We start from the raw sequence: 57,193 nt of genomic DNA, 5'->3' as shown, positions 1-57,193 counted from the left end.
GCAGCATTTGATTTATTATGAATACACAGGGCATTCTGACTATTGAAATGTAATTTGTGGTTTTCCCTCAAGCTGTTCTGAATCATATGGTAACAAACTAAAAACTTTTGGGTTTATTTAGGCACATTTGCTCATACAAACAAAACAAAACAAATGCACTTAAAAAAATGCAATGAATGAAATAATCAGAAGCTCTACTGATTGGGATGTGGGCTCCCCCACTATTCATTTAACCATTAAGTGGCCCTCACTGATCTCTGAATAAAGCGAATCAGCGCGGCTGGCTGAGCAGTCAAAGCAGAGAGCCAGCAAAGCACCTGGCCTTACATGGCTATCTGATTAGAGGAGGTTGCAGGCCATGATCAACCAGGCCAGGCCAGGCAGTGGCCGATCTGGAGCAAAATGAACTAAACCAGGCTAATTCTATTGCACCATGGCCTCCCTTCGAGGCTTGGAGCAGCAGGTTCAAATCAAAGCCATACGATAGCAGAGACCAACCTTATCAACTAGAAGAGAGGACTGGATAAACTATAGCTTCACTGATTCAGAACAGCTGATTGGTGTTTTCTGGAGCATGCATTTATTGATTAAACTTTATTATCTGCCAAATAATACATAGCTCCCAAATTGGCTTCCTTCTCTGACATATTTTGTTGCAGCCAAAAATGGCATGCATGTTGAGATTGACACGGGGAAGGCATTAGTAAGAGATTTTTAAACACAAAGGGTTTGGAATTTTTACTAGTTTTATCTTTTTTTTCATTTTTATGAAAAAGATATTTGCAGATGGCAAAACCCAAACTGGATGGATCATATATACATACATATATATTGAATAATGTAGAAAAGCATAAAAAAGAAGCTTGGTCAGTCATGCAACACACTGCACGTAGACATTAGTAGCTACATTACAGATTACACATGGTTTACATGTTCAGATGAGGCAACGCATGACACATTTTGACGCACGGGTAGTATTTACCAGGTTGATATATTTGGATACCGACGTGCTTGGAACCTACAACTGAACAGCGGTTTTTAGGCAGTGTAACCCAATGTCCAAGTTCAACTATGAATGGAGAAAACCAAATCAGAGGATAAATCTTTGCAGGTTCAAGGCATTTAAGACACACTGCAGGGAGTCACTAGAAAACACCAAAAGTCATGAACTGGCTTTGGGCCCATTATACTCATTAGTTATTGAAAGTAAGGGATACTATTAAGCAATTAAATAGACACAGAGGCACCTGAAAACAGCAGTGACGAGAGAAAGTGTTTTTTATTTCAATGTTATTCCTGAACGACTGCTGCTTCATGACAGGGTCGGTTCCATTAGCCTGTTTTTGTTCAGTTCGGGAAAATGTGTCCGCCATTTGTGGCAAAGTGTACACACAGTGCAGTGTGCAATACAGGAGAGTGTAGGTCTTAGTAAGGCAGTAGTCTGAGCATTCATGTTACAACATTTATATTTTTTTGTAAACATTTTTTGGCTTTACAAGTTTATAAGGACTGTCTGTACAATGTGGATGTCTGGCCAGCAGGTTCTGTAAAGTCTATGAAGGCCGTTACGCTGGTCTGTCTTTGCAAGACTTACCACCTGGCCAAAGTAGGTCATAGGTCATTGTCCCAGGGCCCCCAAATGCTCCTGATTTAACAATTGAATTGACAATTAGTTTGGAAATATGCACCACTAAAGCAGCATCGACTGATGTGATTAAGGCCTCAAAGTTGGTCTTACCTGGTTTTGAGGTGCTGTGTAAGGATCAGATTTTAAGACCTTCTTTATTTCAATTTTGTACTTGGCTATTCCTAAATTAATGTGTTTAATTGAATAACCACACAGTAAATCAAGGATCAGCTAGTGTTCTTGCATATAAACACTGTGTCTGTTGCACAGAGAATAAAGGTTAATCGGATTATGACCATCAAATCTAAACCCTGAACTGCATGCGCATTTAATAAGAACGAAATGATGAAATCTTGTTGTTGGATGCCATCATCCAACTGATTTGCATACATATAGGCATGCAGGATTTTGAAATAACGGCTAGACTTATAGAACAAATATTTACAAAAACAATCAAATCGATGCTTCCTCTAAAATACTGCTCCACACAGCAGATACTTGACTTCCACCAAATACTGAAAATAATGAAATATTTTGCCAAGGCCTGGGCAAAGTTCAATTGTTTACAAGCGACACAGTATGTGTTTTTCTTTGTAAGTGCTGAAGTAAAAAGCTGACGCGGGTGTGTGTGTTTACAGAGGGGTGGACCTTAAACACCTGTCTCTAATAAGTGGAACATGCATTCGAACACGGGACTCTCCCACTCTGTCCCACACTCATTCGCTCATTCCCTGCTGACACGTTTGTCTTGTCTCCTTTGCCGCCTATACAGCTTACCCTGCTGCTCCCGCTCTTATGTGGCGACACCCTATATTCCTCAACACCTGAGTGGCTGTGCAGGAATAGTGTGTTAGTATAGGGTGAGCTCGGTGGGTGAGCTATTTGCTGTGGTGTAAACAGTTCAGTGGCTTTTTTCTCCTCCTCCTTCACCACATGCAGGAATAATGAAATATAATAACTGCACAGTGACTACAGAGATAAGAACATGAGAAATTCATCCATCCATCATTTAACTATACTCATTTGGCTCAGTAACCTACACAATGTCGTCTCTTCTGGTTGCACTGATACTGTAGACTTCTCATATGAAAGCATTTTCTGACATGACACGCGTGTGGAGATTATTTATAACGTGTAGCTTTTAAACACTGTCAGCTGATGAATCAACACTCTGAGCTCCTGGAGTTACCGCTGCAATCATCTTTGGGGGAAAAAGCAGGGATTTTTATTAATGACGGCCTAGATACAGCTGCATTTTGATGATTAATAGTTTGTTATTGAGGGAACAACCAACTCCCAGGACGATATGAAAGTGATACGACTGCTGACAATGGCTTTGAGTGGCTGCTGCTCTGCCATGAAGTTCACTCTCAACAGATTGCGGAATAATTAGAAATAGACAGTAAAAGATGCATTGAAATACAATCCTGTATAAAGAACATTTAAATCATACAGTTCCCTGTGTTTCTCTCTCAGCTAAACATGCAGAGACAGGTGTTAAAAGGTGTTGATGGATGTCTTCGGAGGTTGCAGTCGTTCGTCTTCATAGATCCTTTTCTTTTGAAGGATTGGTGTCAAAACACTGGCTTCTAATGGATGACTTGTTCAGACAGGACCACAGATGTGTCTGTGACTGGGGTTTCTGTCTATAAGTGTTTGAACTCGCTCTTGTAAAGCTGGCCAACTCAACCTTTATATAAAATATAGCAGGTCTTTTAACACATGTGCATTTCCGACAATATATGAATTATTCCATAGCAGACAAGGTAGACTTATTAAGGGGTAAATACATAAAATAATGCAGCTCAGTGAATTTAAATGTATCTGTGTGCTTTCAGTGATACCCGGCTCGAGGACACCATTTGTTAAACTTGTGATCATAACTTCACAAAGTTTCCCCACATCCAATCTGCATGAAGGCCTGCTTTCAACACTCCTCTCTCCTGTTTGAATGTGGCCAGATTTGTGAAGTCAGCTGCTGCCTTTAAGTCTTGTAGGAAATATCTTATCCCTGAACTGAGTGATAAGTCTGTCTTGAGGGAAAACTACATAGTACATAGAAACCATGAACAAATTTATAAAAATCGCATTGTTGGTATATATTGTGAATTTACATTGTATCTATGGCTCAAGTAATCTTACGTCCCTTTATGTATCCAAGTGTCAGTTTAGCAAACAAACATGAGTGCCCCTAGAAAGCATTTGTACATACAATTGTACCTGTATCATTAATTGTAACAGTGCAGTGATGTTGTGAAAATGTGTACAGTCCTGTTTAGACATCTATAGACATATGAAATTGGCTCAATATATACACATATACTCACACACACACACACACACACACACACACACACACACACACACACACACACACACACACACACACACACACACACACACACACACACACACATACATAGCCTTCTCCATTGCTGCCCTCAGACATTCTCTGTCACTCGCCACTTTCAAAACAGCACTAAAAACTCATTTAAATCTTCTTTTAACTTCTGATGCTAGTTAACTATGTTTTTGGTTTTGTTTCTTACTGATATATCATCTGTCTTGTATTCTATATTTATTATCATTATTATTATTATTTATTCTATATATTATTATTGCTTCTGTTACCATGTAAAGCGCTATACAAATAAGATGTATTATTATTATATATATATATATATATATATATATATATATATATATATATATATATATATATATATATATATATTTGTACTGTATTGATAACTGTAGCTGGATCGACGCTGTTACAAGTGGGCTTCAGGGCTGTGGAGCTGTAAAATCTGAGCTTCGTGGTGTCCCTGAAGGCGTCATCTCTCGGGCTGTGTTGCACCCTCCCTGTCCCTGCTGCCGCTGCCCGCTGCCCAGGCTGGCTGCTGGGCTCGGGATGACGCCACCTCTCGCTCCGCCCCGGCGAAAACTCGCTCTTTGCGTTCATTTCATTCCTCTTCCCATTCCGAGCATTCTTCGCATCTCTGTCAGTGCGCGAAGCGATTCACCTACACCTTCCTGGCTGGCCCAGAAACACCAGAATAACTTGACATAGTATTAAAAAAAATACCCCGTAACATCCCATTACTCAAAAAGGGACATTTTATATGAGATATCAATAACGAGGTAAGTTTCAATGGTAGTTGCAGGTAAACAAACTGGTTGTAGACTTTCTGCTTGTGAGGTTTTAGTGGACGTCTTTGGAAATATTAGACCATTTATTAATAATGTCGGCTTATTTAGGTGTTTACTATTTACCCCACGGCGTGAAGTAACGTTAGGTCGTCTGTTTCCACCGCTGAGATAGATGGCCGATGGTCCTGGTCGCTGTTTGCAACGGGGTGCTCACTTTGAACACTCACTGTTGCAGCCGATGGCTTTGACATAGCAGCGAAAATCTTTGACATTTTTCACATTTTTTTGAGAAGAATCCCGACCAGACGCCCCTATAAAGAGCACCGGGGCCGGTCTGTCCTGTGGCAGATGAGCAGAAAGTCCCGGCAGGATTCATGGATGAACTAAAAAAATATTTATATACCGCACGAATAACGATTTTTTTTTTTTGGACAAGATGACGGTTGAACAACGTTGCTGTCTTCCTCTCCGTAGTTGGCTGGGGGACTTGTTGGAGATCACGCCGGAGCGTTTTCGGACCACCTCGAAGAAGAAAACACGGTGGAGAGACTTGTTGCTTCAACGCGTTTGGACGGTGATTTCTAATCGCCATCGAAGTTTAGTGTAAGTACATTTTATAATGTGTGTTTGCTTCTTCTCCCGGCAGTGTGTGTGTGCTCCATGTTGTTACTGTAACTCTAAACGGAACCGAGTGAACCGGGGGAAAGGGTAGCTTAAACCCCGTTATTGTTTGGTGAGTTAAAGCTCCTCTGTGTCCCTCCCTGAGGAACTTATGCACCCAAAATCACCACTTTTAGAAAAACAATGCATTTGCATTTAAAAAAATGAAAGGTTTTTGCGTTACTTTGGTGGTTTAAAATGATCTTGAAATGTCCTGTTTAAGCCAAACTCCTTGGTTATCTTTGGGGAGGACAAGTAGGTTAAATTTACACTTTTATTTTGGGGTTTTCCCCTTTCCTTCCTCTACTTTGGGAAATGCCTGCTCAGCTAAAACTGAACTCTCCTCCAACTGTATGCCAGCTGTGGGTGGATGTGTGTCACAATGTCTGGCTTCTTACAAGGATTTTTACCGTAACCTTTTGTGGACTCTGGGACAATTAGACAGGCTCTTCTGCAAAGGGAGTGACGAGAACAAGGCCTAAAGCTTTCATGTGCACCAGTAAAGTTGGCTTACAAAGTGGGTGCACATCCAGTTGTAGCAGAAGGATCTCCTCTTTGTACCAGACTTGGTTAGTCTCAACTTGTTTTAATCTCTGACACTTAACTGGATATCTTTGGCTTTAAATGGTCAGATTTGGTTTGCTTTGAATCAGGTCACTGTTTAAACGTCTCAGATATGCTGCTGTGATTCAATCAGAGTGTGTTTATACTTTATTAATTATACAGTTATGAAATAACCTCATTCGTTCACTTGTGAGCTTTCCAGTCATGCTTTTACAGTATCTCAGTCAGCTGTCTAGTCACACTAATCTGGATATCTCATGGCTTTAGTTGTGTTTCATCATAAGCTCAGGGAAAATAACTTATCACCTCTTTAAAAAAAGAGATTGTGAATGTTACTATTTTGTATTACAGTAAGTTTAGCAGTGACACATCTGAGAAATGGGGTGAAAAAAGACCTGCGCAAGCTTGAACAAAATCCACTTTCAGTTCGTAGCAATACTACTAAGTTTTGGCTTACAGTTAACTTCTTTTAATTATTGTATGTAACTTATTATAAGAAGAAAAGACATGGAAAAAGACAATGATTTGTATTTAATTAGTGTGACATTTCATTATGAATTCCAGGAAACAGTCTCAATGATTTTGGGGGCGTGATTCCAGACATGTCACAATATAAATCTGCTCGCTTGGAAGAAAAGAATTAGGGGTAGAAACAGATGCTTTGTTTTCAGCTTATGCAACCAGAGGACCTGTTGGACGCAAGCCTGCATAACGTTTGTGCAATAATAAGATGTTGTCTTTGTTTGACTGAATGAGACTCTACCTCTGAAACTAGGAGTTACTAAACTCCCTCTGCTTTTGGATGGAGCATTACCAGAGGTGCCACCAAGGGGGGCCACAGTCACTGTGATACAGTGGCTGCCCCCCCTGTGCTTGCATAATATGGACGGCCTTTGTGTGAGTGGGCTTGATCCCAGTAAATGTTTTGTTCCTTACAATCAACTTCTGCAAATGAAATTTGTTCGTTTGAATTTTGGAGGAAAAGAACAGCTAGCCTATTTAAAGAACAACAAATTGCCTCAAACACACACATATTTATTTATTTATATATATATATATATATATATATATATATATATATATATATATATATATATATATATATATATCCCCTTCATGTCAAATGTACGGCTGTATCCTCCCTGCCAAATTCCTAGATGACGAAGGTCGGAACAACCAACTTTGAACTAACAAAGGCTCTTCAGAAACCTATGGTTTACCTCCTTTTTTATCGTCGACAGATACATAACATTAAAACAAGATCGCTGTAATACTCAAAACTGTAACTGTGCCGATATCAGTCTATTCACGTCAAACAATTTGTAATATCAACTGTAAAATATGAAACTATTCCGTAAAGGTGCTAAAGTCGAAACTCGGAGCGTTATTAAAGCAGCAACCACAGCCACCACTCTGCACTGCGCTTGTATGTCTGTTGGCTCTGGTAAAGTCTAGCTAACACGCTTAGTGCTGTTAGCACCGTTAGCTCCTCGTCGCCATGTTGAGCGTAATGCAGAGCTTTGAGCATTAGGCTGTTTTCGTATATTAGAGACTACAACATAGATATGTTCACAGCTATGACAACACTGAGCCTGTGTCTTTCTGTATATTATAAGTCTAAACATTTAAATAATTTGGAGTTAGACATTAGCAAAAAATGACATGTTATTTTACTTTTTGATGTCATTGTATTACATTGTATACTTCTTAATTGGATAGACAGGCGATGTGTAACTTGGTTTTGCTGCCTTGTTGAGGGCTGAGGACAGAGAGAAGTCTCTTCGTCTGTTGTGAAGTGTGGACAGTGATGTGCTTTTGTGAAGTACAGAGTGGACTGTATTACTTCTCGGGGCAAAGCGAGACTCTTCTTTTCTTCGTTTGTCAATACTGTTCGAGGTGGTTAACTTTTCAGAAAAATATATTTTGGCCAAACATTTGTGAAATGTCTTTGTTTAATTTCTTCTTCACAAAACATTGCAAATATTAATGTTTTTGTCTGTCCCGTGAGCCCCGCATCATGCTCTCACCAGTCTCCTCACCATATTTATTATCATGTTTATATATCATTGTACAAACATGGTAAGATCTTTAAAGTAATGACAGAATATGATAATGTTTACTTATAATTGGTATATTGTGAGGATGAAGCCAGAAACTCATTTGAAACATAAAATACAAATGCCAAAGTCGCTGAATGACACCTAAGAAAGAAATCAAACTCCTTTTAGCTACAAGGATTATTGTCATTATTTCTGCATTTTAGAATAACATCAACTGGTTCCTGACTGTTTTTAATTATAGCACATTAAGAGATACAGTCTGTGGTTGAAAGTCCTAGTTGCCAGCTGGAGAGAAGCACCTGCGTAGTCCGTGCTCCATGCAACAGGTGCTTGAGACTCGTTATGTATTTAGTTTCTTAGGATGGCATCTCTCGGGAAAATAAAATGCAATTGGATTCACACTGAGCAGACAGTGTTTGTGTGCTCAGTTGAGGAGACGTCTTGGTTTTTGGTTCGTTAATTTTAAGTTAGTTGTATTGAATAACTTATTCGTTACTGTCAACTCTTAAAGTCTAGCTAGTTCTCAGTTTTTTGGGGTTTCTGGATACTCCATAACATACATGCACAACCAGGATATTGATGAAATAAAACCTTCACCTGACTGAAAATACAAATGTACGTCTATTTCTAGTAAGAGGCCTGTGAAATTCCTCATGGGAATGTGGACATGTTGCCTCTCACGTTTTAATTGAAATGATATCAACACAGTCATTAATTGTCTAATTAGATGTGATGTATGTCAGGGGTAGAATCACATCAGAACATCAGTTTTCTTTGCGGTCAAAGCATGCTTTAAAAAAAAGAAGAAAAAAGGACACTCTTGCAGGCTTCCAGACTGTGTGCCCTGAGGTAAACCCTGGTCTAGAAAGGGAATTTTAGAGTATGTGCTGCTGCTCAGCAGTTTGAGCAGGGCCCACTGAGGCCAGCGGAGAGTGCCACCAAAAAGGAAAAGCTGGCTCAAAGCCACTGACGTCATCTAAGTAAATCTGCTTCAGTACTGCAGCCATAAAATGACTGCCAGCTACCGAATGCACTTTGGCCCTGTCAACCACCTTCGTAAGTGCAACACAGTTTTTTTTTTCTCTGCTTGCATACTTATGAAAGGCAGGCTGTGTTTAAGTCTACTCTCGTTTTAGCTTGAGTTGTATCAGACTTTGCCCATTTGGAACAAGTCATGTTTGAGCCTTTCTAGTTTTACATTAAGCACCAAATGATTGAGCTTCTGTGTCCCTTTGAAGGCTTACCACTTTGATATTACAGACTTAAAATCTGTACCATATGGCAGTCTCCTTCATTTTTGGAAGGAGTTTGGACAGCGCAATGTCTCAACCACTTATAATTGATGTGCAGTTCCTCAGAAGTTATTAAGTTGGTGGCTCAAGCATTTTTCTTTTTCACTATTTGGAATAAAAAGACAAATAAACGAGCTGTCTCGAGATCACACACAAATGAAAAGCAATATGTACTCCATGAATCATCAGATGAGTCAGTTTCTGAAACCACTATAAACATTTTGAGTTCTTAACCACAATGAAAGCAGGAAATCTCAGCTTCAACAACTTCCTTTCTCAGTGCTGGCCATAGTACCGGTAGTGGTGTTCAGCTTTCTACTAGTGAAAGGAAACCTGTGGAACAAAGGCACATAGTCACTTCATTTAGCGAAACTGTGTATAATTTGTGGCTTGTATTCAAATGTGGGTTATTCAGTCTTTCTGGCACCGTATTCCCCTGTCGTTGCTTGTAATAAATTTCCACACGACCTTCCATCAATGGCCGCTGCATTGTTATCATGGCTGACACAGATCAGGCAGGCTCTCTCCCTGCCCCGAAGGTGTCCTGGATTCAGCGGAGGCACAGATAGACTTCGGGGGCCCAACATTAAAATGCAGGCCCAGTAAATTAGTTTGGAATCCGAGCCAGGACACAGCAATGGAGAGCTGTGTTGGCCCAACTTTTTTAGTCTGGTTAATAGACCCAAATAGTAGACATGTACGAGAAGTAACATTGTGCCGTCAACAAACAACACATCATTTATTATCTTGTTTTCTCAAAGCGTATTAAACTAATTAAAAGATAAGTTGCCGATATTCTATAATTTCACCAGTGAAGAACAAAACCAAAGGTTCGTCAGTCCGTCTCATATTTTTGAGGAAAACCATTTGTCTGTCTTTTGAAAAATAACCAAATAATTCCCAGTGATTATATACAGTATTTTTCTTAATGTACATCCCTACTTTTGTGTAAATATACGTCTCTGTTGTATTTGTTGAGACGCGCAGAGCAGTAATTACGACGCCACTTCCTGAGAGCCTTGGAGACGTGGAACCCGACCCAACCTTAACTGACCAAACGATGATTTTTGAGATCTGAACTAAAAAAATATATATATTACGCCAAGCAAAATGTAATCTCATACTTGATATATATACCTGATGCGACGGAGCTGTCCGTCATTGTCTGTTATGAACGTTGTCGTCATTACGGAAAAGGGAGGCCCCCCGATACCCGGTTCTAAATGGGTACCGTTAAGACCGTAGTAAATACCCAGAGTATTGATAGATTCCGAGGTTAACGGTTCTGCTATCGGTACATTAGAAGTTACAGAGTGAGTAAAAAAGCAGCGTTGCAAACCTGTGCACAATTGCACAGTTTTCCACTGTTTGGCGAGCAGCCGTCCATCCTCGTCCACTACAGGTTACATTAGCATTGCCATGTAAACATAATAAGAACAGACTAATAAATGAAAGCTAATCGCTCAACGGTATTTTAGGGATTTGAGAACTAGATTGTCGGGCTGAGGCTGCCACCATGACCCAGCACGTCCTCCCTCCCTCTACTGGGAGCAGCAACAGGGAAGATGACACAGCAGAGGGTGGACGAGTGTCAGGGCTGTTACCCAGCTTACTGTTAAAGGCCTGCCCCCCTTCTCAACAGTGGAGTCAGAGTGATTTAGGTAACCACTAATTAGTCTGTCAGTGTATATTGAGTTGTTTGATACATAGTTATTAATAAGGGGAGCAGCTGTGTGTTTATAAGTTAGTGTTATAAGTTATTTTGAAGCTGCCAGTCCCTCTACCACTCCAGCCAACACACCTTAACAATAATTGTTTCTTTACATGACCAGCGCTCTCAACTCCAAATGTCCCCTCTCTGTAGGAATGTTCTCACATGTACAGTTGTTGGCATTGAAATAGTGTAGTCAACAATAGTGAAATATTTAATGATTTCTGCATTTGCTGTTCAAGAAAGAATATTTGTCATATGAATAATAAAACAATGTTGATTATTATCATCTTTTTTTTTTCACACAAAATAATCCAAAATAACCAATAAGAGTATCAATAAGTAACTGAACCAATAAGCGGTATCAATAAGTACTAGTATTGATAAAATCCTAACGATACCCATCCCCAATTACGCCATTGCTTTGTGGGATATTTATGTCAGCCCGATGTAGTGTCCAGTGTTTATGTAGTGTAATATTTCACTGGAGATAGAACTAAGGTTTCATACGAGAAACCCTCACATATTGTTTTAGAGTACGAAATATCATGTTATTATGGAATTTGGGACGCAGCCTTGTTCTTCAAACACTGCTCATGGTGTCTTCATGTTACAGTTTTAAGCTTCCAAATGTTCTGATGTGTCCATTTTTGTTTTGACGGTTTTGGTTCCTGATGGACACATTTTCAAGTAAACATGGATAAAATTCATTGTTCAGCATTGGCTACACGTAAGACTGCACATAGAGTCTTAGTATCGTGTCTAACTTGATAACTACCTGCTTAGTGTCTCAGCTTTGGATCTTTATTCTCATTATCCACAGAGAGCCCGACAATGAATGTAGCTTTAGTTTGGCCAATGCTTTTTGTGATCATGTCAATACTTAGGGAAGTGTGATTTATTCCTGAATAGTGAATAGGGAGGCTTCAATACTAGTAAGTCACAGGTTTTTGATTATTTCTTCCATAGCTGACTTGATCTTCTTTCAATGTCGAACAATTGACATAGAAAACGTCCAAGTATTTTCTCACTGTACATGGCCAAAAATGTAAAAAGGCCAACAACCTCTAATTAAATAAAAAAATGTCAACAGCTTGTAACTTTTTTTAAGGTAAAACATGTCAGATCTTTGTCTAGTCTTCCAAAAATACTGTTCAACTTCCTCGAACTAGGCAATATGTTATAAAATGCTGTTGGGGGTCATATATTACTGAGGATGATATCTAAAAAATATTTGTGTGTGGATATTTTTTTAATGCACTCTGTCACCCCCAAAAAACATCAGACGTAAAGGTTTTTTTCAGTTTCATCTGGTTGAATATCCCCTCTGAGAAGGCTGTTTCATGGCAGATGAGTCCAGTGTGATGTGCAGGCTTTGCCTAGAGAAAGAAGGAAGTAGAGAAGAAGAAGATGTATGTGGAGGGACAGGAAAGAAAGAAGTATATAAGGGGATAAATGATCGTGCGAGAAGCAGAAGAAAAGAGATGAGTCGGTGTGAATTGGCAGAGCCTAATGCAAATGGTGGCCTTCATGCTCATCACTGTGATTTGTTTTTTCATGCCCCTCCGCACGCGTCCTGAATGAGCCAGCGGCCAGCTCTCTGCCTGTTCTGCTCTCATAACTGTCAGGAGATCCTTTATCTGACGAACCTTTATTTACAGCTTTAATTTCCTGAGCTTTATGTGTTCCGCTTGCACTGCGCGGTGACATGGGCATATGCCGTGTGGAATGCACTGCACATTTTTGATGGGCAATGTCTTCTGAGCATTCATTACATTTCATGTTTGAATGGTCAATTGTATTTTTTCATATATATTTTGGTATTACCGGCAGGTCAGGGATGTATCTGCAGAAGGAGACAATTTTGTGTCTTAGATTTACGGTCACATTTCCCGACATATCTGATGTTGTCCAGGCTATGTCGTTGCTACCTGTTTCTCAGTCTGAGGCAGGTAGAGAGGGCTGCTTTCACAGAACCTGTAAATCAATCCTATTCTCTGGCAAACAACGATTGATCCCATCGTGGCCTGATGGTTGCTGGGCGGTGGGATCCAGGCCTCAGATTTGAGTGGGATGATATCAGACAGATTCACGGCTGCTCCGCCTGCAGGTTCAAAGAGGCATGAAATAAACACTAAGCCATTGCCAATATCAGAGGCGGAAAGTAAGCTTTCTAGCCTCTCCAGTGGACCTGAGGAAATTGGTATTGAAAATCTTGTTTATTCATTCATTTGTACTCAAAACCTGTGGATGTATTCATGAAACCTAAAGGAAAATCCAATACAGAATCAGGAGTTTTTCCCTGACATTCTTGCATAGTTTGGATGCAAGAATGTCCGTTTGGAAATGTTTAGTCTGTTTGGAAATGTTTTCAACATGACCGCGGTAATTAAAAATGTCCCTGCCATCTGCCTGATTTTTTATAAATAAAATTGCATTAGGTTAAGTGTGAGCTGCAAAGGTTGGTTTATGTTTTTAATTAAAGGTTAGAACTCATATTGACTCTTTTGATTTTGCTTTATTTTAAACAGTAGCTACATGCTCGAATTTTGCCTTGTGGAGTAAAGCTTTATAAATAAATTCAATTCAATGAGTATTTCCATAGATTTTTGATTAATTAGATTTTGCCCTGTAACTGCATTCAAGGTCCTCAAAAACCTGCTGAAACATACTTTTTCCAGGTAATGAACCAAAACTAAATGGAATTTCAGTCATTGTAAATGCTCAAAGTAAGTTACGTGTTCCTCAAAATTGAATATTTTTGACATTGCTGTTACAATTATGCAAAGGCCAGGATATTTCTTGACAACAAGCTGAAAATGTTGAGTTTGGAAATCACATAGTAATTACAGTTTTACACACTGTGGCCTTAACTACTGTGGGCCATTATGGGGTGCACAAAAGTCATTCACAGAATCATTATTGCACCCTCTGAGATAACGGCACAAAAGAACTCCACATGGAAAATTACATTTGAAACCTCTCATCTGCTATTTCATTACCTTGCTCTGTCTGATGGGTGAAATGGGTTCTCTTAATTTAAGGAGCTGGATTCCACCTTTCTGAGTGGTTTATGTAATCTCACGGTAAGAGTAATTTCCCATTATGCCATGTCACAGCTACTACTGCTTAGTTACCACATTCACTTATTGCATTGCAGGCGATCTTTACCCCACATCTCACAAATAAGACCATTTCTATGGTGAACACCCTTAAAGACAAAAGTATGCAGTATTATCTGGAAGCCACAAGTGTTTCTATGGGTGACATTCATACTTTCTTGTTGCGGACATAATTAGTCCACAGATTCTAAGGCACTAAGAGACCGCCTTCGTTGACAACTCTGCCGTTGTTCACATGTTGCACATGGCAAAGGCATCCAATTGATGCCACGGATGCTAAGAAACTGATCTATTAAGGATGAGAATGCCTTTTATGTTGTATTATTTCAGTGTGTGTATGAGGACAAGTCAACACACGCTATCTTCATATGGGATGATAAGATGTAGACAACAGGGTAACCAGTTTAGTAGATCTTCTGATGTAATACAAAATGTATGCACTCACCATTTTTTGTGCACACCTTAATCCTTATACCACATCCTTTTCCTCATTCATTGCAAACATTACTGCCCTCCTTGATTATTCCACCACATTCCACAATATATTGGTAATAATTGGTCATTTTATAAACAACATTGTAGTTTTGGCAGTGCCGCATTGAAGACCAAGAGTTACATGAATGAAAAAGGATAGAACAATAATTCCACAGATCATCCATACAATAAAACATTTTGGACCCACATGCATCAAGAACAATCAATTAATGATCACAACATAATTTCTGGATGCAAAATTGTTTTACATTAATCTGCACCCATATTTTATTTGTGTTTTTTTTTTTTTATGAAAATTTTGCATATTCTCCAAACATCTGTTATTAGCAGCCACCAAGCTAAAGGTGCATTAAGTTAGTTTAATTTCAAAATGTTAGCATTTCTAATACTTCATGAATGTTTTGAAAATTAATTCTCAAAGTAAGGATCAGGATGAAGACAGAAGAAGTTTGTATAATTTAGCGAATTATTTCTCATTGGGATGTTATATGACAATACAGAAATCTATTCATGGTTGCTTTGAAGAGATGTTGAAGGTCAGTCCGTACAGTGTTGCCAGGTTTGTTGTGTTATTTGTGCCGGTTGACTTTGTCTCTTTGCTGTTTCATTTTCCCTCTGATAATGATCAGCATCCTGACGACACATTTGATCTCATATTAGAGAAAAGTCCTCTGGAGAAACATTGCTTATTGGGTAATTTCTGTCGATCAGAAGTATTGATTGCAGTGTGATTTGAGACAATTCAACATTCTTGACTTTCTCTTGATGCTCTCTGAGACGGATTTAAACTAATATTATATTTGAGTTGTTGTATATCCTTTATAGCTATAGCCTTTATTGATAGGATAGTAGGTGGAGTTAGTTGCATTAATCATGAAAATAAAACAAAGCCAGTGCTCATCAAAAAATGTTTCAATAAGACGTCTAGAAGGATTTACAGAAATGTCCGTCAACTTGTACTTATAGATCAGCCATAATATTATTTTTTTCTCTGGATGTTTCGGTAAATGTGAGATGAGTTTGTGCGAAAGAATGTTTTAGTAGACTCGACATTCTCCAGCTCTATTGAAACACACTGGTTGCAACTCTAGAGAAGACATATCAATGTAAAGTCTTAAAGTTTAGCTTTTACAAAAGCCACTATAATTCAATGTTTGGGCTTAATGAGGATAGAAACAAGTATTTTCTTCAGAACTTGTAAACTGGAAGGGATTACGAGCGCATTATTATATCATTTGGTGGGGATGAGAGGAGCACATCTAGGAAGAGTCCCAGGCTGTTAGTGGTTGAAATGTTTTTTCCCCCTCCCTCATCAGTTTGTGAGTTAGTTCTGCTGTGTCAGCACTCAGCACACAAAAACAGAATTCAGTAAAAGCTCTCTCTGCTCGCTGGGAGTTTTTTCTTTTTTTCCCCAACAGCTTGCTCCCATCCCCCCTTTTCCCCTCATGAACTGACATGCTGGAAGAAACATATGCTACTATTCCCACTTCCTGACAGCTTGTACTGCTTGAATGGGATCTTGCTCAGAGAGGAAGCAGTTGTCTGGAAAGAGGGGGAGAGATTAAGAAAAGAGAGAGAAACCTCAGTGAATTTGTTAGTAAAGGAAGTACAACATGAAAGCAGTTTGGATCGTGAATTAAGGCAGAAACAGTTTGACAGTCGAGACAAACTCTGAGATTTCTTTGTTTAAATTGCAGTCTGTGTTTGTCTTGAGCGGGACTGTTGATACAATGTTGCTTTTACATGCACTCGACATGTTACTGAATGCGAGAGTGAATTTGATTTGAGTGAGCAAAATGGAGGACACTTAATTTTGAGTTCTTCTCCACACATCACGCAGTGTGCACACTGGACTAGTTCTGCCACAGTGCTGCCGTGCACTCAAACAATTGACAGCTCACATCCGTATACACAATCATGTACTTATTGTTTTTATTGTGACAAAATGGACATGAAGCCACAAATAAAACGTCAGGTTGCACAGTGTGAGTGAAGCAGGAGCAGTTACAAGTAGGACAGCTGCATTGGACAATGAGAAACAGCTTAAACGAGCCTTGTGCATACAGCCTGTCGGACAATTTCCTCTTTAGTTTACTCAGGATGTCTCCTCCACGAGTTGCTCTGCCCATTCCCTCTGGGAGAAGAGACAACTTGCCTTTCAGCCGACGTGCCTTCATTGTGTTCTTCCGTGTTTTTGTGTTCAGTTGCTGTTCCTCAGAGCAAGCTCTTTCAAACATTCATTTCCCTGGGTGCATTATTTATTTACCCATAATTAAGACAGTTTTGTCTTACATGCTTTGAGTTTACCAGTTTGTTTATTGTATCCCTTTTCCATGCATGGACACATTTACAATGCCAATCTGCTCATCTGCATTTGCAACATAATCTGACAAAAACTAAAACGTCTGTCTGAAGTATCTGTTTTTGGGCTTTGTCCACTCTTTAAGCCAGCACACCTCTGTCCTACAAGTCACACACGTAGAAAGTCAACCTCTGCATGATAAACGAGCTAGTTTCTCACTCTATTTTACCACAGAACATTTGAAATCAATTCTGATGTTTAATCATTTAATTCAACCACCTTAATAAACTCTGTCAAAGTCTCTTGAAGTCCTGGGTCGGACTCTGTGGCTGCTAAAGCCACTTTGTGCAGAATGTTCTCCATGAAGGCCACACAGTTGGCTCTGACCACAACACTGCTGAATCTCATTTTTACTACACATGCGCTTCGCTGAAGCCCATTATTTATGAAGCTGTACTGTGCGAGAGTCATTTCTCATAAAATGTGGGATAGTCTTCTGTTTTATGTTTCTGGACATGCAACGCATTCTGCTCCAGATGATGTCACCGCATAATGAGCAGTCCTCAGTTTATTAGCTGCAGATTCACCCCGGAGCTTGTTGGTCTTGTCAATAGCCGCTGGTGAGATGAGACTTTGTCCAGCTGTGTGAGCAGCTTGGTAAGATGCACAAAGGGGGCTGCTTCTTGGACTGAGCCACAGTCTGTAAACAGTAGTTTTCTTGCAGCTCTCCAGCTTTCTTTCTTTTCTTTTTTTTAAACTTCTTTGGCTTCTCTGTGGGGCTTGAGTGTCATATGTCTATCTGCCGTCAGGGTGTGACGGCTGTGGATGATGTGTGACGTAAACCACAATGCTTTTGTGCAGCATAATCTTGCTCAGGATGAGTGTTTTAAAAAAAGAAAGACAAATATTTCTTCCTAACCACAAGAGTTGCACACATTTATACCTGGAAGCTTCCACAACCACAGTCTCACCTGATTGAGTGTCAAATGCTGCTCCCTCATTTCTCCACCCAGATGTATCGCCTCTGGAATCCATTTTGGGTGACAATTCTGATGGGGTTCTTGTTATAGCTTGTTCAAATATAAAAATCTAAATTTAACAACACAGGTACTGAAAGGGGGTGGACAGTATATGTTTTATGGACGTTTTCATGCAGGGGTTGCATATTTCATCAGTCTGCATAATTTATCTTATCTCTAAACAAGATTTGAAAGTAACACTTTATTCTTTGTCCATTCATTTATATAAGTGGCACCAATCTATGAGAGAAAATGTTCAATTGTTTATAAAACCCATAACATCCATTGTAAATCATCAACAACATTCTTGGTGATGTCAAAGCTTGTTTGTCTGCGTCTGCTCCATATTGTGCTCTCTAACAGTGTGTACTGTGTGTTTTGTTTTTTTGGGAAGCAGATGTCCACTGTTCTGTTGCTTAGAGTGACCGCTTGGTTGTGTTTGTTTATTTGGGAATTCAAGGTCTCTCACTAGTGTGGTCCAGGCATCAGCTTGGAGAGCCCAACCACCACGATTGATCCCAGCAGCTGGAGCGGCAGCGAGAGCCCTGCCGAGGACATGGAGAGGATGAGCGACTCGGCAGACAAGCCCATAGACAATGATGCTGAGGGGGTGTGGAGCCCTGATATTGAACAGAGCTTCCAGGAGGCCCTGGCTATCTATCCTCCTTGTGGACGCAGGAAGATCATTCTCTCTGATGAGGGAAAGATGTATGGTGAGTACAGATGAGTGTATGTGTGAGTTTTTAGTGTTATCTGTGCAGTTGCACAATATTCTCATAGGTGTAAACTGAGTGAGTTCAAAGAAATAATTTGACATTTTGGGGAATATATTTATTTGGTTTCTTGAGGAGAGCTAGATGAGAATATCAATAGCACTCATGTCACAGCCTGCAGCTGGTTAGCTTAGCTTAGCATAAAGACTGGAAACAGAGGGGGGGGGGGGGGGGGGGGGGGGGGGGGCAGCTAGTCTGGCTTTGTCCAAAGGTAACCAAATATGTCTATCAGCACCCATCCAACTCTCTGATTAATATGTTATATATTGTTTGTTTAACCTATTCACAAAACGACAAGTCGTGGTTTTACTGGTGGTTTTTGTTTTTGATGGCTGTAGTTTCATATTTAGAGACTTGAAAGTGGTATCAATGTTTTCATGTACAAAAAAAGTGACTGCATATTTTCCAAACTATTACTTTTGAAAAAACTAAAACAAAACATCAATACATGGCTGTGCCCAGTAATGCAATATTATAAGACTGTCAGATTTGTCTGTGATGGTGACCATACAGCCACTATTCTGGTTCACAGAAGTGCAAGTTTACAAGTAAAGCAGCATGAACTATTAGTCAGTAGCAGATGGTACTGTGGCTTCCACCAGCTGTGCCCCCTCTCCTCCCGCCATTTCCCCCATTCCTGGCTGGGTGATGTCATGGAAAGAGGGAATATTTCCTCTCCGTGGTGTTGGACCGTCTCACAGCCAGTCAGTCAGTGTCAAGTAAAGGCATAAAGCCCCTCAGAGCATTCGCTTGCAGCTGTCATGTGACCCGCTCCGGCCAAACAAAATGTAAATTCTAGGAGTTGCAGTAAAACCCCTCAGCTGCCACTACAAAGATGTGGGCTCAGACAACAGGACCCTCCCCACTGTTTCTTCCTCCAATTCCCTCGTCCCCACACAGAGTGAGGCTGCCAGAGAAGCTGTCTCTCTGCTGTGGATTAAAGCCTGACCGTTTCCTAGTTATAAATGAGCAGCCCTCGCTGTTACTCAACGTACATCCTTAATATGATCTGCTTTCTGGAGGACTGGGACATGTTCAATATTCTCCTAAATATATATTTTTTGACAAGTTATGGAGTAAGTAGAAACCTGGCGTGACTCATACTTGACGTTGATTTACGTTTTTTGCTTCAAATACCAAAATGCAAGACCTTAAATGTAGGTTGTGGATGCTTCACTTTAAAATCCTACAATCAAATTATATATATAACCCTATAAGAAATATTGTTACTGGTCATGATTAACTGTAAACTGGGGCACAAAACCACCTCATGAAATGAATCTCATGAAATCACTTATAGACAAAATGATACAATTCACAAACTAAAACATTCAAGTTTCCTTTCTCTAGATTGTTGCTGATTCAAAACTCGAAAGAAATGTTTATTTTTTGTGGTCTTGTGGTCCTTAAAATCTGCTGAAGAGACAAATGCAATGTTGAATAGAGTTTGGTCCTGCCAGATGTGCTCAGTATCTGGTTACATATTGTCTCACTAGTAGCAGAATCACAGGGCCGTCATTCCTTTTGATTCCAACCTGTGAGACACAGGAGTCAAATTATTTTCTCCACGTTTGCAAACTGAAAAGACAGTGAAGGGAACCTAATGCATGGTTTTATGTTTTAAAATGATGACGATCAAAGGCAGAACTATAGATGAAGTCCTCCTTTTTAGCATATTAGAGTTTGTTGTGCCTTTTTGTTTTAGAAGATGCATTGATATCAGTTGGATATATCTGGGCTTTTTCTGAGGACAGGGGCTTGTGGTTCAGCCCTGCAACAGTTGCTGCATCCCAGTGTCAATCGCATCATGCCTGAACTGTGACAATCCACCAGAGCTAGGAAGGCATTAAGGCATCATAAGTCTCTTTTTCTTGAATATACATTAAATAAATAACAGTCTGTTTATTATTCAAGCACAATATATAATATGTAACATTAGAACAGCACAATGCAAGATGTTTTAGAGCTAAATGGTGACATTTAGAGGCGGCAGGACAATCCATGCTGGAGGCTGATTGCTACAGTCGTTTTGTAAACAATAAGGCTTTAGCTGTAGGGAGTGGCCAGCTGCATGGAATATGTCTGTGTTAAAAATTAACCCATTGTTGGGAATCTTTTGAGGAATGCTTGGAATGTGACTCAATTCATCTTATCCCTTTGACATATTTATGTTTGTTTTTGTGAGCAATTCTTACAAAATGCCCAATGGTGCGTTCGATTTGCTTGTGTGTTACGTATCCCCGAGACCGAGAGGGGGACGTAACACTTGTCAATTTCCTTATTCATTTTATTCTCAATTTATTTTCTTCCCTATTTAACTCTAAAATACATTGTCATTGCAGTGTGTTGTTTAAAATGAATGTTGCTGCATTTATGAAATAAGACGGGTAAGCCAATACAAATCTCACACCTATCCTATGGGGTGCAGGAGTATAAGATGAATTGTTGTAAGAAATAAGACATGTATGCAGTTGAATGTATAAAGGCAGCTTTACTAATGAGAGAACTCAACTGGAAAAGTACTAATTACAATCCATGCTGCATGCCGATTATAAAAACTAACATGATTCGTTGGCCACATGAATGTGTGTTCTTTGTAGTTCTTAATAACAGTGCACTTCTTTGGATTGCCATCAGAGATGAAAAGTAACCAATGAAGTGGTCCTGCATGCTGCTACAAGGGATTTATTTGTCAAAAACATCCAGTGATTTGTCTTTTAAGAAAGGAAGGGTTCAGCTAATCATGGTGAGGCTGATATGGGGCTGTAATCCAGGTCCATAGGGTTTAAAACAGCCGCAGACCGACGCCACAGAAAACCTCTCATGGCATCTGAGATGAAAGTTGGCTGCAAGGAGACTGGTATTTTGTGTTTGAGAGACCCTGGGGATGGCATAGTGTTCTATACACATAGCTCATCACAAGAGGATCTGCCCTGAGTGCCCTTAAGCCCTTTGTTATCCTGGGGTAGAGTGCAGTTAATTAGCAACAGTCTCTATAGCAACTGTGTTGCGGTACAAAACAATTTCTAATTTCAGCTTCTTAGCTTATTGTGGTGTTTACCTGAAGTGTTTCAGATGTGCTGAGACCAGCATTGGCTGGCGCTGTGCCGATTCTCTGAGGCTAATTGTGACTGCAATGGAAGACACCACATCTGCATAGACTGCATCAGCCGCTACTTGCCCTGGCCCCAGAGTTTACTGAGGAGAATATCTTTTTAAAAGTAAAGGGAAATAGAGGGCCTTGGCCCCTAGCCAACGGCCTAAGACTCTGCACTTGCATAATTCACCTGCTGTGCTAGGCTGCATTCATTTATCCCAGAAATAGAGTTGATAAATGAAACAACACGCTTCACTCAAATTGTATGTTTATTCATTGAGTTATATATTTGCACTTGCCCCGCAAGCTAAATGACACTGGTGAATTTTTCTCAGTTACTGTTGGGGGAAAAAAAGGAAAAGTACAGATTTCTTTCCCCACCTCCTGACAAATAAATATGTGAATACATTCTCTACATTCTCTACTCTTCTACATGGTGGATTTTTACCATGTGGGGTTTTTGCTGCTAAAGAAGCAAATCCACAAATTGTAGTTGATGCCACCAGTTTTTAAATACTTCTGGTACAGATATATTTGTTTTCATGGGAATTTGAGGGTACTTTATATGCTTGTATCGTTATACCAGGTATACATCTGGGATTGATTAACAGTAGCAGCAGTAATACTAATAAGTGCACATTTAGCTTTAAAATAAGGAATGCTGTCACCAAATATGTGAGATATTCCTCCATTTTGTAATATTCACCTCCGAGGTGGACTGCTAGACACTAGGCGTCTCTCTGCACGTGTCTTTTGATGTAAAGCTTTTCCTATTACCACTCTACTGTTTGCTCTGCCATCTCGTCAGTGATCCAGCCCAGACCCCTCCTGTGGGAACTAAGTGGCACTTGGTTTGCAGAGATGCCAAGGATGAGTTAGATATAATGAGCAGACCTGGCTTGCCCCCGATGGCCCAGCACGGTGCTCCTCCGGGGCTCGTCTCACCGGGCCGAGCATGCTCTGAGACAGAGCGAGCGGACCTGATCCTCCCTGCTGGGCGGATAATGAGGAATTCTGGGATCAGCTCAGGCTCTCCGAGTCACCTACATTCACGCAGAATGGAGTGTGAGGAACTTCATTGCAGGAGAGGCATCACACACCTCCAGAATAATCCCTCATTTGTTCCCCTGCCATTGTCAGTATAAGACTACCGTGTTTTCACAGACATGGTAGTGAAAAAAGTCCAATTATTTGATGTCCTTCCTCAAAAGGAGTAACTGCCGAAAGTGTAAATAATATTGATGCAGGTATGATGAGGGAGGGAATAGCTCGTTTTAAATTAGGATTTTAGGGTTGGGTTGTGACAAACTGGTTGTATATTCATCGGGGGTCGCTATGGAGATGTCTTTCAACCTGACACAGTGGCAGGGATAGAACATGCAAATGTGTCAACAAGCACAAATCAACCCTGGTTTCGTCACTATTTTGCCGAACAGGGTGAAACATTCCTTCTTTATTCAACAGGTGTTTCTATTAAAGAGCGAGAGACAATATACTGTGAGCGTTGTAACCACTTGGCTCACAAGGCGCTACCAGAAATAAAATTGAGTTTGGTCTGATTTTTATGTAATTCTGCCAATCAGCAGTAATGTGTATGGAAACTACAGTTGCAGACCTTGAGAGATTACCAGTGACAGAGGTTTCATATGAATGGTCCACATCATTTGGAAGCAGGTTCACTAGAGTGTATACACAAAGTGTGCATGTGGCTGAAAGCTACACCCGTGTAGTGTAGTATAGTAGTGTGGTGTAATAATGTGGTGTGGTGTAGCAATGTGGTATTTGTAGTGTAGTAATGTGGTGTATTGTGGTATGTGTAGTAATGTGGTGTATTGTGGTGTTTGTATTGTAGTGTAGTAATGTAGTGTAGTGTTTATAATCCTGCCTCCCACCTCGTTCCTGGGCCTTGAGGAAATGCACATGTTTCGGGTTGGTTCTAGGATGCTGGTGAAACAACCTGGTGGTGAAAGAACCTTGTATATCAGCTGCTATATGCATCGGCCAACATGGCTCATTGGCGGTTACTATAGTCATCGGTATTGCCACAGCTGACCTGTGAAATTAAAATATGCTTGTTTGTGCTCTTTTCTCTTGACTCAAATAATTTGCTCATAGTCCTTCCACACCAATGTAAATGGATCTAAAATGCCCAGTGGACGATACTCAGGATATTTGGACAACAGCTGACGGAAACATCTGGGAAATGTATGATTTGAGTTCTAGCTGATTTCATCATGCATGTTTTGTTTGATTGCTACATATCTTTAGCTTATGACCCATGTATGTTTCTATGGCTCGGAGAACTTGCAATTAATGAGATTCAAAATGGATCTCCATTTAGAAGCTCTCCTGTTGCTCAGAAACAGGATTGATTTTGAAGTGCACACTATTTGATGGCAGTAGGTACAGGAGAGCAGATTTCCTCTCTAACTCATGTCTGTGTTGTAGTGACCAAGCATAACATGTTGTGGCTTGTGATAGATCCTTCACACAGCCTGGGCTGCTTACTGTGAACAGTGGTGGAGGGGTTCATGGTGTAAGCAGTGCTGATTCTGACCAGACTGAGAAGATGGCAAAGGATTTAATTGTAGAAAACACACTACCTTCTGAGGCAGAGATGCTGTGCAAAGTGTACTTGTGTATGTGTGTGTGTGTGTATATATATATATATGTATATATATACACACACACAAGTACACGTATCTGAATCAAAATGTTTTGCCTAAATTAACATGGTTAAATACGTTTTAATATAATGGAAATGTAGTCCCAGTGTGTTATATTTTTTTTACTGCATATCATTTTCAGAACTGCCTTGCTGGAAAGAAGCCAGACAAAATGATCAGTGTGTCTTTGTTTGTGATTTTCTGACCGTCAGTGGAAGTGTTTGCACTGAATGGTTGGAGAGCAGGCCGTGGCTCTCTGCCTGCCTGAATCGGGAGCACACGGGTGTGTCCCTGCTCTGAGGTCTGTGTGAGGCCCTCTGGTTTCAGGTTGCACATTCCCAATTGGCTGCTTTTGTTTGACTAAAACACAGTGAGACTCCAGGCTTCTTAAAGATGCAGTGTCACTTTCGTGCTCTCTTAGAGAAATCATCTGTTTCGTGCTGATTACATCATATTCCATTGATGAAACACTTTTATTCTGATGAGATCATCTCATACTGATGGGACCATTTTGTGTAATCAACATATGAATGGAATCTGAATGCCAGTGTTATTCTCTCATCCAGAGCACAGGGACTACACTCCACCGCTAACAGAGACCGTCCTCTCTTTCTCTGCTATTTGTGGAACAGAGAAAGGTCTCTCAACACGGAACAGCATCCCTTTGAACAAAAGAAGACTGTAACCATAGCCATAACATTTTCATACTCAATGCTGTGTTATGGTCTGACCCCAATATAATATATGACCAATCATACTATTATCCTTGTAATGTAGTAGTAAGTGCATGTTTATTACTTTGTGACTATCGGGGGTATTGCCATTACCTATCTGGGGCCTTGCCTCTCTCCAAACTGGAATTCAATTACAACATTCAGTCCAGATTCCCTCGGCTTGTGCTCATGATTACAAAAGAATGTGAGACAGAGGAGCCCAAAGTTTGACTTTTCATTTATGTCTTCCTTTGTGCTCAGATGCTGAATTGATCCTGAGAGATTGAAAATATTGATTTGACTCAGTGTCTTACTTGTGGAGAAGGGGGGCTGTGCACCTTCCTGACTGTTAGCGCCATGTTCACACATTGGGACTCGCCACAGTTCCTCGGGAGACTCATAATTACAGCCGTCCTTTCAGATTAGTCCAGCAGCCTGTCCAACTGTGGCTTCGCTCCCTGGTCGTTTATTTCATCCCTTTCCCTCTCCTGAGAGGCACACCTCAACACAATGGCCAGGCCTGCCTCTACAATAATGTATGTGATGATAAACACAGCGGCTCCTAATTGATAGAGTGATTCAGACAAGGGCTGCCTGTGCAAATTGGTCCCCTGTGAGTATATTGCAAAGAGTTGAAACTAGTGGGTTTCAGCTCTGGCCTCAGCTGAGAGGCGTAGAGCTGGGAGAGAGGAAATAGAAAGGGCTGGACCTGCTGAGTGATAAAGAGGCTGTCGTTGCCTCTTCAGCCCCGTATGAATACAGGCTCAGTTCAGCAGAGGTTGGCTGCTGTAATCCTCTCAGTGTCTCCAGGAAGGCTCAGGTTAGTGACCTGCTGCTTTGTGATGTCTTGTAAGATTTTGAGAGAACACCTCACCTTTAATCCCCCACTGTTCAACTAACACATTAGCTCAACCGCTCCTGACCCAGCCTATACTATAAAGCCTTTTATCCAGCTCAATAAGGTCATTTGAAGTTGAGTATTGATTTCTTTTGGTGTCCAGAGAAAAAATGGATTTTTAAAGAGCTGTTAATTACAGTTGCACACTGCATTATGTAGAGAACTTAAATGTACTGTTGCTGAACCTTGAGTGATACTTATTAACGTTGAGTCTTAGACTGTAACGTCCCACATATTAATGAATGAAACAAACATTAATATTTCGATCACATTTTTTTGTTTGACTGGTACTCCTTTTAATTATGTCATCTTGTTGCGCCATCTTCTTCTTTACTGGTTTAATTGCACCCAATGAGATAATTAGCACAGCCAACTGTTTATCTTAATTCACCTAACTCCTAATGTTCACATAAGATGGAAATGAAATAGTGGATGGAAATGACTCATTAATTAGCTTTTTTTTTTGCTGGTTTATTGAAAAGTTGTTTAACATTTTTAAATGTATTTTTTTCTTGGTCAGTGAAACAAAATTACTTGGTGATTAAATTTTCAGAAATGTTCTCTGTAGCACTGTTTTATATTTGAATACCGATATAAGCTGATGACTTCACCAGAAAGATGTTTTACTAGACCAAAAGACCCGTCTGTGCAAATAAAAGCACATATGACAAAGAATCATAAAATGATCATAAAATAGTGACAGGTTTTAAATTCACAGTGTATGGAAAATGTATTGTCAAAGGTAAAAAATAGATAGACACAAAACAGAAAACCCCACTCGCTGTCTTGCCTCAATTGGTCTTCAGTTCTCAGGCTTGGAAATAAACTGCTCTTAATTGTAGGCTTCCTTGTTTTTATGTCCTTGCTTTTCTTGTCTAAATGAGGACTGAATAGACTTGTTTCCTGTGGATATGGGTGGAACACCCGTGTACATGTGAGGCTAAAACTGAAAGAGCCCTTGAGCATTTTATGAGAAAGTAAAAACATTGCTACATGTAAATTAGAGAATGTTACAAAATTACCACAATGATCTTTTCTACTGAATCAAAAACGTGTCAAATAAAGTTAAAAGCCCAAAATATATTATAACAATGAAAAGGTGTGTGTGTGTGTGTGTGTGTGTGTGTGTGTGTGTGTGTGTGTGTGTGTGTGTGTTTGTGTGCGTGTGCGTGTGCGTGTGCGCGTGCGCGTGCGTGCGTGGGATTTCTAATGCGTCTCAGAGAATAGGCTTAGTGTTTGTGATCATCGTGGCGTCACGCATGCGACATCTGGCCTTGAAGTCTTTCTTATGGACCCACGCTTCCTGTGCGAGGGTTCAACAATACGAGATGTTAAAGCTCCCGTAACAAGCAGCTGGTGGACTGGAGTCAAATGATATGATCAGTTGACATGATCGTCTGACTTCCACAAGAGAGTTCACTGCTAAAGGGCCTGAGTGGAGCGAAAAGACTTATACTCAAGCGAAAAACACTCATATTTTGTCTCTAGCTGCAGCCATTTTTTGATTTAGTTGTAATTGTTTAGACCTACATAACTGATATGTTGTGTTCTTACCACAACGGGTATGTTTGATTAATTCCTGTGAAATTATTCCTCAGACAGGAACCTAGTCGCCAGCATAGCCTTTGGCCTCTCGTCCAGGGCTAATGTGATGCTAAACTGATAGCATAGAGTTCTCACTCCAAAAAAGGTTATTGTCAATTTTCTTTCAAGCCACAGGTTCTCCTCTACTTGGCAAGCAGTGGTTTCCCATTGCTATTGCCAGTAAAAGGCTTCCTGCCCCTGTCTGCTATTCCTAAAACCAGGGAGTATGCCTTCATATTGTTGGTTTAGTCTATTGTGATGCTAATGTCTGCCCGAGACCCTTGAGTCATCTATCACGGATGACAGGAAAGCTGGGACCATTGTGTTGGCCCACCACCACACACAAACACACACACACGCACACGCACACGCACACGCACACGCACACACACACGCACACACACATACTGGGCTTTTGTCTACATAACTTTAAAGAAAATAAAAAAGGTGTGATTAACAATTAAGAAATGATCTTGCAGAGAGATTTATTGGGAGTGATTTAATAGGGCTGCAACTAACTATTGATTTATTTGTTGATAATTTATTTAATAAACAGATTTTTTGTTTCTGAATAATGGTGAAAACTAGAATTTGAAGTTGCATCTTTATACTGATATAAACGTGAATATGTCCAAATCATATTCGACAGACTTGAACCAGAAAATATTTGTAATTTTATCATTTCAAAAATGGTTGACACTTCAATTTTTGTCAGTTGATTAATCTGATTGTTTCAGTAGTGTATTGGATCTTTGATGCTCTCTTTAGAAAACAGTATTGTTCAGGATGTAGAGATGTATAAGGGCTGCAACTAATGATTATTTGTCCTGCCAATTCCAATCTTTTACTTTTATTAATCACTACATCTAAAAAAAGTCGATATAATCACTAAGGCCCAAGTTAATGTCATCAACTGTATTGAAACTAGTTTTGATTAGAAAATGAAGAATTGCATGGCGGGTTAATGATAGCTCTGTCTTCACAGTCCGGGCAGCATCATGTGTACTCTGTTCTGTGAGGCTGCCCTCTCAGGCCCTGCAGAGAGAGAGGGAGAGAGGGAGAAAGGGAGAGAGGGAGAAAGGGAGAGAGGGAGAGAGGGGGAGAGAGAGCGGTGGAAGCCACACACATGTAGGCAATCTGCCGACTGATTCTCGGCCAGGCCCAGCGCCGTCTCATGGCAGAGTGCTGCGCCAGATGTGACTGTGGTTGTGCCTGCATTAGAAAGAAGTGCTGTTACAGGAAATGAATGCTTTTAAAAAGAGGAAAAGAAAAAAATACTGGATCAGAGCAGTAAAGTATTGTTCTTGCCGCTCAAAGGACGAAACCAAGCCAGTTAAATTGTTTAATATGCCATTACTTAAATTAGCCCCAGGGTTTATGTTGCACAGGTGCATAAAGGCATTGCTAGTGAATTGAATGAATGAGATGCCATTGTTTCATTCAATGCTGCTTTACTAATTTGGACATTAAAAAACAAGCCATGTAAAATTCATCTGTGGTATGGATTTACCTGGTGATTCACTTTTATTTTATTCTATATTGATTTTGTAAAACCTGTTTTAATGCAGATACAAAGCTGGATTCATTTTTTTATTCTGTATTTGATTTCTGTAAGATGAACTTTATAATCTTTATTTTTAATTTCAGCTAATTTAAGATGTCTAAAAGCCAAAAGACATTTCAGAAATGTCAACTACAAGAATATAAATCACAAAACCTTTCAACATGAAGCAAAGATTTTTCAAATATCCTGAGCTGAATTTATTAATTGATCAGTCAGAAAATGATTCTGCAACTGTTGTTTTGTATTTTTTTTCCAAAACAACTATTCACTGGATCCAGCTCTAAATAATTGTTGTATGTACTGAACATCTTTGGACCTTTGGTCAAATAAAACAAGATATTCAAGTATAATCTAATTTTACATTAAAAAAATTATTAACAGAGAAAGTTTGACAATAACAGTTGTTGGAACCCAAATGCTTTGTGTTAGTATTGTTTTATTGTCTGGTGTTGTAATTGTACACAATATATGTGTTATTAAAGCCTCTTAAAAAAAGTATTTCTCTATAACAAGAAATATTAATGATCAAATACAGGAATCAAAATTACTTTTTTTGAGGTGCGACTTTGTTGCTGAATCCTGATCAGTGCACAGAAACATGTGACATCAGACAGAAACACAAATACAGAATTATTTAATCTGAAACCAACACAAAGGTGTGTGTTTATGTAGCAACACACTGCCAAGAGCCAGAAGCTGATTGAAAACGGACTGAAAATAGAGTTTGATAACGGAGCGTTTATCAGTTCACCGTAAAGTTCCCGTTTTGGTGTCAGTCTCTCGGAACTGAAGACAAAAGGCTTCATCCAGGTTGTAACTCAAAGTGGGAATGTCAGTACATACAAGTTTATACACCGGGAGAAGCCTCAATAAAACTGAATGCAATGTATACCCAAAGTATGTTGTGTTTAGAGTAAATGGCATGACTCTCACTCTTCTATTATTGTACATTTCTGTTCAACTGCGAGGCTCCTCACATCCACAGAGTGATGGAGGGAGATGATTAAATAATGTTACAAGAAGCCCTGTACTGGCTCTAATAGCTATGATAAATGACTAATGCTTGAAAATAGTTGCTCCTGAATTTGAGTGCATACATGGATTTTACATCACAACAGACTGAAGGACAGATTTTCCCCAAAGCCTTAGCCTCATCCCCCCCACACCCAACCCAACCATAGCTGCAAATACTATTACTCACTCCCCAGTTCCCAACGGCTGCTAAAGCCAAGTTCACACTACACGATATTCAAAGTCGTCAGATCTCTGTTCTGTTCACGCTTCACAACGTGCCGTCTTAGTAGTTTTCACACTAAATGACTGACTGGCTTCAAGGAGTTGCACGCTACCAGACCTTCTACAAGAAGTGACCCGGACGTAGCGTCGTCATGCTTGCTGATGTTGTGGTCGCTTCACATGTTCACACGTCTTTAATATTTACCCTGCATAGATCAGTCACTGTGTGTCACTATGTGTGTTGCTTATTAATGCAAACATCCAACAACAACAACAATGGCAAATGCAACAGCACACACAGGTATGCTAACGGCAGCGTGACCCCTCCGTCACATTTCCTCTCAACCCTTTCTGTAGGTTTGAGGTTTTTCCTCTCAAATTGTCTGTAGGTCCCCGACAGTCTCCCTGACAGATCCAGACATTTGGCATGCTAAATATCTACCAAGAGTCTGCAATGCACCAGCGAGCTTTTTCTGCTTGCATTTTTGAAAAGTTTACACATAGCGCTCAAGCGCAGATGTGCACACTAGACATAATGTACCCCAGCAATTAATTATACATATGAGTCTCTCTGCAGTACCTTTTTAGTAGTCATTATCTTCATCAATTGTATCCAGATTTGTTCTCTTGCTGTGTTCACATGAAGTTACAAGCTGACTTTTTTTCGTTGTATGGTTTCAATGACTTGAATCTTAAATCAATATCAGTACGGTAGGTGATTGCACTCTTTTTCTATCTAGAGTTGTTGGAAAGAAGAAAGAAGTCCAGGTCGATAACCTCATTTTGTTGAGTTTCAGAAGGATATGGCTATTCAATAAATGTCCCAAACATGCTACCACTACCTGCATTTTTCCAGGTTATTGGTCAATGAGAACGGACACAACATGCAGCCAGTTTGTAGAAAGACGGCCTGAATTGGATTGCTGTATATGAAGTGATGTTATTTAGAAATGGTAAATATTCATCATGTGAGGCAACTTGTTTATTGGATTATGTAGCAGTCTAGTTAATATCAGACAGATAGAGGTCAGATATTGATCTCAGTGTCATCAAACTACTTGTTTGCAGTGAGACTACTGCAAAAAAAGTTTAGATATATTTAAATGGATGAGATGTGACTGTGGGATGCAGAACAGTAGAACACTTCTTGCTACATGTGTTGCTACATAAGTTAATAAAGTTGATTTAGACACTGGAGGTCTTAAGGGAGAGTATAGGAAGTTATTCGGGTGTGGTATCTCTGAGGTTGGTCCACAGTGGACTGTGACAATACCCTCCATTGTTATTCACAACAGAGGGAGCTTGTCCATGGAGGAAGGATGCTGAGGGCCAAATTGGATTTCTGGCTGAATGAGGAATCGGCTACTTGGGGTCGGTCGAGAGAAAGTTGAGCCACCGTCTCTTTGTGGGGCTGTTGCTGGAGTGCCTTTCATATGTCACAGATCCTCCAGAGTTATTGAGATTCAGAGGAGAGTCCAGGCTGGCCAAGTGGAGGGTTCCTCCAGCTGCTTAGCAGCACAAATCTGCTCAGGGGTCACACTATACATATTTAATCCCTTTCCTGCTGAGTGACAGGAACACCCCATGAAGAGTTAGTTTTCCCAGCCCTCTCCAGTCAAAACAAATGCAAGAATAAGCCATCAGGGCAAATAGTAGACAGGACTGGCCATTGGATAACTCTTCAAATTCAAAGTTTCGATCAGCTCTGCCTTGTTTGAAGATGTCTACAAGGGGGCGTAGGCTGAAAGGACACAGTAGACGCCTCTGCAGGCTGCATTACACATATGTAAAATAAAATGTAAAATAAAAACATAGATATAAATGTACTAATTTCTCAAAATAATGGTATCCGATACCAGATCGGCCAATTGTCACCGTAACCCAATCCAGCTATTTGAATCAGTATCTCCCCAGTGAGAGCAAAGCAAACCGGGTCTGTAGCACAGCTGAGGCCCACCGTCTCGTGTCTGATGAAAACCCAACATTTCCTGATTGTGCTAAAAATAAAAGCCATTAAATACAAATTCAATAAAATACCATGTGGACTTTTATTGTGAATAATTCATAGGAAAATGTGTTAATCACAGAATTAGCAGGAGTTCGAGGGTGGCTTTTCTTCAATTAAACAAGTCTACTTATACTGCAGGGAAGGATAAACAATACGAATTAATAGGAAATAAAAGGTATTCATCCCACATTTACAGGCATTCATCTGACCATGAAATATATCCGACCACGGTCTGATCGGCCAGCCAGGTCATTTAAGTGTGAACACATATGCGGCTGAGTTCCAATCTGCTGCATCGTACTCTGCAACGTTACAGAAAATAACTTTTTATATCAGATTAGTGTACAATGCTCTCTATCAAGCTCAGTATTCACTGGATCCCCTCTAGGCAAATTAGCTTGATTTCCGTGAGTTGACACTGAAATATTCTGAGATGAAACAGCCACCAAACATACTAAAATATGTTGTAATTAATTTTCAAACGTCTGCAGTGTTGGTGACACTTATCAACAGCATTTTCATGAAGAGATGTTCACAGCTACGTGTTACTGGTGCTGCAGAATTGAGGATTGTCACTGGACACTTCCTGGAATTAACATAAGATAACACTTTTTTTAAAATCTGAAATATCTTTACATCCTATAACTTTAAACCAATGTTTTTTTATTTAGCTCCTACTACTTAGTTTCATCAAATCAGTGCTATAAAGAAAAACGGCCTTGTGTTATTTGTGGGGGACAATTGTGTTATTGAAATGTTACACCTTATGAATGTCGGGTGGAAAAAGCAGTGTTGTGTCGAATGAATGTGGACACGACAGTTACACTTTTTTTGGAGCAATTGTTGTTTTGCAGTGCAAAGGCAGGCAAGAAAAACAAAATGCAGGCCAGCCAGGACCCACTGAGCATTTTTTCCAGCCTGGTAAAAAGAATGAATTATTCATCAGTAAGCAAGCTTTCAGCTGGCCATTTGTGTGCTTTGATCTAGGAATCAGGAGTTTGCATGAATGCCTGTATTGTCATCTTATGCTTCCACAGTGTGTGAATGAGTAAAAATAGTGCAGGCTCCCGCGTCATCTGGTAAAGTTTACACTGCGTGTGCTGTCGACGGCCGGGCTGGCATTGTAAATCCCCAGATGTTATTTATTTGTCCTGTGAGATCACATGGCTGGGTTCAGTTCGGTTGGCCTCGCCTAAATGCTCAGCGTGAAAACAGCTACGGGGTCAACCTGTTACACACTGCGCCTCGACGTCAAAGCCCACCCCTCCCGCCCACCCCTCCCCCTCTTCGCTCAGTGGAACAATACATTCTGTAGGTGTGGCACGCCGCCAGGTGCAGCAGGTATCAAAGATCTCATGTTGTTGACAAGTTTATACCCTGTGGTTTTATTTAAACTCACAGATGAAAGTTACGATTGACCTTTTACTGGTCAAGAGTCTATAACATTTTAGCTAGCCTGAAATACATTTTAGTTTTTTTTAATCGGCACCTTTTTGAAAGGATCAGCCTAAAAAAAATGTAGTATGAAGGAAATGTTTTAGATCTGAAACAATTAGTTGATAGATATAGATTCTTTCATGATGTTTTGGATGTTGTGGCCTCTGGGACGTTGTCATTTTTCAATATTTGCTGACATTTTATCGACCAGTAGGTAGATTATTCCTTACTTACAGCTTTACTATATCTAACCTGACGACTTGTCTTTAATTTAGCGCTCCTGAGCAGCGCACAAGAGCCCTAAACATCACAAGAGGATGCTTCACACTGGCTACCCTATATTTCCATTATACAATCAACAAGCAGATATTAGCATATATCAGTGTTTTCTTGTCTTATCTTGTCTATTTATGCAACATGTCTCCTATATTCTGCTCTTTTCTATCTTTGGTATGTACTCTTGCAATCTCTCACACTGTGATCCGTGATGTGCTGCCATTCATTGAAAATGCCTTTTCTTCTGATTACCGAAGACACGGCTTATTAGCACATGTGCAGTACGTTGTGGTCCCATTGTGTCATAACAAGAATGAGGCCTTTAATTGATAATGATGTGAATGTAGAAAAATGTTTCATTATATTGAGGGTTTGGTGCATTTTATAGAGGAGAAGAGCAGATCCATGGCATTGATTGGCTACAGCTGGACACATAATTAGAGTGCCTCCTTACCTATAATTTGTGTAATAGTTTTTGTTGGCGGCATGTTATTACCATATGAAAGGGCTAAGCAGGGGTCATGTGCATTGCTACAGCAATTAGAGCAGAGCTCAGGGCAGAAGAATGTTTGGAGCCGTTGTTAATTGGAAATCTCTACAAAGCTATGCTTTAATTATAATTTAGTCAGAGCTGCAATGTTTTAAAACCAATATATTCAGTTGCCATTATTTTCTGTAATAGTATGAACAGCTATGTCTGTTTCCTTTCAAAGCGCCGGGCTTTGAAGAGAATGAGACTGAATTAGATTAATTTGAAAGGCTGTGCTGCTGCGAGTTTCTTTTTCTTTTTTTCATGCTTATGGCTCTTTGTGTTCTCACTGGGACACTGGATTGTTTAGGAGATACACATATCTTATGATTTGCATGCACCTAAAAGTATGGTTCTAGTTTGCTTAATATCTTTGTGTTAGATTTTTTGACTACTTTCTAGAAAAGTTGTAGCTTTGTGAATAAATATATGACTCATATTGTGGCTAAAGCCACTCAGTCAGCCATCTTTTAATATCCATTCATTACAATTTATATGTTTGAAACGGTATTTATTCACTTGGTTGAAAATGTTTCTGATGTGAACTGTAACACAAAGCTTGTGTTGAAACTAAACCATGAGCCATACAGCCAACATGAGTAAATGTAAAGAGACTGCATGAGTCTGTTCATGGCAGTCTTTTCTTTCTTTCTTGCTTAAGTATTTCCCCTCCTCACTTGATTTTATATTTAGTTTATCTCTAAATGTTCCATTTTTGTTGTTGTAGATGTTTTTTATTTTTGTAGTTCTTTTTTTAAACAAACCCATTTTTCATTTTTCTCAACACGCAGGTCGAAATGAGCTGATAGCCAGATACATCAAGCTTCGGACCGGGAAGACGAGGACTCGGAAGCAGGTAAGACAAGAGAAGTGACGCCTCTCTTGCATGAGTGTCAGAGGGCCGTCAGATCTGAATGCAGGCCGACTGTTGCTTTTGTTTCCAGACAGAGAATAACACAATGCTTTGCTTGGTAGACTTCTGAGGCTGACAAGTCCCCTGTCACTGCTGTGTTGCATGAACAGATGCCCCGAGATTATGACATGACATTTTCTGAAATTGTCACGTATTAATACACCTATTGTGTAAGAAGTAGCAGTTGTTCTAAAAGCAGATTTCTCCTTAAAGTGCAGCTTTTCATTTGCTATAGTATAGCAGCTGCAACACATAAACATAACGGCATTAAAAGAGAGCCACAGTAGCTTAACAGTGCAAGTATTCTGCTTCATGACTAAAGCATCGAGGTCGTGCACTTGGTCGCAGTAGAAGCCTGTATTAATAGGAAGGTGGAAGGCTTAATAGATCGGGACAATCTCTGATCAAAGAGAGTATTCGCTGAGTGCATCCTGTCTTCTGCAACACACTGTGTGCATTGCAGACTTAACTCTTACCCCAGCGTTCAGCTCAGATTTCTGAATCAAGTTTGGATGAATTTATTAGTATGTGCTGTAATATGTCATGTAAATTATACAGAATTCATGGCTCTTAATCTTTCCTATATATGTATTTCTCATGGGAATAATAGTACTAAAACAAATAAAAGTATACAATAGATTTGTGTATTCAAAATAGACGATAATGAGCCGCTGTGATGGCAGAAAGGCTGTGTGGTTTCTCTGTGACTCTTCTCCTCGAGAAAGAGAGAGAGATATTTACATCTACTCCAAGAACCACTGTTGGTTTCAATGCATGTTGTATTTGTGTGTAATTGATGCGTTAAGTGTGCAACTAACAACTATTTTCATTAGAGATGAAATGGCAAGTCAATCGAGATAAAATGTATCAGCAAAAGATGCGGTATCGAATAATTGTTTGTCTTTTTCTTTAAGCGAATTTGTTAAAGATGAACCGTTTACTGGTTTTGTAAATCTTCTATGATAGTAAATTCAAAATCTTTGGATTTTGGGCTGAAGTTTGGACAAAACAAGCTGTGTGAATATGTCCACTTGGGATTTAGGAAGCACTTTTTGGGTATTTTCTGTTATTTCAAAGCACAAAAAAATAATTGAAAACACAATCGGCAGTTTAATTAAATATAAAAAGAATTGTTACCGGCACTACTAATATTCTATAACAGTTAATCGGCTGATTATTTTCTTGATTGTTTTCAAAAAATAGTGAAAAATAACCAGTACATGTTCCCAGAACCCAACAGGACATCTTTAAATGTTTTGTTTTGTCCGACCAAATGTCCCAAACCCCAAGATGTTGAATTTATAATAACTAGTGCAGCGCTCGTTCAAAACACGTACAAACCCGTTTAGAGTGGGCTGAATTCTTGTCCTGTGGTGTTGCTGCGCGCAGCGTTCTCGAGAACTGCTCAATCAAACAACTTCAAACTAGATACTGTAGTCTCTTGAGTCCACAGCAGTACACCTGCCGGGACAGAGTTGTGTCACATACACACAGGCCACAGATACTCACGGTGAGACACACTAGTGAAACAGACTCGGGGGGAAAAACACCAGGGGCAGACTGAAAAAACCCAAACAGCTAAAGGTTTATTATGTTTATATGAGAAATATTGGCTCATGTTACTATTGTAACTGATTGTACCTCAAAATAACTTTAGAAAAGGCTCCGAACTTAAAATCTATACTACTGTGTACTTCTACTTCAGAGGGAACAGTATACATTTAGCTAACAGAGACACTGGTTATGTTGCAGAGTCAGATTTGACTAAATAAATTCAACAATTAAAATATGTTGCATTATTATTCATCAAATTATCCAGCATCATAGAATTAAAAGTCCACCTTGAACAGACATTTAGTCATTTTAAGTAAGTTGTGCTGATAATGCCTCTTCACAGTACACATTTGAAAGCAGGACTTTTACTGTGCAGTATTATCAGTTCTACTTCTACCTAATAGTTTTACTTCAGAAAGAATGTTTTGATTGCTGTTAATAAACACTGATAATATGCCATTTTATTAAGTTTGAATATGTTTTCATGCGGGAAACTAACCATTTTGATTACCAGTTTATTCAAATAACTCCTATTTTGAAATTTGTTGGATCATTTTCGGAGATGTGAGATTTGCTATGTGGGGTGCCTTGAAACCGGCCTGGCCATTGCTTCACATTCTTCACTGAACCCATGATGTGAACAGTCTGCTGTTAAAATCATACTTAATCCGTTATTTAAAAGGCAGTAAGCGCAGGCGGCCCTCCCCGGCTTAGTGGAGTTATTTTGCCAGTCGCAACATTATTTGTGTTATAAGTAAGAATAGCAAAAATGTACACAATTTGAGTTTAAATGGCAGAGTTGCGCTGTTTGTGTGTAGGCTAGCCGCTCGTGCTCATTGACTCCAGGAAAGTGAAGTTGGGTTATAATGTTGTCCAGCATCCATGTAGCGTTGGACGACGTGCTCGACTGCAGAGCCCTCAAGCTCCTCCCTTTGCAGCTACACATGAGTGTGTAAGGTGTCCAAATTGCACTGTATTCGACAAAGCACTCCCTTGGGTCCTACAGTGATACACCTGCCAAGTGTGAAGTAGATCAGATGAGCGATTCTCGAGATACTGTATGCAAAGAACACAGAGAGACGGACAGAAAAAAAGACATAAGGATTCCTTGTTTTATAATTAGATACGAAACACAGAAAACCATCACAATGGAAAAAGCTAGAACCAGAGAATGTTTCACATTTTTGCTTGAGAAATATTAAATGATTAAAATAGTTGTTAATTTATTTTCAATTGAGTAATAGTTTCAATAGTTTATGTATCAGCCTTAATAGCAAGAACATTTAATATTTTGAATAACATACATTTTTACCTGCAGAGGAAGCACTTTTTAAATCCCTTCGTGTCCACTAGGAAACTCACCTTGGGTGTGATTTGCGTGGATAGTGTCAGTTGACACGCCCCTCAAACCTGTCATCAACACACATGACTCCTCATTCTAACTGTTGAACTGCTGAATGTTTCATGTGAGAATATTAAATAATTTAGCACTCTGAACATTGGAATGCCTCGCCAAGCTCCCGTAAGAATACTAGACTAGCCAATTCTCATTCAACACACAGCAGATCGCATCTGGTTGCTCTTAATGTGCGCTAAAGGGGCCTGCATCCTCCTTAATCAGTTCACTTAAGTGACGACAACACACAGCATAACGCTTTATTGGCTGTTAGCTTAGTGTAAGGTTTGGAGATGCTTCTGTTATGCACCATTTCTCCCTCAAGTGTCTGTTAAACAAAGAAATGTATAATCCACTTTGTACTTTTTTTGTTTTTTCTTGTTTTTTTATTTTACGTTTTCTCTTTTTGTTTTTTTAATGGAGGTGTCTAGTCACATACAGGTCTTAGCAAGAAAGAAAGTTCGAGAAATCCAAGCAGCCATTAAGGTACGTCTGGCTTTGCCCAGTTGCAGGGGGCTTTTCATTGCCATGGTTACAGGCTCTTCCTTTGTTTTCCTCCCCTCCCCTACCCCGCAGGTGTCTAGTCACATTCAGGTTCTTGCCAGAAGGAAATCTCGTGAGTTTCATTCCAAGCTTAAGGTATGCGCTTTTCTGCTTTTGGGCTTGTTGGTTGCTGTGAGACTTAACTTCCTGTTTCCCGTGGTGACAGAGTGAATGCCTGGTGCTCTGATTCCTGCTCACCCAAATGTTCTGCTGACTCTACTCTGTCCACATTTTCTAACCCCCTCCCACTTCTCAGAGCAGTTTTCTTACCTTGACATGCTGTCACAGTCCTTTCTGCTTGTTTTCATCTACATTGATTCACTTTTCTTTACGGGCTTTTGCTCATCTTATCCATGAATTAATAGAAGAATAGAAAAGACAATTGATTCAATCGCTCTTGTTGGTCTTTGAGCTAAATGCTACATCATCATGCTGGCATGCACCCAAAAACAATGCTTACATGCTGATGATGGCAGGTATACTGTTCACTATTTAATTATTTATTTGATGGGATACTACATGAACATTCAGAGGATCCTCAAAAGTAATATCAATTCATCCTCAATGAGACATGAATGTTTGTGCCAAATTTCATGACAATCCCTCCAAAAGTTGTTTGAGACATGTTCCTCAAAACCCCAGATGTCAAACTCGTGGTGGCACTCGAAGAAAAGTCTCATTTTGAGGATTCATCCTCTGGAGATCATAAATATATTCTACCACATTTCATGTCAATCCCTTTAAAATGTTCTGACTGGACCAAAAGTGACAGAGCAAAAGAGATTATGATTTCAAAACATTCCTACAAATAATAATAATGTATATATATATTGTATCTGGCTGGTTTATGTACTGGTCGGGCTCAAATTTGTACTCTATGCATATTCATAATCATTTTGTAAAATCACTATCAATGTGTGCAAATGTCGGGAAGCATGCCGGCATTGGCTGTTGGTGAGCGGCCGAGAGCAGAAGGTCCAAGGAAGTCGGTCTGATGGCTGACTCTTGCTGAGATGCTCTCTGCTTTCTTGTTCCTCCTCCTTCCTCCTCCCAGTGCCATGGCTGTCAGCCGCTTTCCTTTCTCCCAGTTCAGATGTCGTCATTTCAGAGCGTTCTTGTCGATTGTTTAACAATAATGAATTCTGTCAAAATCCCTGTAGAAAGCTCAATGGCAGATTAAAATGGGACAAATACATTGTGCAATAATCTTGAATAATATTGAACTGTAATTTGATGTTTCTTGTGAAGTCATGCTTCACCCCACCCATGTGCCTTTTTCTTCTTCTCGTGGGGAGCCGACTTCATGTGTTGACTTTCACACTTTGCTCCAACACGAATAATGACCCCTCCTGTGTGTGTGTGTGTGTGTGTGTGTGTGTGTGTGTGTGTGTGTGTGTGTGTGTGTGCGCGTGTGTGTGACAGCTTTGCCTGGTCTTTCAAGGGCACAGGCGGCTGTCTGAGGAAAAAAAGACAGCTTTTGTATGAATCCCAAAATCATTTAAAGCAAATTAGAGTGTTGGGGCAAAGAGAAAGTGTGCCCTTCAGTTCAGGGGGCATCAATGAAAACCTGCTGTTTCTGGTCTCGTCTATGCCATTTTTGTGAAATTACAGTGATTACGTTATTGTTCTGTTGTTTTGTCTCGAGTGATGACAACTGATCAGATTGTGAAAATTACAGACAGCAAGACATTTGCCACAGAGACCAAAGATGATCTGTAGATACAAAATTCAGAAAGTGTTCATTGTACATTTGCATTGGGTTGTGCTGTGTTATGGCTTGACATTTACAAATTGAAGTGTTGTTCTTGCTGATGTTTTGTAGGTCACGGACTTTGTCATGCAGACTTAATTAACAGTTTTATTAATAAATGTTGAATTACTCACAATAATTTAATATACAACAAAACCTTGTTTTTTTGCATTTAGGTTACAAGCATGGTAAGTATTCACTTTATGTTTGTGATGCTGTCTTTGCTATTATTAGGGCCTGCTTTAACCTTCAACTGCTAGTTTTGCATGTGTTCTCCTGCCATAGCAACACAGCAGCTGCTGTCCAGTGTTTTCCAGTTTCGTGGTTTCTCATTGTGTCATCATTCTATCATCATACTGTAGCTTGACTCTGCTCCACCTGCATCTGTTGCCAGCATGCTTACTTTTAGCTTCTGCCACCAGTGATTCTGCATGGGTTTGCTAGTGCGTTGTCCAGATGTGCACTCTGCTGCAGTACCTGAATTTAGCAGGTTCAGTATGACTATATATATATATATATATATATATATATATATATATATATATATATATATATATATATATGACTGTGCAATGTGCTGTGCACTTTTTCAGGTTTTTCGGGCTCTTTGTTACTATTTATCATGGCCATTTAAGATTTACAATTTGATATATCCTGATAATTTAAAGACCACTTGTCCAAAGATATAAGGAACTAACCAGTAAAGGGACAGTTTATTAACTAAGTAGGACTGGTGTCTTAACAGTTTTACTTGAGACATTCCTCACACTGTTTAGATGTGTTTTGACTTGCAGACAAACGCAGCCTTGATAGAAATGCTGCTCAATTAGTTTTTGAAAGTATTTTATTGTTAGTCAACCAGCAAACTATTGTGTAAGTGCATACCACAGCTATTGCTTTGTATATTGGAATTTAATTGTCCTTGTTCAGCACATTCCTGTAGGAAACACTCAAATAGTGATGTACATGAATCTTCTTTTAACCTGCTTGCAGTTTACGGTTGTGAGAGAGGTCGTGAAGCTTTTAGTGTGTTGTTTGGAGTCTGTTTGTTTCTACCTCTGCAACATGCCCTGCCTTCCCCTTCTGTGCGAGTGCTAAGCCTTTTGTGACTGCTGTTAAAGGACCAAGCCGTGAAGGACAAAGCCCTCCAGAGCATGGCCTCCATGTCCTCGGCTCAGATTGTTTCTGCCACGGCTATTCACAACAAGCTGGGCCTGCCAGGCATCCCGCGCCCAGCCTTCCCTGGAGCAGGGGTAAGAGCCTTGTCGGCACCCCACTATTGATCCATCCTGTCCAGCTTCACCCAGGGCGGCCATGGGGCCAACCACACCGACACACGCTCCAAATCACATTACACACCACAGCTTTGCATAACTGCTACTATCAGATAAGCACAATATCAAATGGAGTGTTAGTCAAGATAACTACACCCTATGAACATAGAGCTATTGTCCATTTTGATCACAATTGTACGTTCTCTGTTTGTTTTTTCTATTGATTTATGTAAATCTCCAGTTATGGCAGGGTATGTTATCGGCTGGTCAGCCTGGATCCTCACAAGAGTAAGTATTAAACTTCATCAATGAAAACTTGAATTCACAAAAATATCTTAAAGCAACAGATTTAATATAGTATGCTTATGGGTCTGTCATTCTCTATTCCAGTATTAAGCCTTTCACCCAGCAAGCCTATTCCATCCAGCCAGTCACAACAGCCATTTCAAGTAAGAATTTACATGATTAGAAAAAAAATGACACAAAACGGACATCATGTTGTATAATTGCTGAATCTGAAATCTTCTAAATGCAACCTCACACTTTGGTTATTAGACAAAGATCCAATAACGTGCACAACATAGTAAAATGTGCTAACTATTCAAATTTGCTCCATCTCCCCATGAACATTCCCCTACTCGGTAAAAAGCATTAAAAAATATTATTAGCTGTTGAATCTGTTCCTTTAGTTTTATTGTGAAAATTGGCAGATTGTCTCGCTGTTAAACAAATATGTTGATAGAGAGAGATTAAAATACTTTGGACCCCAGTTATAGCTATGGTGCTCGCCAGCAGGTGAAAGCCAACCGCAGAGTCACACTCGTGAGCTATTTCTGCATGGTGTTCCACCTCGCTATATATGGGTTTTTGGCCATTTTCGTAGCTTGCTGTTGGATGCGTGCTTACGATGTGGCAACGTTTTTATAGAGGTTGATGCCCAGAAATGTCCCGAACACAGCACAATAAGATAATACAGGCAGGGGACTTTCATAGTGAATTATTTGTTCTAGTGATTATTAGTTCTAGTTCATAGTTTTTTTATGAAGATTGCACTCATTCTGCCTTTAAGTTCTCTTAGCAGCTAAGGTTTAATTGTAATTGTAAATGACATTTTAATTGTGTTTAAAGTCTTCATTCTGGAATTTTTTTTTTCTTCTTTTAAAACTCGCTCATATAAACTAAAAGAAAAAAAGAAATGAAAAACCAACTTCTAATTCACAAGATGAGCACAAACCACAGATTTATTATTGTTAAGTGTTTTTGTGATTTAGGATTGGTTGTAATTTATTAATCTTGTGTAAAAGTTGAAAATAAAGCATTCATAGATAGTGGAGATTTCTTTAATTAATTTTTTACCTTTTAGTTGTGTTAATTATTTCTTAACTTGCAACACACAATACATATGTTTATTTATATATATATATATATATATATATTGGAGTGAGGTCTTTCAGTTGCATGTTTAAGTCTTACAAAGGTTTGGAAACAAACAAAATATTGATGAATCCTACAAATTAAGAGCAAATCTGTGCAAACAAATGTTTCCTGAATATTATGCCCCAATGCGTTGCACTGCTGTGACCTCAAACCTGGTTTCAAGGGCAGATACAGCCTTAATATATACATAAATATTATTTTTTCTTTTTGGTTGTACAGTTTGTGACTTGCTGGGCATTTTTCATGTAATAAAGAGGAACGTAGCTCGTAACCACATCAGGACAAACCTGACCGATGTCACTGACACCTATCAAACAATATCTCTAATATAATTTGTTTTGTTGTCATGTCTTAACATCAACTTAATCTAGCTGTTCTGTAAAACAACCAACAGACAAGACAAATGTAGTGTTATTGTGGCGTTGCCGTAGGTTACGAGACCACAGCAGCTCCAGCTCCGACAGCACCTGCGTGGCAGGGCCGTTCCATCGGTACGTCTAAACTCCGACTGGTGGAGTTCTCCGCCTTCCTCGAGCAACAGAGAGACCCAGACACAGTGAGTGGAGCCTTAAAGTAAAGCATGACATATCACTATCTCTTGGTGTTCATTCCCACCTCTTATCATCCAGTCCTTTCCTCCATGAATACACTGGGACCTTTTCCCAGGCAGAGAGTCAGCTGAGAGGAGGCCAAAACAAGCTAAGAGGGGAGAAGCCCGGCCTGTAGGGACACACAGCATGAAAACCTGCAGAAATAATGAAGGACTGTATATTAATCAGTACCTTAAAAGGCATGCCAAAACTGTATTTACGTGGTAGACTTCAGCTCAGCCAGACGATCCACAGACTCAGAGTGTGAGTTGACAAATTCAAGTCTCACATTTCTTGTTTGCCTTAGCAATTTTTAAATGTGTGTCCACATTTTCCTCAGCACATTCTTCTGGTATTACTACGGCATGACAACAGCCATTAATGTTCCATTCAGCTTGATACTTGAATTTGTTGCATTTGCCCTAAAGGCTACTTGCTGCATAGGCTGCTCTGTGAGCTTTTAAACTGAAGTGCAAAGCCACCGGGTTTCATGCGGTCACGACGAGGCCAACGAACCTCTGAAGGTCAAATGTTATTCTCGGATTTGCTTCTCTTTCTGCTTTTTGCTATGCATCGTGGGTTTGAGGTTAACCAGATCACAACATGTATCACACTTTGTTAAACCAAATCCAAATATTCTTAGTTAAAGAATTGATGGAATAGAGAACATGTATACAGTATGCACTGTATTTCACTCCATATTGTCAATTTAGGTTGATTGTAGTTGCCTTTGATGCAGAAATGTTGCTTTTCATGTGAGTGAAGACTGAATAATGCTGAGTAAATTAATTATTTTACTGTATGGGTTTGCCTAATTTAACACACAGATATCTCTATCTTCAGATGTATTGAGATGTGTGGTTTCCTGGCTTTCTTGCTAATGAAAAAGGTCTCAACTTATAAGCTTATAGAATTTGGGTGAAGCAGTCTGGCATTCCCATCTAGGGTTATAATATAAATTAGGGGATCAGTTTTGGCTTTAGTGGTTTCCTAATTCGTACATCATAAAACCATGCAGACAGCAAAATAAACAGCGATGTTGCCTAGTTACAGCCTCATAGTGATAACCATGAGGCTGTATTGTTATCAATCTGATTCCAGACACTTGTTTATTATGGCGGTTAATATGTCAGAATTAGCTCATTTTGTTTCGTAAACCTTTCTGTTTTGATGACTCTCTTGATATTAATGCATTGATCTATTTTTGATATAATGTGAAATAGATATTTTACATTAAGTACATTTCTAATACTATCTATCTATTCTTTCAGTACAACAAGCACCTATTTGTACATATCGGACAGACAAATCATTCCTACAGTGACGCCCTGCTGGAGTCTGTGGACATTCGTCAGATTTATGACAAATTCCCAGAAAAGAAAGGAGGACTGAAGGAGCTGTATGGAAAAGGTCCCCATAATTCCTTCTTTCTTATAAAATTCTGGGTGAGTGTTACAGCCACAGGATTGAGAAGTATCGTATAAAATGGCAGTGTTAAACCTGGATTGTATTTTTATGCACGTCAGTTTGAATATCATTGTGAAATGTTTAATGGCAGAATCAGGAACATTCTGCTCAGGTTCATCTTCAGTGATTGGGTGTAATCAGTCTACACAGAGGAGATTGCTCTCTTAATGTTTGCAGAATGCACTCGGCTATATTTGGACTTGCATAGCAGGAGAGCTTTTGATCAAAGCAGTCACTAATTCAATGTAATATTTCCAAACAATGGAGTGACCTGGTTGCACTCCTAATGGCTGTTCAAACATTGCATGTATTTCCTCCCTGATGCAAAATGCTAACTAGCGGCAGCCAACAAAGTAGGACCGTATGCACTTGGACCAAGTCCCCTCAAATTCCTTTTGAAGTGACCGACCAATCTAAATTTCAAATGAAAGACAGAATCTGCACAATAATGAACGTATAACTGCTTTGCTTAATGAAGGAGCAGAATGTTGTAGGGGGATGTCTCCTCTTTTTGAATCCATAATGAACAGGATGTTCAGGGCATAGAAAGGCTGCACACCGAGAGTAGACCAGTTCGACCTTGTTAATCAGTCTTTTAACATTACTTCATTTAGTCCCCTTTACAATCTTGTTTCCAATATGGACACATTAAATGCTTCTTCAGATGTGGCCGAGATCTTCTAATTTGATATGCAATGTACATGTTTAATTTCGACAGCTCTTGATTAGACAATGACAAAGAAAATAAAAAATGTTAGATTCCACATTTAAACCAAATTCTGACTTCCTCTTCCAATTTCATCCTGGATACAGTATATATGTACTTTATGCTAGTCTTTATGTGTGTTGTCTTTGTAGTAGTCAAGAAACCAGGAGTTGATAGAGACCAAAAACTGAGTAAAAAATGAATTATACCGTTTCTCCGTAAAACATCGATGTGTAAATAATCCATATCAACTTCAAAGGTGATGATATATGATCTTGTTTTCACAACTTGTTTCTGCTGCTCCCAAGTGGTAAAATATAGAAATATTATATTGTAGGTTGAACAAAGAGCATTTCTCTTATATGTTTTTAACCATCATCAGCTGTGAGCAGAGCCTCCATTTCCTTTGTGTTTTGCATTGTTCTGTGCATCAATGGCACATTTAAAAAGTGGGGTTTATAGAGGACTCTTAATTTATTTTTGTCACTTTTCTATTGGGAATACACAACATGATCAAAACCTGCTCACAATTAGTATGAAGGAAAACATCTATCAGACTGGTATATCAGCCGATTGGCTTTTTGCGGATATTTTGGTATTGGTGTATGGCAGCTTATAATAAGAAGTTGCAGAACAAAAATGCCAAACTAGGTTTGAGGTCATTTAGAAACAGTCTCCATTACATAGTTTGTCCACCAGAGAGCGCTGAATTCATTTGTCAACTGTAAAATGTCCCGCTGATGGATTTTGGTCATAGATCTTTAAAAACATCAGCCAAGCGTTTCCATATCTAGAGTGTTTATATATGTTTAAAAATTGGCTACATATTATCCTTTTAAAAGTTTCATTAGGTATGTTACAGATGATCCACATGAAGGCATTACAAATATGTACTCGGGTACTGGATTCTTGATAATTAAATGTTTAACATTGTTTTTTACCCTCCAAATAATTAATATACACACAGGCTTGTTGTTACTTGTTATATGAAAAACCTCACAAAGGTTGCTGTACCAAGACATAATTACTCAATTAATTTAATTCACTTTTCTCCTGTACACCTCGTCACCATTGTCACTACTAGTATTTTATTTCACCATTTTAATACACTCTATTTACCTCTTTGTACCGTGGTTGTGTGTATTGTTTATTCCTGTAAATTGAACACCTAAATACATATATTAATTGCCACTGCCTGCTCATTTTTATGTTCCTATTTCTCCCAGGCGGACTTAAACTGCAACATTCAAGATGATAGTGGATCTTTCTACGGAGTCACGAGTCAGTACGAGAGCTCGGAGAACATGACCATCACATGCTCAACCAAGGTCTGCTCCTTTGGAAAGCAGGTGGTTGAGAAAGTTGAGGTATGAACTCAAGTCTTTTCATTCTGGGAATCAGAACAATGACTAAAGGATGTGAATAACAAAGAGTATCTACACAACACAAATATATCTTTAGGTCACATACTATTATACTTAATACATTTTTGTTGTTCTTTTTCATCAGACGGAATATGCGCGGTTTGAGAATGGACGCTTTGTCTACCGGATAAGCCGGTCTCCCATGTGTGAATACATGATCAACTTCATCCATAAACTAAAACATCTGCCAGAGAAATATATGATGAACAGCGTGCTGGAGAACTTCACTATCTTATTGGTAATCACGACACTGACCTGAGTGGGCGAGAGCCCTCTCCAGGACTTCTTCTTCTTCTTTTCTCGCTGTCAGGGTGTGTATGTCTGGAGGGGTTGAGTGAGCCTTGAGATGAGTTCCTCTCGTTCTTGCATTGCTCTCATTCCACAGGGGATGAAACGCAGTGTGAGGAGCCTTATTATCTGCAGGGGCAAAGGGAGGATAAGAGTGGGAGAGAAACTCCTGTTATTAGCCATCACATGGGGTCTTAAAGTATCATTCAGCACTCCAGAGAGAGCAAAAAACAAATAAAAAGACAGGCATAGAGCTGTACATGGGGGGCAAACAGGGCCCAGAAGCATCTGATAGCTTTATATTCATTCTCGTCTTAAGAGGTGCTTCCCAAGGCATCAAGTTGGAAATTATCACAATAGATTAATGAGCACTTTGTATCTGTTTTTAAAGCATCTTCAAAAGCTCTGAAATATTCAGGAGAAACTAAAACTGACGCATATCAGTGAAGTAACAGTGTTTCTATATCTGAGGGGGCTAAGGTGCTAAACATAGTGTTTCAGACAGTGGGTGAATAAAGGTACATCATATGGACCGTATGAGAACAATAATGTGTTTTTAAACATTAAAGCGTGTTAAAATGTTGTTGGAGAAACCCCAAATATAAGTATGAACCTTGTTTAACCCTTTAACTTCCACCCAGTAACTGAAAGCTGTAGACTGCTGACATTTCTATTGTCATTTATCACATTTATTCTTTGTGATCTATGTATTTTTTAAGATACAGAATGCACTTATATACAGTGAACTATGTCATGTTCTCCAAAGTGTATCCAGTATTCTCTTCAACACCACAGAGAGTTTGCATTAAGAAACTCGTACGGTTTTAGGAAACATGTACAAATGTAACGTTAGGAGTTTACAGCATTTAAACAGTGTTTTCTTTCTTCAAAGACTGATTGTTATCCGGAGACAGGACCCTGGTCGTTTGATTCTATACCTGTGTTTTTTGTTTAAAAAATATGGCAACTCCTTGAATACTGGTACTTCGACAATAAGTGTCCGTCTGTTCCCTCGCAGGTGGTGACGAATAGGGACACCCAGGAGACGCTGCTGTGTATGGCGTGTGTGTTTGAGGTTTCAAACAGTGAGCACGGCGCCCAGCATCATATCTACAGACTGGTAAAGGAATGAGGGGCTTCGAGCTTCCCCTCCCCCAATCCCCCCTCCGTTCATGGACTTACCAACCTCAAGACAAGTGGCAGTGCCTCTACCTGAAAGTCACACCTACAATGCTTTTTGGTCATGGTATTGGGTGAAGTCAGTTGTTCTACATTTGTTTTAATGTAAAGTGTTTGTTATTTGACTGCAGCTGTGAATTGCGGTACAGTTGTTTTATGTTTAAATACGAGGATTCTCGTTTAAAAGATGTTGAGTTGGTCACTGTTGGGTATAAATGTGGCCGTTTTAAAATAATTTACTAGATTAATTTGGTAAATGGAACTATGTGTGTTGTCTTCTTCTGCTTTGTTATGTAGATTAAGAAGAAAAAAAGTATGCTGGCCTTCACTTTCAGCAGCCTGATGTGGTCTGTGTAATATGTTTGAGTGTTTTTCGTGCATCTGTAGTTGATAATTTGTGAGCGTACATACTGTAGATATACAGACATGCACCCACAGCCAATAGATTTTCCAAAGAACCTTAACTAACAAAACACTACATGGACAGTTGGAAGCAAGTGGTTATGAATATTGCTGAATTACTGCTATTTCTTTCACAAAAACTCTGCTTTCAGTGGTATGTTTATCCCTGTTGACGCACTCCAAGTCTTAGAAACTAATAACGGAATTTTTGCACTGTGAAAATACTAAAAACATTTTGCCTGCATCTTCTCCCTAAATGTAGAAAGTCTTACCAACTGCTAAGAATGTCTGTGCTGCAAACAAGTCTTTTCTCTGAGACAACTGATGGGAGGATTTTAGATTTTAGACGGGTGAAAGTACTGCGAAGATTACTCAAAACAGACTCTCATCTTGTCCAAAAGCACTTTGTTCCCCCTCCTGGATTGCCTTAGTGATGCTGACTTTTTTCTGTTCGAGCTTTGGTTTTAGAACAACATTTTCAATATTTAGCACACTATAAATCACTTCTAGACAGAAGGCCTTTGTTAAGTACACTGTGGCTTTGCCCCCTGTAAAGGCTCGAAATATCGCTCTCCTCTGGGATGCTGGTGTAAGAGCTCCAAACCAGAGTGGTGCTGTCTTCACGTTCACACTCTGTTCACATGTTTCTGTGGTCTACGCCGATCCCGAGCCTTAAACATGTTATAGCTGTGAGAACTCCAAAAGATGCCCCGTAAACTGTGATCTCTACGCCGGAAGACTCTTTTATGTTTGCGTTGTGTACGAAAGTCAGAATCCCATCTGCCAAAGTGTAGATGTACAGTGCCTTAGAATACACTAACATTACCCTGTGCTTTGTTTTAAGTCTAAAATCTGTTTTGAGAATCAAACAGGCAAAAATAACTCACTGCTACTTTACTTGGTACATCTTCATATCTGCGAAATTATGTTTCCTCCATTTGGTACACTCCTAGAAAAACAGTTTTTGTTGACGTCATTAAAATGCAGTGCTCCTATGTTGAAGTGTGCATATTTAAGCACAGAAACAGTTATACCACAGGTTATATTTTCCTCTAACGCTGTAAATGTTCCTAAAATATCAGCCTTTTTTTTCTAAGAGTGAACTATAAACACAGACTGACTGCCTTTCTTGTTGTAAAAGACCAAAAATACAGAGATACAGTTAATCTTTTGTCCTGTCCTGCATGGTAGCAAGGAAGTGCCTTCGGTATACAATTTCCAGCTTCAAAAAGATCAAACAGAAATTTCAAATTTAATGTTGCTAGACCAAAAATGAGACATAAGTGAAACCAATCACCACATTGCCTTTTTAAAGGATTATGATGACAGCAGGAGGAAAGTTGGTTACCGGTAAAAAAAGATAAATGATATATTAATTTTCATTAATTTCACAAATGATGTATTTGAAGAAAAAATATTTCTTTGCTTGAGGTCAAAGACAGAAAGACCTGCTGATAACGTACAGCCGCTGACTGCATGCAGGATGTCAACTCGTACGGACACCTCAGCTGTTTGCTCCGTGCACACTTGCAGGTTCAAGTGTGTTTTTAAAAAGGTTTTAGGAAACATGGATTCCTCTCTCCTGCACCATATGAAAATATCACAATGTTACCTTTGATGATGCAGCCGACACAGCTGTGATGTCCTCGAGAGACATGCGCGGGCTTTTATAATTTATCTTTCAGAATGAAAAGGGAACTTTATTTAATGATTATACACTACACATTGTATAACTTTTAATGTGGTTGAATTTGTATCCAAAACCTGTTTGAGATGCTGTTTTAGAAACACATTTTTGTACAGGTGCTAGTGTGGACGAGGCCGTCAAGGTTAATGCTTTTCACCATAAGGACCATAGCTACTCATACAATTATAAAGTATTTTAATGGAAGAAGCTCTAAATAATTGCAGACAATGTCTCTGGTGGATGCAGATAAAGTTCAATCAATCATTCAGTATTTTGCCACAGTCCTGTGGACACTGTGGAGTTTTAATAGGCTTTCTTTTCTTTACGTTTACCCTGTGTCTGTTCACTTTTATTGATTACTTAGTGAGATGTTTTCTTAATGTACTTGTATCCAGTTGTACTTGGTTTTGTGATGACATTGTCTGTATATTGCAAGCCCAATAAGATGGTATGATGATGTTGCTGCTGCACTGCTGGTACATTTCAACACTAAAACAGCAGGACTGATGCCTTCGACGGCACGAATGTCTGGTGGACCATTTGAGGAGAAAATGGACACAAAAAAAAATCAGCCACGTCGAGGAATCATGATATAAACATATCAGCAGATTAGCTCTTGTTATTTGTAATTCTGTCGAAAGAGTAGGTACTGGTACCTTTTTGTTTTATGACCATTTTCAGATGGTGGCTTTAAAGTGATTTTTTCACATAGCTCACATATAGTTGTAATACACACATTTGGGTTTTGTGTGCAGACTTGTTTTTTTTTGTAAAAAGGTGCTTTGTACAAAATGATATATCTTAGCTTTTCTTGGTACAGATGTGTGATATCTTTTCGTATCCATGACGCTAAAGTGTTGGAGCAAAGGAGAGAAAAAGAAGCTCTGCTATGTTTCTGTGTTCTGCATTTGGTCTTGTCTTTGCTCCGTAACATTATGACGCCTTCTTGATAATAGTAGGTTTTTTGTAGCTTTCTAGATACTTTGTATGTGTACAATATTGAAGTTAAATAAATCTGAAAACAGAGTGCCTGCTTTTGTTGTCACTTCAGTTAAACATTCATAGTTCTGAAGCAATCAGCACGGTTTGAGTAGTTACTGAGAAAGCAGTGTTACATGATTCCGTGTGGACTGAGGCCTCATTTAACTCTTTAGCTGCAGACACCTGCGCTCAACTGGAGATGGAGCCTGTCACGTGCTTTACATTCAGTCTGTGTCCCTGTTTCACATGTTAAACAACTAGATCATATGTGTATGTATCCAGCTGTAGTAACAGAAACCATCACCAGAGGGAAACATTGTTTAATTTAAAGAAAATTGCACTATTTCATTTTTACTTTAACCCATTAGTTGAGACACCAGTAAATAGTATCTAATGTGTAATTAAAGTTCAGTCACATAAAACATTTGAAAGAAAACCTTTGCTGCTGTCATCTAAATATACTGAAAGCAGAAATAGAGACCAAATACTAAAAGGCTCAACCAAATATTATTAAGACATCCGTTTGTCAACTAAAATTGAAAATGTTTTCCTGTTTTCCTGCTTTGTTTACAAACATTATTGATAAAAGCAGAATATCTGATCAATAAATAAAAAGTGGTGCCCATGGGCCAGGAGAAAACTGAATAGTTTTTGGAGTATATAGCACCACCATGTGGTCATTTATAAATCACTTTACACTTAAACTAATAACTCTTGAATTTCAGGGAGTACAAGCAAAATGATTTATTCTGGATTATGTAGTTCAAGGCCGTCTTTCATGTGCACATATGTGTGCTCTGAGTGATCCTACGTATTGTTATGTCATTTTACTTTAAGGTGGCACTGCACCAAAATCATGCATTTTAATGATAGGGTTGTTCATCTTCAAAAAGCATTTTGGTATATTTGTTGAAATTCTATTTACATCCCGACATAAATCAATGAATCAAATACTCTAATAAAAAAAGAAAATAAATTGTTATCTGTGGCTGTTTCTTATCCTGAACTGATTGGACGGACACCTGCTTGTGCCCGTCCTGCTCGTAAGAACGAATAGCCGTGTTTGTTGTTTACGTTCATTGTGATAAATCAGATGAAACTCTTTAAAGGGACGAGCTGTCAGTTTGGCTACTTACCCTGCACAGCAGCTTTGTTCTCGCAATGTCACGAGATAACGCGTTAATATCACTGTAACAAACCATCTGGCGGGTTAGGAAAGCTAGTTTCTTTGAAAAAGACTTAGCAACACTGGGATGGGTTTTTTTGGTTCGTCCAATTTTCCAATCTATTTTACTCTTGTTAGTTGCTGAAGATTAACAACACTTTATTTTAATATATGACACATTTAGAGGGTTGAGTGCTTTCAGGTTTCGAATGAGTTTCTTTGGCTCTGGTCTGACAAGACTGCAGAGTATACCAACCACTACTGACTCTCTCTATCACATACACACAAGTAATCCTCTAAAGCCGTAAGAATAAAACCAATCGTATATTGTAACACCACAAGATGCACGAGCAGAAGCTGGCACACCTCTTACACAAGAAGATTACAGTGCGATAGGTTTCAAACAAGCAGCAGCCTTGACAACCCCAAACAACTCATCAGGCCTTTCTTGAAGACAAAGATGAGTAGCAGCTTTGAAAAATCTAAACCAATACGCATCAGGAAATCACCAAGGCTGAAATCTGAAAGGGTCAATGAGAAAAAGATGAATGAACTAAAAGCTAACAGGCTCAAATTTATGAATTATAGCATTTTTAAAAGACATCCCTTTCCTTTTATATACATTATCACAAAGGACAGACCAAGCAAAGCAGCACACCTGACACTTACCCAACATTCAGTTAATACTCTCGGGTATCCTCACTACAATCTGAAGGTGTCCTTTACAGAATCAAATAGCTGTCTCCTCTCACTCAAATCAACAAAAGCAAAGTGACCCTGAATATTCAGATCATCGAACACAAAAGTGTAATCCAGCAGGTTATACAAAAAGTCTCTTTTTGCGTCTGCCACACAACCTTGGTGACTGCTCGCCAATAAACTGTTCCTTTTGTCTCTATTCATATAATAGTTATTCATTATTTGAAAGTATGTCACTGTGGACAGTTTACAATGTACAGAATCACAACCTGCGTCTGCATTAATGGTACAAATTCAAGGGTCAAATACAGATATATAGTTTTCCAATCTTAGAGCCCCATTCAACACTAGTTGTTATGTTCCCTCAGGAGTTCAGAACAAACCAAAGCTTGAACACCATAAATATATTTTAGAAAATGTCAAATATGTATTTCTATACCTTAATGTAACATATTTCCCACTGACACTTGAGGCAATACTACTCCGCTTTTATAGAGGCTACCTTTTCTATGTTATTAATGTTACATTTTAATCCAAATTGAGCATTTTTTTTACGATAACCATGTTCAAGATGAACACTTAGGTCAAAGTGTAAACGGTGGGAGGATCCCTTTGACATTTCATTAGGAGCATTGTGTACAATAACCATCATAAACCTCCAACATATGTCACAGAAAATAATAACTGGTTGCTGACGCTTGCTGGTGGCAGTCATGTGATCACAGCAGAGGCAGGCTCATGAGGGCAGACCTTCATGTGGCCTCAGGGAAGTGCACAGAAGGACACATGGGACCCTCACACCTTCAGCTCCATCAGCAACATCTCGCGTCCGGGACGCAGCGCGCGCGCACACAGAGGAGATGACACGGCTGCGCTTTGCTCCTGACATGCGGACTTAAGTTTTAAAGACCGGCTTTTTTCTTCTTATTTCTATTAAGAAGAAACAGGTGGAGTTATCAGACATTCGTGATGGAGGCGGAGGGCAGTAATATATCGTTGTGGGTCTGCCGAGAGGAGAAACTTGTCTTCGGCTTGTCAAAGCGCACAACCTGCGCTGATGTTGTCAAAGTGCTTCTGGAGGACCAGAACTCACAGCATGACCTCTCCTCAGCTGCATGCCCACAGTCGTACTGCATCGTGGAGAAATGGAGAGGTTTCGAGAGGATTTTACCCAACAAAACAAAGCTGTTGCGCCTTTGGCTCGCGTGGGGAGAGGAGCAGAGGAACGTGAAGTTCGTGTTGGTGAAAAGCGAGGCGTCTTTGGCGAAGCACGGAGCCCGGAGCGCGGAGGCGCGTGTGGTGCTCAGCAAACACAGCCCCTGTGTTACCAATGGGACTGCAAGGTCTCCCACGGGTGGCATCCCACCCGAGAAACAGCGTCGGGTCGTCAGGAAAGCGTTCAGAAAGTTGGAGAAGATTAAAAGAAAGAAAGTGAAGAGAAACGCGTCCTCTGCGGAAAAGATGGAAACTTTGGTCCATGTTGTGATTTCTCAGGATCATACAATCCGCCAGCAAATCCAGAGGATTACCGAGCTGGACGCGGACATCGATATGTGCGAGGCAAAGGTGCATTTTGACCGAATTCAAAGACACGGGGTCAATTATGTACAAGACACGTATTCAGTGGATGCTGCTGCGGCTCCCAGTCGAGATGGAGACAAAGTGTGTTCGGCTGAAACTCTCGCCAACTTTGAAGATTATGTCCGGCAGTGTGAGGAGGTGGTTCGACTACAAGAGGAGCTGTGGGAGCAGGAAGCGCTCATAGATATGCTCGCGGTGCAGGTGCAGGAGGAGCTGAACTGCCGCTGGATGCAGCGGAGCAAAGAGCCGCTGCAGAGCAAAGACACAGAGCCCGGTGAGGGCGCACCATCCCCGACCAGCACCGAGGCAGACACGGCGTCAGAAAAGGAGCTGTTTTGGGAAGAAGAGAGGATCAGAACACAACTAGAGGCGAGTTTATACATCGGTCTGCGCCTCAACACGGATTTAGAAGCTATTAGGAGCGATTTAGAGCTGACCCAGGAGATTTGCGGAGCGAGGGAGAAGGAGATGAGGGATTTGCTGGAGAAAGTAAACACTTTGGATAAAGAGGATGGGACAGTCAGTGAGGAGAGATGGGGCCACGGGACAGATGATAAGATGGGGATGACGAGCACTTTGGAGAGGAAAGGCGAGTGGGTGGAGCAGGCCAGGGGTCTGTCCAAAGCTCACAGTGTGAACGACGACGACTCAGACACTGGTTTAAGTTCTCTGCACAGTCAGGACTCAGACAGCCACCATGTGTGGCAGTCACTGGTTTAGGATGTAGCTGACTGTTTATCATTGTTCAACCTCTACGGTCTCAGGGATCATATTTAGTCTGAAGTAAACATGGATGACAAACTGAATTTATCTTAACTCATAATGTGTTTATTTTTTTAAATCTTCATATGTCATCATAACAATCCTCATATTGTCATATAGGTTTAAACCAACCATTTAAGAACTATATATTTTTATTTGTTGGGGTAATACGTGTTAATCTCACAAAGAAAGTTGATTTGACATAAAAATAAAAGCTGTTTTTGAAACTTTATCTCATTTGTTTCTCTTTCTTCTTTTTTGGGATGTCAGGAATGAACTAAACCAATGAACAGATGATGCCCAAATCATTTTGAGTTCATTTCCACAACCTCTGACGTGTTAATATAAACACCTCAGAGACAGCAGCCAAAACACAAAGTCAAAGGTCTTTGGGATCTTTCTGCAGATTGAGAACAACTTTTCAGCGATCACTGTGACCCAGACACTGAGTGATAAAGAAAATCCTCATGATATCTGAACGTCTCAAGCAGAAATTACCTCCTACAGATGATAAGACATTTTACAAACTGATAGAGACACCATTAAGGCATTATTCCCCAGATGATTGTTAATGCAGAATGACTGCTGTTGAACTTTATCAAGAGAAAATCA

At 39.6% G+C, this 57,193-nt stretch overlaps 2 protein-coding genes across 6 annotated transcripts; both read left to right on the top strand.

Moving 5' to 3' along the window:
• The first annotated feature begins 4,622 nt into the window (after nt 1-4,622).
• tead1b (TEA domain family member 1b) lies at nt 4,623-52,379 on the top strand. 4 transcript variants are annotated; one of them, XM_034529427.1, is made up of 14 exons: nt 4,623-4,768; nt 5,252-5,380; nt 18,463-18,715; nt 35,575-35,639; nt 39,223-39,285; nt 41,116-41,127; nt 42,061-42,192; nt 42,455-42,501; nt 42,604-42,662; nt 44,082-44,206; nt 45,512-45,685; nt 47,640-47,780; nt 47,923-48,075; nt 49,144-52,379. In XM_034529427.1, exons 3-14 carry the CDS (start codon nt 18,559-18,561, stop codon nt 49,255-49,257), a joined length of 1,242 nt encoding a protein of 413 aa, XP_034385318.1. In that variant the 5' UTR covers nt 4,623-4,768; nt 5,252-5,380; nt 18,463-18,558; the 3' UTR covers nt 49,258-52,379. The 4 variants fall into 4 exon arrangements, with proteins under 4 accessions (XP_034385318.1, XP_034385319.1, XP_034385320.1 ...); XM_034529428.1 differs by lacking the exon at nt 4,623-4,768 and having other exon boundaries at nt 5,147-5,380; XM_034529429.1 differs by lacking the exons at nt 4,623-4,768; nt 5,252-5,380 and adding an exon at nt 39,070-39,132 and having other exon boundaries at nt 18,476-18,715.
• Nucleotides 52,380-55,198: 2,819 nt separating this feature from the next.
• Nucleotides 55,199-56,539, top strand: rassf10b (Ras association domain family member 10b). 2 transcript variants are annotated; one of them, XM_034529324.1, is made up of 2 exons: nt 55,208-56,338; nt 56,378-56,539. In XM_034529324.1, the coding sequence occupies exons 1-2, from the start codon at nt 55,208-55,210 to the stop codon at nt 56,537-56,539; spliced, it is 1,293 nt and encodes a 430-aa protein (XP_034385215.1). The 2 variants fall into 2 exon arrangements, with proteins under 2 accessions (XP_034385216.1, XP_034385215.1); XM_034529325.1 differs by having other exon boundaries at nt 55,199-56,539.
• The last annotated feature ends 654 nt before the right edge of the window (nt 56,540-57,193 follow it).

This window comes from Cyclopterus lumpus, chromosome 3, assembly GCF_009769545.1.
Source record: "Cyclopterus lumpus isolate fCycLum1 chromosome 3, fCycLum1.pri, whole genome shotgun sequence".
Classification (NCBI taxonomy): Eukaryota; Metazoa; Chordata; class Actinopteri; order Perciformes; family Cyclopteridae; genus Cyclopterus; species Cyclopterus lumpus.
Note: the sequence above shows the minus strand (reverse complement) of the source record. Positions and strands in the feature narration are given on the sequence as shown.

What these genes read in the sequence shown, in the direction of transcription:
- rassf10b (XM_034529325.1), top strand. Translation starts at nt 55,208, where the DNA reads ATGGAGGCGGAGGGCAGTAATATATCGTTGTGGGTCTGCCGAGAGGAG.
- tead1b (XM_034529429.1), top strand. Translation starts at nt 18,559, where the DNA reads ATGGAGAGGATGAGCGACTCGGCAGACAAGCCCATAGACAATGATGCT. An exon ending in TGATGAGGGAAAGATGTATG is followed by an intron (nt 18,716 to 35,574) that starts GTGAGTACAGAT and finishes CTCAACACGCAG; the next exon opens with GTCGAAATGAGCTGATAGCC. An exon ending in AAATCCAAGCAGCCATTAAG is followed by an intron (nt 39,133 to 39,222) that starts GTACGTCTGGCT and finishes CCTACCCCGCAG; the next exon opens with GTGTCTAGTCACATTCAGGT.